This window comes from Magallana gigas, chromosome 5 (genome assembly GCF_963853765.1).
Source record: "Magallana gigas chromosome 5, xbMagGiga1.1, whole genome shotgun sequence".
Lineage (NCBI taxonomy): Eukaryota > Metazoa > Mollusca > Bivalvia > Ostreida > Ostreidae > Magallana > Magallana gigas.
In genome coordinates, this window is record NC_088857.1 from 40,985,259 (window position 1) to 41,056,581 (window position 71,323).

At 32.9% G+C, this 71,323-nt stretch overlaps 7 protein-coding genes across 15 annotated transcripts; 4 read left to right on the forward strand and 3 right to left on the reverse strand.

The window, feature by feature from the left end:
- The first annotated feature begins 434 nt into the window (after positions 1–434).
- LOC105323294 (toll-like receptor 4) lies at positions 435–3,320 on the forward strand. The gene has a single exon (XM_066085424.1). The coding sequence runs from the start codon at positions 463–465 to the stop codon at positions 2,530–2,532; it is 2,070 nt and encodes a 689-aa protein (XP_065941496.1). The 5' UTR covers positions 435–462; the 3' UTR covers positions 2,533–3,320.
- On the reverse strand, positions 3,300–17,959 carry LOC105323281 (condensin-2 complex subunit H2). Its single transcript, XM_011422359.4, has 21 exons — positions 17,822–17,959; positions 16,646–16,779; positions 16,413–16,514; positions 16,142–16,197; positions 14,673–14,754; positions 14,149–14,217; positions 13,876–13,955; positions 13,564–13,703; positions 13,227–13,343; positions 12,866–12,954; positions 12,491–12,556; positions 12,020–12,089; positions 11,757–11,873; positions 11,021–11,145; positions 10,607–10,655; positions 10,393–10,530; positions 10,145–10,212; positions 8,182–8,283; positions 7,442–7,588; positions 5,291–5,785; positions 3,300–3,560 (listed from the first exon to the last, which is right to left on the reverse strand). Exons 2-20 carry the CDS (start codon positions 16,769–16,771, stop codon positions 5,642–5,644), a joined length of 1,887 nt encoding a protein of 628 aa, XP_011420661.3. The 5' UTR covers positions 16,772–16,779; positions 17,822–17,959; the 3' UTR covers positions 3,300–3,560; positions 5,291–5,641.
- A 170-nt stretch (positions 17,960–18,129) lies between these two features.
- On the forward strand, positions 18,130–43,498 carry LOC105323280 (lipase maturation factor 2). 2 transcript variants are annotated; one of them, XM_011422357.4, is made up of 16 exons: positions 18,130–18,300; positions 21,182–21,235; positions 21,647–21,849; positions 22,147–22,175; positions 22,329–22,522; positions 23,023–23,048; positions 23,364–23,516; positions 34,010–34,121; positions 35,570–35,710; positions 35,921–36,026; positions 36,399–36,495; positions 38,901–39,016; positions 39,604–39,728; positions 40,251–40,470; positions 41,279–41,390; positions 41,691–43,498. In XM_011422357.4, the coding sequence occupies exons 1-16, from the start codon at positions 18,207–18,209 to the stop codon at positions 41,841–41,843; spliced, it is 1,935 nt and encodes a 644-aa protein (XP_011420659.3). In that variant the 5' UTR covers positions 18,130–18,206; the 3' UTR covers positions 41,844–43,498. The 2 variants fall into 2 exon arrangements, with proteins under 2 accessions (XP_011420659.3, XP_011420658.3); XM_011422356.4 differs by lacking the exon at positions 38,901–39,016 and adding an exon at positions 37,319–37,434 and having other exon boundaries at positions 18,132–18,300.
- LOC105323279 (malignant fibrous histiocytoma-amplified sequence 1 homolog) lies at positions 25,025–37,405 on the reverse strand. 5 transcript variants are annotated; one of them, XM_011422354.4, is made up of 3 exons: positions 37,266–37,405; positions 28,643–29,000; positions 25,025–28,371 (listed from the first exon to the last, which is right to left on the reverse strand). In XM_011422354.4, exons 1-3 carry the CDS (start codon positions 37,299–37,301, stop codon positions 25,376–25,378), a joined length of 3,390 nt encoding a protein of 1,129 aa, XP_011420656.3. In that variant the 5' UTR covers positions 37,302–37,405; the 3' UTR covers positions 25,025–25,375. The 5 variants fall into 5 exon arrangements, with proteins under 5 accessions (XP_011420656.3, XP_011420657.3, XP_034335774.2 ...); XM_011422355.4 differs by lacking the exon at positions 37,266–37,405 and adding an exon at positions 32,363–32,521; XM_034479883.2 differs by lacking the exon at positions 37,266–37,405 and adding an exon at positions 31,504–31,818.
- A 2,650-nt stretch (positions 43,499–46,148) lies between the features above and the next one.
- LOC105323277 (Methylcytosine dioxygenase TET1) lies at positions 46,149–58,148 on the reverse strand. Of its 3 annotated transcripts, none has more exons than XM_011422350.4 (3): positions 58,013–58,148; positions 52,531–52,664; positions 46,149–49,197 (listed from the first exon to the last, which is right to left on the reverse strand). In XM_011422350.4, exons 2-3 carry the CDS (start codon positions 52,646–52,648, stop codon positions 47,351–47,353), a joined length of 1,965 nt encoding a protein of 654 aa, XP_011420652.3. In that variant the 5' UTR covers positions 52,649–52,664; positions 58,013–58,148; the 3' UTR covers positions 46,149–47,350. The 3 variants fall into 3 exon arrangements, with proteins under 3 accessions (XP_011420652.3, XP_019920806.3, XP_019920805.3); XM_020065247.3 differs by lacking the exon at positions 58,013–58,148 and adding an exon at positions 53,373–53,526; XM_020065246.3 differs by lacking the exon at positions 58,013–58,148 and adding an exon at positions 52,870–53,342.
- On the forward strand, positions 53,773–58,294 carry LOC105323278 (uncharacterized). 2 transcript variants are annotated; one of them, XM_066085425.1, is made up of 6 exons: positions 53,773–54,320; positions 55,421–55,584; positions 55,721–55,899; positions 56,283–56,418; positions 57,032–57,161; positions 58,021–58,294. In XM_066085425.1, the coding sequence occupies exons 1-6, from the start codon at positions 53,945–53,947 to the stop codon at positions 58,182–58,184; spliced, it is 1,149 nt and encodes a 382-aa protein (XP_065941497.1). In that variant the 5' UTR covers positions 53,773–53,944; the 3' UTR covers positions 58,185–58,294. The 2 variants fall into 2 exon arrangements, with proteins under 2 accessions (XP_065941497.1, XP_019920807.3); XM_020065248.3 differs by lacking the exon at positions 53,773–54,320 and adding an exon at positions 55,158–55,203.
- A 3,656-nt stretch (positions 58,295–61,950) lies between these two features.
- Positions 61,951–64,991, forward strand: LOC105323276 (hypothetical protein). Its single transcript, XM_011422348.4, has 6 exons — positions 61,951–62,361; positions 63,028–63,191; positions 63,527–63,705; positions 63,815–63,950; positions 64,184–64,313; positions 64,689–64,991. Exons 1-6 carry the CDS (start codon positions 61,986–61,988, stop codon positions 64,850–64,852), a joined length of 1,149 nt encoding a protein of 382 aa, XP_011420650.3. The 5' UTR covers positions 61,951–61,985; the 3' UTR covers positions 64,853–64,991.
- Positions 64,992–71,323: the final 6,332 nt, after the last annotated feature.

Below are 71,323 nucleotides of genomic sequence, written 5' to 3' on the forward strand. Positions count from 1 at the left end.
TAGACAGCCAGTAAACTAAATTGAAATTTCTTTTCTTATCAATTCACATTTAATGCTTGAAGAAAAGATAACATCTCTTTTCCAATCCTACTAAAATTATTCAATAAAATGTTAAAATTAAATTAAATAGAAAACATCTTTAGGATAATAACAATACGTTTAAACTGAGAACCATAGCACGTTGATGAGTTCAGAAATGGAATCTGCCCAATCGATTAATATGCATGTATTTCTAATCAAAGCATTGGTATTATTTTATTGAAAAAAAGGAAGATATGTAAATTATATACCTAATTAATAGTGGATTCGGGTGTTCCTTGATGTATAAATTATATTTTACCAATTCCAAAAATAATGCACTTATAAGGAAACGTGTCAATTCGTTAAAAGAAACACGCTCTTAGCAAACCAAGGAAATCGTTTACCATAATCAACTGAAAACATCAAATTGGTTGTTTAAAAATGTTTAGATTACCGTTGGTTGTTTTCATATTCACCAAAGTTGCTTCGGTGGCCTGTTTTTGCAACATCACATACAATTCATCCGATGTAATTGTGACTTGTAATACATTTTTTGATGCTTCTGTTATACCTAAGAATGTTACAGTGCTCAATTGCCACGTCAACAGGGTCTTCTGCAACCCAAGTGTGTTTTGTAACCGGAATTTCGAAAAAATGCGCGCCATCAACATATCATTCAACAATTTGAGAAGTATACCAAAGGGTTGCTTTTCTTCGTTTTCAGATTTGGAATGGTTAACAATATCAAACAATGCAAATCTGGGTTTACATAACTTGTTTAATGCAACCTACGGACTCGACAAGACCAAAATTAAACATATCTTTGCAAGCAATATCAACCGCGTCAAGGTTACTTTTCCATTTCCGAGGAATATTTCAGCATTGCTTACAAATACTTCACTCCAAACTTTACATTTTGCATACAACGATATTAAAGCTATAGAAAATGGTGCCATTTACTATTTGCCAAGGACATTGCTAGAACTATCTGTTCGCGGAAACCGATTTGATTTGGATTTAAATATGTTCGAAATTGCCAACCTCAACAGGCTACGGAAATTTGACTTTAGTGAGCAATGTTCAACGCGTAGATATTTTTATGGAATACGACGACACACTTATTTGGAGATAGATGTGAACAACAAAACCGACCATCACTGCAAAGATATAACTGTAGGATACTTTGTTCATGTGGTTTCATTAAGTCTTAAAACCTTAATCGCAACAGGCATGGTATGGGGGACTCCTTGCATTCCGCGTTTGAACATTGCAAATCACAGTCAACTAGAACACATAGACTTTTCCAGGGGTGAATATTATGAGTGGATAGGTCCCATTGATGTTAATCCTCAATTCAACAACATAAAAACATTGGACTTATCACACAGCCAATGCCGTTTTATCAAGAATGGTTTTTTCAAGAACTTAACACAGCTTACAACACTAAACATCAGCTACAATTTACTTGGTCCTTTCATGGCCACAAATGAGGCAAAAAAAGTTTTCCAAGGGCTCAAATCTTTAAAATATTTGAAGATGACAAACAACTTTATAAATCATCTCCACAAAAACCTGCTGAAGGATAGCATGTTTTTAGAGGAGCTTTACATTGGCAGTAACGGGATAGAGTCATGGACTTTAGATATAAGTCATCTAAAGTTTTTGACTTTAATTGATTGTTCCGGCAATAAACTCGCAACTCTTCCGAAATCAGTCAGAGATAGGCTGGACACAACAAGTCAAAACAAAACGGTTAAAGTGAATCTTCTTCATAATAAGATTTTATGTTCTTGCGAAAACTTGGATTTTCTAGACTGGTTGTTTACATCGAAGGTGAATATTTTAAAAACTGAAGAATGTACTGGTATTAAAGGCAACATAACATATGGGTATCAGTATCTGAAGGAAGAATGTGGTAAGGACCAACGAGAATGGCTGTATCCTGTTCAGACTATTTGTCTTCTCTTCATTCTGTCTGTCATCGCTCTTGTTGTATACAAGAAACGTTGGGCACTCATCTATCGCTGGTACTTGTTTCGTCTCAGACGGAAACGATACATTCCAATTGGGGGATGCGATGATGGCTATCAGTTTGACGCGTTTCTGTCTTTTGCTGACGAAGACAGACCATTCGTTGACAGAGTGTTAGAGGAGTTAGAGGGAAATCCGGAGCTTAGACTTAACGTTTGCGTTCATTTCAGAGACTTTATTCCTGGAAAATCCATTTCAAGGAACATTGTCTCGGCGATTCATTCCAGTAAGAAGACAATTGTGTTCATGTCACGCGCCTATCTTAAAAGTGATTGGTGCAAATACGAATTGCGAATGGCTATCACAGAAGAGAGCCACATGAATCGTGAAGTTGTCATAATGACAGTGCTTGAAGATATTCCCCAAAAAGAACTTTCTCTGGAGGTCCTGCAGTATTACAAGAAGAACAGTTACATTAACAAACCTAACACGGAGGAAGAACTAAAACTGTACTGGAAAATATTAGAAAAATTGTTGTAAATTCCTGACATTTTTATATTAAGTAAGATACTTTAAAACATGTAAGCCTTACATGTGTAATGCCTGTATAAAGTATGTGCAATTTGAGTTATGATGACAGAAAAATAGAAAACCTTGGAGAGTTAAAAGCGTTGTATGATCTTTAAATCCTACTACGCATATCTGCTTGTGTGAAAGAAGTACGATTTACAAGAGCATACCACATAAATTAATAAAATACCAATAAATTGAATTTTTTTTAAAAAAGGAAAAAAAGTTCAAGTAGGAAATTTTAAACAAGAAAATAATTTACGAAGGGAGAATAAATTTCCTTACACTACAAACTTCCGTCATATTTTACAAAAGCTGTTAGAACAGGAAATAAGATAACCATTAATTAGTTGTAGTTTAATTATGAAATTAAAAACCAAGTTCAAAAGTTAACTGCGATATGAACTTGGTGGGTCACACGATCAAATCATATGTGAAGCCCGACCAGCTTCTCATACATTAAGTTCATATCCCAATGAACTTAATAACATAGCTGTTTATTTCTTATATTTAAATTTGAGAAAGGCAAATAGTTAAGATAACGATCATGTTTTTATGTTTACAATGATCCAACAGTCAAACGAATAGCGTGTGCGGTAATCATTGTGGCGTTGTTAAAAGGTTCACACAGAATTGAACTTTTTTGCTATTCTATAGGTTCATATAAGGAATTTGCAAATGTAAAAATAAATTGAACCTTTTTGCTTTTTATAAGGAAACATAAAAACAAAAGAAAATAAATGACTAAGTATGACTTTATATTTCTTTCAATCATATACAAACACATTTAGTGATCTTTTCTCAGACAATAACCCAAAAATAACATGCACATTTGAAATCATAGTAAAAGAAAAAATTACAATCTTTCATTGACTATTCACTATGCTGTAAACTCCAAATTACCGGTAAACATGATGAATCAATATCAGCGTAAAATCGCGAGAGGAACATCTCTTTGATTATAAAATCTCACTTTTATTTTTCTGACAGACGTAAAACTAACAAGAGGCCAATTGGCCTTAACGGTCACCTGAGTAGCATATATCCCATACACAAACTTGTCATGGAGTCTCATATATGCATCTAATTAATTAGGTTTCATACTTGAGTAGAAAAATTATAAATTTGTAATGACGACCACGTTTCAAAAAGAACTGTGAAACCTATTATTTTGGTGAAAAACTAAAAGATCTGGTCTACAAAATCATGAATTCAGTTTTCCTTTCAGGTGTGTGGGAGTAAAGAAAATAATTTTTTAACGTTATACTGTGGTTTCATCAATATTCGTTGAATACCAATTTTCGTGGATTTCGTTGTTTAGTTGATCCACGAAATTAAATGTTCATTGAAGTGCAATTTTTATTAACATTTTGTATTGATAGGGTCATTGGCCACGAATTTACGTATCCTTGAAACTGTGATATTCACTTTATCCACGAAATTTGATGCCCTTGAAAATTAATGAAACCACAGTATGCATTAACATCTATACATCCATTTTGGCCCTGCCCTAGAGTCAAAACCCATCCTTGAGGGGACATGAAAATTAAAATTTCAGTAGAGGACTTCCTGGGAAACATAATTATTAGTCAGTTTTTTTATACAGATGTGTGAGAATAGAGAAGAAAATGTTTAAACATTATATGCATTAACACTATATTGCCATATTGCGCCCCCACCTCCCCTTCATGTTTTGAACCCCTGACTCAGGGGCCATGAATTTCACAATTTAGGTCAAGGAGATTGTGGATATCATAACCATGTATTCATTTTTTTTGCCCACATGTGTGGGAGTAGAGAAGATTTTTTAAGATTTAAAACATTTTTACTATATGGCCATATTGGCCCAACCCTAGAGCCTGAACACCTAACAAAGGGGTCATGAATTTCACAATTTTAGTAGAGGCCCTCATGGGCATCATAACCATGTATTCAGTTTTTTGCTCACATGTGTGGGAGTAGAGAAGAAGATTTTTTAAGATTTAAATTTTTTTTACTATATGGCCATATTGGCCCAACCCTAGAGCCTGAACCCCTGACCCAGTGGTCATGAATTTCACAATTTTGGTAGAGGGCCTCATGGACATCATAACAATGCATTTAATTTTTAACAAATATATATGGGAGTAGAGAAGAAGATTTTCTAAGATTTAATACATTTTTACTATTTGGCCATATTGGCCTCACCCTAGAGCCTGGACCCCTGACCCAGGGGTCATGAATTTCACAATTTTGGTAGAGGGCTTCATGGACATCATAATCATGCATTTAGTTTTTAACAAATATATGTGGGGGTAGAGAAGAAGATTTTCTAAGATTAAATACATTTTTACTATATGGCCACATTGGCCCCACCCTAGAGCCAGAACCCCTGACCCAGGGGCCATAAATTTCTCAATTTTGGTAGAGGGCTTCATGGACAACATAACCATGCATTTAGTTTTTTCCTCACATGCGTGGGAGTAGAGAAGAAGATTTTTGAAAATTTGGCTTTTTTTGCATATTTGGCCCCCCATGTGGCACCTCAGGGGTGGTAGAGCCATGAATTTCACAATTTAGATTCTTCTTACCATAGAGATGCTTTACACCAAAAATGGTAACGATTGGCCTGGTAGTTTTCAAGAAGAAGTTAAAAATGTAAAATTGTTAACGCACGACGCACAGACGCACGACGCACGACGACGGACGAAGACCAATAGCAATAGGTCACCTGAGTGACTCAGGTGACCTAATAAAACTATGAAACAAATCTGGTGTTTGCGATTTCATATGCTCTTGATTTGATGCAATACAGTCGAATAATACAGTACTCGAAAAAAATAAGAAATCTACAGTAGCATATATTCATCTTTGTCAATGTGTAGTAAGAAAAGCAGTAAATTTACAATAAAAAGATTGTATTAAGTGAATTATCAATCAATTTTATCAATCGTCAAAGAAAGTTTTTTGATTATTTTTTTCAAACAGGTAAAAATGGGTATAAAGATGATCACAGAAATTGCTGAAAGTTTCCTTTTAAAATTCTGTCAGGCAGAAAACACAGTATTTTTCCTGACTAAAACACAACTCCTTGATCCCATTATCCTTTGTCAGCTATGGATGGGGCTTGATATTCCTCCAAATGTTCAAAGTGTCTTTTTGTGGACAGCAAGTGTAATTCAAACCTGTCCATACCGACCTCTAAATCACCTTTGCTAACAATTTCCACATTTCCTGTGTTGGCCTGTCAAAACATAAACAACTTTATTGTTATTCTCATTTAAGGTGATTCATTAACCATACATATTTATAAAAGTAAAAGAAAAAAAAGCCATATCCCACATAGACTTTTGCATGTCTGATTTCCTTACCTTTTGCCATCAGTTGCACCGAATTGAAAACCTGTTACTCTGGACATGCAGTAATACATTGACAAAATCAATAAATTCTAAACCCTTTTTCATGTTTTCTTTTAGTTGCAATGTATCATATTATGTTTCACATCGCATTCTTGATAAGTAACGAATCAGCGAAGTATGTATCGTCCCAGCCCTATTATATCAGGAATCTGTACAGCAAAATACTTTAAATCATAAATAAGTCAGAGGCAAACATAGAATTGGTGCTGAAGAATACATGTTAGATGTAAACGATAAAAAATATGGTGAACAAGGATAATCCTCTCCTTTTCTGAGTCATATTCAGTTTTATCATCACTGACTACAATTCAAAAATTCTTAGGAATTATTTTCTTCATGGACTGCCTTCATCAGTACTTTTTCAAAGACTGGACAATACTTTTGTTGTGTTGACTTCCCCAAAAAGAGGAATTGTGATATCCAATTGCAAGACAAAGTCCAGAAAAACAAGAATAGAATTCCAGGGTCCCCCGCCGGTCAAGCAGTATACTAGTATCGAGTCTATCGACCAAGGCTGATTTAGGAACTTGACCAAGGTATTAGTGGTATAAACATTTGGTATAAATTGAATGAAAATCCTTCAAAATTTGTAGGCATGAGAGCGCTTACAAGGTCAATTTTTGGATAAAACGGAGTCATGATTGTGGTCAAAGTCCAATAACGCCAACAAAAAGTAACGACTAACGTTGATTTTCGAACTTGACCAAGGTAATAGTGGTATAAACATTTGGTATAAATTTAATGAAAATCCGTCAAAATTTGTAGGCATGAGAGCGCTTACAAGGTCAATTTTTGGATAAAACGGAGTCATGATTGTGGTCAAAGTCCCATAACGCCAACAAAAAGTATCGACTAAAGCTGATTTTCGAACTTGACCAAGGTAATAGTGGTATAAACATTTGGTATAAATTTAATGAAAATCTGTCAAAATTTGTAGGCATGAGAGCGCTTACAAGGTCAATTTTTGGATAAAACGGAGTCATTATTGCAGTCAAAGTCCCATAACTCCAACAAAAAGTATCGACCAAAGCTGATTTTTGAACTTGACCAAGGTAATAGTGGTATAAACATTTGGTATAAATTTAATGAAAATCCGTCAAAATTTGTAGGCATGAGAGCGCTTACAAAAAAGTGTGACGGATGGACGCACGGACCCACGGACGCACAGACACACGGACCCATGGACGGATGGACGCCCGGCATTTCTATGTCCCCGCTCCGCGTTGCGGCGGGGGACAAAAAATGATACTATAATGCTTAATGAATATAAATGTACTATAATGCTTAATGAATATAAATGTACTATAACGTTTAATGAATATAAATGTACTATAATGCTTAATGAATATAAATGTACATGTAGTGGTTACATCCCGATGTCATCTTCAATGTCAATGGCTCCTGATCTCGGGAAAAAGAAGTTATTGTGGTAATTTCATCTACACCAACACAGTTTGGCAATCAAGAGAAGCCATACTTACCAGCATGAGGGAAGCTAGAAATATCCTGGAGATTTCGTAGGTCTTCTTGGCTTTGACCACCTCCTTGAATGCAGTGTTGGACTCCTTCTTTAAGGATCCAATCAGCAGACTTCCATATTTGTTTATATCAAACGGATCATGGGTGTCCTGATGGAATAAAAGATAAACTTTTATGACAGAAATACATGTGTCACAATGTACAGAAAAACACGCTTATAATGAAGTGCCAGTTACAGACGTTTTCGCTTCGCTATAAATGTAATTTGTTATATCTGTCAAGTTTACAACATGTAATAAAGTCATGGCGAATGAAAGTTACTTCATTTTAAGTACAAATACGTAGACAAAAGACAACTATACTTTAAATCAGTCAGTACATGATCATGTACGATAAGTCAACACAGGCCCTTATTTTTATTATAATTGGGACATACCTTCCCACCTATAAGAGTAAATAAAAAATTTGGGTACTCCTCTTATTCTTCAAAATACCAACCAGGTCAGGATGAAATTGAAACAAAATTTAGAGGGGAAATACCCATGGTATTCTGAGTACCAACTGATGTAACATCAAAGCAAATTAAAAACTGTTGTCATGATAATCTTAACAAATATTGGTTTTCCTTTAGTTAATAGTACTTTAGTCTTGTGATTAAAAAATTCGGTCTTTTATAAATAATGAATCAGAATTAGTAGAGTGAGTGTATTTTTATGTAATATATATTGACTGGATTGCTGACCTCCTCCTCTAGTTTGGGGAGGACCCTCTCCTCCCACTCAGACACCCTCCGAGACAACTCTGTCATCTTGACATACTCCTGGGCACTGGCCATGTACTGCTCCTGTTCACAAAAGAAATTCTTTTCTCATTTCCAATCATCACTGATCATTGACTCAAGTCATTATTTAAATACATTAATATCTCATTAAAATTAGGTCACCTATGAATAATTTAATTCTGGTTTTAACACAATTTCTGATTGGCTAAAAAATTGTTTAATATTGTATGAAGAATGTTGCCTTTCACAGTTAAAGGGGAAGGAAAGTCAAAAACATAATTTATTTATTTTAATAAATTGGTGTAAATTATCACGTGGTCATGCTGTTTTGAAAATAAAATACGTAATTAAGCCTTAACTAACGTTTGAAGTTGGAGAAATCGTATTTACTGGAGGCTGACATGATGTAGAACTCTTTTGTATTAAAAACCAAAAAAATTAATTATTTTGACGTCACACCATCTATTCCGGTTTGGTTTACATATACAAATGAATGTACACAGTGCTCTGAATATAATTAACGCTGGTTTATGCCTTTCTGTTACTCAAGTAATCGACTAAACAAAATTGATAATGTTTGAGTTCACACGTCAATCTAAGAACGTCAATCTAAAGAATAAATACATGTATCATTGTATACATAAATATATGCATTTTAATAAGTAAATGCATGGCAGCTGTTAATCTGCTATCATTCAAAGTTGAAAACGACCTCGATTAAATTTTCTGAATTCAAGTCAAATTCTTTGCTTACTGAATAAATGTTATAATTGTAATCGGAATGTTTAAAATTCATTCTTTAAAGTCGGAATTACCATGTCGAAATAACGACGGCAGACATGGCATCTGTTGACAATTTCCACATTTACGCGGATATTTCTCCGACACTAACCTCCGCTTTTAGATTTCAACGAACATGCTCCATTTGACGTTAGTTTGTAGTTTGCTTAGGTAAAAGAACGGTCTCAAATCAATATTGTTTCAAATTTACCAGAACTTGTCATTTAGAGCGAATATACTGATGTTATGTTGATAAGACAAACCGGAATAGATGGTGTGACGTCATAGATTAAAGTTCAAAGGCAGCACCCATGGTGGCGGGAAATTTAAATTAAGCGATCGATTTTCTTGATTTATTCATTGTTCCGGGGTTTTTAATGAAAATAAATACGATTTACAATTATAGTAGATGATAATTAGTTGATTTATTGTACAACATATTTTTAGTTTCCTTCCCCTTTAAACTAACGTCAAAACATATTAATCCACCTGTGTTATGTTTGAATTTTGTACAATTTGATGTCATTTTAAATGTCAAATGACTGTTTCTCTACAACTACATCTACAACTAATTACAAACAATTAAATTATATGCAATGAATTCAATATTTATTAGTTTTATACGATATAAAATGGTTTGGGACAGTAATTAAGTACGCTTTTTTATAAACTGCTTTGTGGTTTAAAGGATAAACTGCCCCAAAACATTTTATATTGTATAAAACAAATAAATATTGAATTCATTCCTTAAATTAAATGTTTGCCCTCTGCTGAAAACAGTGTTAAATCTATTGACTTTTAAAAAAATGCTGAGAATGTAAATACTAATATTTACGTTGGTAATCTTTGGATGAATTGGTTGGACGAAAGCAATTAATTGACATATAAAGGTTAAATAAGATCCAATATTCTCTTACATATTTGTTATTCTGTAGGACAAATGGACTTAACATCTGACTTACTGTAAAATTCATTGCAAATCCATAAATAAATGTTGGGGTTTTTTCAACTTGAGTAAGTATATTGTTATTTTGAACTCTGACATAATTTCAGTGAGTGCTGAGCATTGTTGTTATAGAGAATAAAGCATTGGATTCTTAAATATTTTAAACTTATCTAATTCAGCAGATTAAAGAGGACTCACCACATGTTGTTTGACAAGGTCTTCATAGTCATTAATTATAATACCCTTATTAAACGAGGCACTGAAACCTGAAAAAACAGTATGTTCTGCAAACTTTAAAAAAAAAGCATCATAAAGTTTTTAAAAAAAAATATGCTCATTCTCCTTCAAAAATATAAAAATTATTCAGTAGTTTATCAGTTCTTTTTAAATTACATTATAAATTGCATTTGTTGATTGTCTGCCACATGTATAAATCCCTTCCTAACCATTATGTTCCGAGGACCCTGTCATTGCAGAGAATGGGGCATCATCCACTGCAGAATTAATGGCGTCAAACAGCCGATCCTCATTCATCTGGGGCAACAAGATATCGGCCGCATCATTGCCACTATCTTCATGGAAATCTGTGTTAAAATAAATAGTCAATGTATTGAAATTCTGGACACATGTAATTCTTTTCTCATTCTTTAAAATTCTCACCTTCTTGCTCCTCTTGTTCCTCTGTGAATTCCTCCTCCACATAAGCCATCTGAAAATACAGTGAAAATATAAATTCAAATGAAAATATAAATCCCTCTATGAGAAATGAACATTTGATATCATGATTGAAAAAAGTAACTTTTAAAGGTGAATGCTGCTACCAAAATACTAAGATTTCAGAGTTAAGAATAGTACAGTCAAGCAAAGAATCCATTAACAACAGGAAAGTTTTCCTCATGTGTTTGCAATCTGGGACATCATGATTTCTTTTTTTTTTTTGGGGGGGGGGGGGGGGGGGGGGGGTTCCAGTTGTTATGGAAGTGTGTTTAATACAATATTTCCTGAATTATAACTACATGTATAATATTAAGCAGTGTCTATCATATATATCTAACATCAATTGCATAGATCTACCTTCACTTTGCTCTCTTTCCTTGATAGGGCCTGTCTTCTTTTGTATTCGGTCCAAAATGGTTTGTCCAGCTCTGGAAATGAAACCACTTTCAGAGGATTCTTTGGGTATTTCTCCACATTTGTGACTACAATACAAAAGTTAAGTTTAATGGTTTACTTCTGTACATACATTCAGAAATGGTTTTGTGTGTAAAAGATTTCCCAATGCATATTTCACACCACTTTGATATACTTTTGACAGAATTCAAAGCTATATGTTAAGGTTTTTTGTGATTGAAATATCTGGTACAGTGGGTTTTATTTTAATAGTAGAAGCTTTTTATATTCCCATACTTATTTTAAAAACTATCTTCTTTTTTTTATAAAGGATTTGGTTCTTTGTGTGTGCTTAAGGTGGAATGGGACATTTGTCGATACTATTAATGCTGATTAAAGTACATTAAAACTGAAATACTTTCACTGATTTAGAATTTTACTCTTTAAACCCTAAAAATAGCTTTTAAAATTATTTGGAGAGGTAAAAATTGTAAAACCCTCAGCGGGATTCGAACTAATGACTTACAGATTTGTAGTAAACCCTCCAACCCACTGTGCTAGGCTGTTAGGTGACAATATTGGGAAAGAAACTACTTATGTAATTACATTTTGTTTTATTGTTTATTTTGATAAACAATACGTCACAACATGGAAGTGTCCCATACCACCTTAAAAGTGAAATGTGGTAAAGCCTACATACATGTTTGACAAACAAACTGGGTCAGGGGACATAATTTCTTGATCTCTGGCTGCCTTTTCCTTTTTCTCTTGTTTGAAAGTCTATCATCAACATTTTCTGGGATCTTGAATGTCTTCCCTGTAGAAAAAGATATGTGATTTAACTTAGATTTACAATAAATTCAGATACAATCACTTTTTTTACTTTAAACCTCCATTCATCTACAGCTTATCTTTATCCCATCATATATATTTTGTTTCTGACTTGAATGCATTGATATTCACCTCTTTTGACATTCCTCTCAGCAGTATGACCTGGTTCATGAGGGTCAAGCATTTTCCAGTGATCAATGATCTGTCAAGAATTTAAATGCAAGTGTACATAATACAGGTTCACCACTCTATTGCGTTAAAAGAATTCCTTGCTGATTTTTTTATATTTACAAATCTAAATGCAATCAGAAAAAACTAAGCATCACAAATTTTTATTTGTTTCAATAAATTAACTTCACATCATAAATTTGCATCCCTTATTGCCAACCCCTTATCCCCCCCCCCCCCCCATATGATTTGGAAAAGTTGTGATACTATACGAAGAAATAAACTTTAAAAAAAAAATGTTCATTAATCAACTCATTAATTTACCGGTAAGAAAACTTTGGTGTATATTTTACTTTACTCTTATGTTGTGTTTGTAAAATTTTGTTAAACATATCACATAAATTGAATCATAAAAGAATCCAGATGAACACTTACAGGTTTAGGAGGTACAATTTGTACTTTTTTTCTCTCAGATCTTCGCAGAATTTGAGTATCTAAACTCTGAAAAACATATTCAAAAATAGGAAGGTAACATTCACATGATTATCTACCAAATAGTGCTCACAAAATACTGATACATTAAAATTTGAATGTTGTACTAATAATATATTTGTAAGCCTAAGAACTGATGCCTGGAATTAAGTAAAATTTCACAAAATTGTGCTTTAAGTTTTTTACAATAAGAGTCATGCATGGATTACAGGGTAAGTAATGTAACCCAATGACTGACACTTAAAGCATAAAGGAGCATAAAGAGTGAAATAAATTTAAAATCAAAATTCATATCCGAATAAAACCCACTACACTTACTTCTCTGTTGTTGGGAGGGAAGTTTCCATCCACCTCATCCTCCATGGGGACAGGGTCCAGGGGTTCTACATCATCAGCATGCTCTCCCACTTAGGATGAAATATATGATGAGAACATGTTGATACAAAAGTATTTACTTTTTATTTTATTTATAAAATTAATACAACCAGAACCCATAGTACTGCATTCTTTTAAAACCCTCTCCATAAGTATATGTGTAAAATGAAATGGAAGAAGGACATGCATTTCATAGACAAAGAAGAAAGTAAATGGAGAGAGAGAGAGAGAGAGAGAGAGAGAGAGAGAGAGAGAGAGAGAGAGAGAGAGAGAGAGAGAGAGAGAGAGAGAGAGAGGTGCCTACTTGAGACATCTGGTGGTTGGCAGGTCTCGGCTTCCACATCCTCTACATTGTCTCTTCCCATCATTCCCTGTGTACACTGGTCAGCACTCTCTTCCTGTATGGTGTCCAAGGATGCACCTATTACACAAAGGATTTTTTTTTTATTAATCTTTCATATATTTTATTAGGTATTTTGATTTTGACTTCTTGATTTCTTTTATGACACTTGGTGTTTGTGGTTAAATATTTGTGTACTTGAGAACTCTACTATATTTTTGATATTGGTACATGTATTCTTAAGAACTTTTGTGAAATTAAATCTTGAGTTGTGGGGTATATGGGTATAAAATGATCTTACCTTGTATAGATACACAGTCTGCCAGAGCCTTTTGCAGAAGTGCCATGAAAGACATGTCCAGTAGAAGCGTGCCAGTCTCATGGACAGAACAGGTGTTCATATTAAAGTCATTCCTGCTGGCCAAAACCTCTCCCTTCTTACTGAAATAGAAAATTCAATCTTGAAAACATTTAATCTACTGATGGCATATAAGGTAGTTTAAAAAATTTACTTAAAAGGGACTTTACATAAAACATATCTTAAACTAATTGTTGTTCAAAATGTAAAATATGTGCTTGACATGGATGGAAAGACAGAAAAGTTAAAATTTACCTTAACAAAGGGTCATCTCCCTTTTCTCCTTCCTCTAAAGGAGTCAGGGAGAGAGGCATCAAAGGAACAGGCATCACATTCTACAGACAAAAACAAAATACTGGAAATCAAAGTCTGATGACAAACATAAGTCACCCCTCAAAAATAAACTTCTCTTATGTTAGTTTAATTGTGAGCTAAGATTTTGTAAAATTAAAGCCACAAAATATTATAATAAAACATCAAGCTTTATAAATTGACTAGTGACAGGATTTCAGCCATGAATAAACAAACCTTGTTTCCATATTCATCTTCCTTCAGGACAATTTTCTTGTGCTGTTGGATATCATCTAGGCTCAGGAACTATAGGTGCAGAGAAAGACGGTTAGTCTATAGAAACATGCATATACATATACATTTAGTACAAAACTTATAGGAAAAAAAACCTTTTGTAATAAGTGTTTATCTATCGATACATTTAAGGAATAAAAAAAATATCAAAAAACGACCCTTTTTGTAATCCTATTGTTCTTACTGCAGGTTTTTTGTTGTTAAAATTCATAATAGTTCAAAATATAATGATAAGAGGGTTTGCATATTTACATGTATTTTAGAAGAAATGTTATTTTTGGATGAAATAATTAATTTCTGTGATGCATGTTCTAAAATGAGTTCTTAGGATTTCATTTCATTTTTCTAACACTAACAACACTTACAATGCTAAATAGATATCTAACATATCCAATGAAATAAATAAAAAAATTCCAAATAGATATTTCTGCTTTCACGGTATCTATATGTATTTCAAGTAAAATAACCTCTTCATCTTCATTTCTGTCAAAATCAGCTGCATCCTCATCATCTCCATTGTTATCAACTGAGGACTGTTTGTTCTGTTTTCTACAAATGTATTGTTAAGGATGACGTTTACTCAGAATGAAAAAAAATTCCACTGATGATAATGAAAAACCAACTATTGTGTGTTATAGATCTTACATGGTAGTGTTATTCTTCACTTTCAAAAAAGTAGGTCAATGACCTACTTTTTGAGTTAATGGCCATTGAATATTTTTTGAAAATTTAAGAAAAATCCATAAAAAAATTACACTATGATTGAGATTTTCTTAACTGTGAAAATAATACAAATTGCTGAACTTTTTAACAAATGAAAAACAGTTCATGAATGGCAGTGACATTAAATGGATACAAAGCATTAAGTTTTCATTCACAATTTTTATAGATATTTTAGTCCGAATTTCCTCTATCAGTTTTCAAATTACTACCCATTTTTGATTCAATATAACAAAAAACTGAATGATGATAACGCTAAAACATATATAGTATTAAACTAAGTATATTGACCTTTCTCTGCTGGCATGAAATTTATATGAGGTCAATGATCAAAATTTTGACATATGGTGTCTTTTATCATTTTTAAGCATTTTTCAATATTTTTGTAGTTTGTGCCATACGATTATCTAAAGGAAAAAGCAAGATGAAACCAACAGAAAATATGCAAAATTATGTTGACTACCAAATAAAATCTTAACTTTAAAAATTATAGTACTACCAAAAATATTTCAGTGGAAAACAAAATCTGAAAAATTTAATCCGAATTTCCTCTGTTTTGCTAAAAGTCAAACTTTGTCAGAGCCTAGTTCCATAATTTAGTAAACATATCGATTGTTATGTCAATAATAATTCATTTCATAAATACTTTTTGTATTTAAAACAAATTTTACTCATGAAATTGGACTTTTTAACAATCCGGATTGGAGAACTCAAACCCTGAGTAAACAACGTCCTTAAGTTTATTTTAATAGTTACTTTTATTTATTGTTTGTCTTGACTCTTAAAATAATGCCATAGTATGAACATACATGATAAACTGGTTTCTTTACTATACAACAGACCACAAGCACATACACAACAGACTTGCTTTAGAATTTGACATGAATTATTGTAAAGTCTTGTGTATACATGTAATTCCAACTTATTTAAGCCAAACGCTGCTGGGAAGTGAGGGGTATGTTTCAAATATGGAGATAGGAACAAATATATACTTCTTTCTTTTTTTCACTATGCTTCTTAATATCTGAAGAATAAGTAGACTCAGGTTTCATGCGCCATATTGGTGAGTGTGCTTTCTGGGTAATTCACCAGTATTAGTGTGTGCTATTCACATGACTTTAAAGTGAGTACATAATGTACCTCTACTTGATTAATTCTTTTTTTTTCAAGCAACAAAATAAAGGATTAAAATAAATCAATATATAAAGAGATTTACTTTTTACTTGCCAGCAAGTCCAAAACTTGATAAACCAAGGAATATAGATATTCCACCTGCAACAAAAATTATGTAATTCAACCATTCAATTTGGATTAAAGAAAACAATATTATTTTATGCAAAATCTTGGTAAACTTTATGCTTTTAAGTTCATTAACATATTCCTTTTCAAATCATTAGGTGTCATTATTTCTTTTACTTTTGATCATGTTTACTGTACATCAAAGAAAAAACCTGATATTCTGTACAAGCAAACAGTCTTATCCAAACCTTTTTGCCAAAAACACAAACAGAGCCTTGAATTAGCATGGCAGCTTCAGCAAAATTCATGGTGGTTATCCCGCCATCGAATGTTACCACTATCTTGTCAAGCTAAGGAATAAATTGAAAACAAAGCATATTGTATCAAAAACTATTTTCCAACCTGTAAAACTAAATCATCACATTTATCATGTTTATAAAAGATATTTGAGTAAAACCAAATTGACAATGTAATTTTCTACTTCTTCTAGATAGTCCTCTAGAGATGATGCTATGTCTACATCCCAGTTCTTAGTCAGGTCTCGGATAGGCTGCAGTAAATTAGCAAACCTGGATTCCAAATCGTCTTGCATATTTGATAACCCCATATTTTAATCTAAAAATGAAAAATATACCGGTATTTAACACCATATCAAGAATTTAAAGTTGTGTCGATGCACATAATCTTATGACTTAAGGATTACGTTTATTCGGGTTTGAGATTTCAAAAAATATTATATACTAAGTTCAATACCTGAGGTCAAAAGTTGTTTAAAAAACACAAAATAACAATGTTATTAACAAATATTGATATCCATGTTTTATTTATTTGAGGAAGATATGCTACAACAAATTAAGGTAAATTAAAACTGAAACAAACTGGAAATTCGGACTAATTTTTTCATTTCATTTTCTCTTAAAAACTTTTTGTAGCAATGTACAATAAGTAGTTTTTTGTTCCTATTTGTAGATTTTTTTTGCTCTCAGGTTAATGTAATTATCCTTATTAAGATGTATAATCTTATGCATAAGATTTAATATTTACATTTGCAAATATGCTTCCTATATATGAACCTATATATATAATACAAAAACCTTCAATTCTGGGTGAACATTTCCGTGAATTAAGTCACAATGATAACCACACGGAAATATTGTAAACGTAAAAACACAGTTATATTAACGATTCTGAATGATTTGCCATTTTTCAAATGTAAATATAAGAAATAAATAGCATGACGTTAAAAAGGGATATGAACTTGGTTGGTACCTGATCATACCTTCTCTTCTGAGAAGCCCATCAGGCTTCACAGGATTTAATCACATGACCAACCAAGTTCATATCTCAGTGAACTTTATAAATTGCTGCTTATTTCTTAAATAAATATAGCTTTTTCTTATTTATTTATGAAGTAATATACTGTTTATCGTCAACACACGTCACATAGCCTAAAAATGGAAAAGTTAGGAACCCAACAGTTTTTCCATAACAGTTGTCTCCTAAAAAACACAACAACTACTGAACAGCTGAACTAGTGGTTACAAATGCCGTATACTTTTATACCACCATGGCCTTGAGAGAAACAACCGATTGAATCTTGCTGTTTATCTCTAATGAGAGCAGTTTATCAATCGCAAGACACTGTAGAACAAATTACCGTAAATAATGCCACTTCAATTTAATTCAATACAGGTGACTTTCCATTTCGTAATGTTGACATTTCTCCATGTTTGTATTCCCGCTTTTGAGCTTCGCCATGGACTTTTAATCAAACTATTTTTCATTGGATACTCCTGAAACCTTTTGAACCAATCAAAATGATCGAAAAAAAAATCTCTCCGCTTTAGTTGTATTTTTCATCAGAATATGATTAGTTTTAAAGTTTTACTTCCTAGATATTTTTTTTATTGAAAATATAGGATTATCTATTAATTTTTCTTGAATGATCCAAAGAGTTGATTCTAATTGAACATATAACTATTTTTACTCGGAGTCACATCCGGTGATGTGTTCCAGGGCACCTGCTTCCTCACCCAAAGAAAATGACAAGCATTAAAGAAACACGAGATTTTTTCCTGTGGTGCATATCGGTTATTTATTTGGTTGCATTTTCATCCCTTTATGTGCAACTACCAGGTAAAGGTTATTCTACCGGTTGTTGCCATCATTTGTTGTAAAAAAAAGAATAGAAATGTCATTCATTTTTTATGATCAATATAACCCCCCCCCCTTTTTTAGTATACTTTATACATATTTAGTTTAAGTTCAAATGCATTAAGAGTCAAGTTAAATAAGACAAACTAATCAACTTGTTATAGACTGTAACTGTTTTGTTTATTATGTAGTGAGTTATGATGAAAGATCTTGTACATAAAAATGACTTGCAAAAATTAAATGCATAGCTAAAATAAACTAGCAAGTCTGTATAATTAACATAACATTTTCCTTGGATATGTGTAGAATTTGCCAAATTATTGACACATTAGGCCACATCAATTTGATTTCTTGGTCTTCGAATTCTAGGCAAAAATATATTGAGGCGAGCTGTCGATTTATTTATCTTAAAATAAAAAAACTGAAATTTGAAAATTTTGGTGCAATATCAAAAATATAGATTTATACATTTTATTGTTTACATTTACATCTTTCTTTTAATTAATGAATTGGTTCTAAAAAGTATGTTGAATTAACTAAATTACTTTTACTGTTAATGTAAATGAGTACGTTAGCGAAAAAAAAATGATAGCCAAATCGTCTCCTATGGGAATTTGAGTCTAAATTCATCATGTAATTCGCGCAGTCCGTGATTTTTCTCAAGTCACTGTCTCAAGTTCTACCGGTTGTTGCCATCATTTGTTGTAAAAAAAGAATAGAAATGTCATTCATTTTTTATGATCAAAACCCCCCCCCCCTTTTTTAGTATACTTTATACATGTTTAGTTTAAGTTCAAATGCATTAAGAGTCAAGTTAAATAAGACAAACTAATCAACTTGTTATAGACTGTAACTGTTTTGTTTATTATGTAGTGAGTTATGATGAAAGATCTTGTACATAAAAATGACTTGCAAAAATTAAATGCATAGCTAAAATAAACTAGCAAGTCTGTAATTAACATAACATTTTCCTTGGATATGTGTAGAATTTGCCAAATTATTGACACATTAGGCCACATCAATTTGATTTCTTGGTCTTCGAATTCTAGGCAAAAATATATTGGGGCGAGCTGTCGATTTATTTATCTTAAAATAAAAAAACTGAAATTTGAAAATTTTGGTGCAATATCAAAAATATAGAGGCGAACGATTATATTTCATTTCAAAATGTTGTTTTTTTCCTTTGAAATACATGTAAAAAGCAGTAAAAAGTGTTGGTGACTGTATATTCACGGTGACTGGTGTCCCATCCAGGGGGAGTCAAAGACTCTCATCCGCTTAGTGCCAAGGAAACCAGGGATATGCACCGGGCTTATGCGCCTTCATGGCATGGAGAAGGATTTAACTTGACTTTAAAGTTTTTGGAGTAGGTGCCCTATGATGATTATATCTTGGTTATTACTGGTTCTAACTTCACCAAACTTACATGGATGTTGAGTCTTATGATCCTGATGATCCTGACAGCTTGTTTGCTGAATCTGAGCCAAAGGTTTTGGATGTTGGACGAGATTTAGTTTTTTGGAACAGGTCACATGTTTTATAGATAAAAGTACTACATGTATTTCAAACTTGCAAAATCGATTTAACTATAATACTAATGAATCGCAGAGGTATCTTCATATGCAGAGCCTGATCTCCTTTATCAAAGATTTAAAAAAACTACCGGTACCTCACTCAGACTTGCTTGATAAATGTGTTTGTTGTTAATGATTTAATATGATTCCTATTAATATATAGTATTGTATGATACATACACTATTGTTTTATATGATGCTATGCCATATCATACATATTATTCTAAAAAATTATATTATACAATATTATATTGTATAATTTTTTTGTATATAATGATATGATATTGTATCATGATATTGTTTTGTACAGTATTGTATATTATGATACAATATTGTATAATATAATGTATCATTTGAATTGTATCTCATGATATTGTTACATTTGATATGGTAATATATGATATTGAATCATATGATATGTTATTGTATTATATATAATATTGTGTCATATATGATACAATATTCCATAATTATGTAAATGATATTGAAAATATTGTATTGTATAATATGATACAAGTAATGTTATGTATCAATTATGATACAATACAATGTTCTACTATATTGTACGATATAGTATATGTTACAATATAATTGTGATGTATTATGTGAGATGATATTGTATTATATAATGCTATTTAGAATCATATATTTTATATTATGATAATGAATTGTGTGTAAAAAACAATTATTTATAATGTATAATATGATTCAATACCATATCATATTATATGATACAATATCATATCTTGATACAATGTCATATCATGTGTTAAAATATCATATGATATATATTGTATAGTATAATAGAATGCATTATCAAATTTTATATTATTGTACTGATAAACATTGTATCTTACAATCCCATATGAAATGAACAAATGATTATCAAACTATTTTTTAACATATGATATATGATATTGTGTTAAAACCGTATCCATGAATATCCATTGGCAAGATCATTAACTATGATTTCCGTATAGTAAGATAAAGGTCGTCACATAAAGGTGATGCCTCATTAAGGGATGCCTTGTCTCGGTGAGCTTTGTAATCTGTGATTACCTATGTTTAAACTTTATCCAAGATGTTTCATCTTCACTAGCTAAGAGTGATATCCCCGGTGTTTCTCCATAATCTATTCACCCTTGGCAGATTTAGTAGCGTTCAAAATAGCACAAAATGAGATTCTAGAGAAACACCATGGATCACGACACATCAATAGACATAAGGGCACTAGCCAAAGAATTATGTTGAATCAAAATTTCATCTGTTTTCATTATTATATCTTATAGGTTTGTTTGGAGACAATGGCATTTTACCAGCAAATCTGGCAATTGGATCAAAAGGTAAATTCTGTTCAATTAAGTGATAAATAATTTTCCAATAGCCAAACATGATCTTGTTTTCTTTTTAAACTGTTTACTTTTAAATTCATTACGAAAGATGCTAATTTAATATTTTTCACCTTTACTGACTCAATACTTATTCACCATATCTATAATTTATTATTAATTATCCAAACTTGTTATAACCATACTTTCCTGGGTACCTTTTAAGATTTCAACACCCATGATTTTGCTTTATCAATATTTGTACCAAACAAGTTTTGCTCAATTATCTCTGTTCATAAATTTTTCAAATGAGTACTGAATATTCTTTTGTTTTATTCATCAAGAATTACCGGTATAGTATAAATGTATGTTTTTAGGGGGAAAAAATTAATGGAGTCATAATTAATAGTAATGTTAATGCTCCAGAAATCACATCATGGGAGGAGTTACTTGAAGGCCAACCCACTTTACTGAGATTGATGCCAAAACTGGGCCTGAGTACAGAGACAGGGATGGATCTGCTGTGCATTCTGGGAATTTTGATCTCGTTCTGTTGTGTGGTGTTCTACAGTGCTAGGGACATGGTCTCCTTCACACTGCTGTGGATGATGTACCTGTCACTCTACCAAGTACATACAATGCTACCATACCATGATAACCATAAAAAAATTGTAGAGGGTTGCACATTGTTTTAGAAATTACTTTTTAATTTCCATTCATAGTGTAAAGTAAGCATAGAAAAATAATTAATCTAGAAATATTTTTGAAAAATATAAATGCTGTTATGGGGGGTGTCATGTTGTTAGATATATGTTGATTTGAAGACCAAAAAAACTTGTAAATATATTATTAAAGAATCATAGCATTCATTCTAAAGAATTAAAGGATCACATACATCTTCTTAAATCTCTGTAATTATTTTCCAGGTTGGTCAAACTTTCTTGTGGTTTCAATGGTAAGTTAACAGTTAACAGTCATTTTAATTTGATATCTTTCAAGCAAAATTTCCTCTTATGCCTTCCAGAGTTTATTCAAAATATATTTATTAAAAATTCAATAAAATGTTTTTCTATCAATGATAGGCTAAACCTTGACATTGCATTTTCAGGGACATCCTTCTATTGGAAACTGGCTTTCTCACAATTCTGGTGGCTCCATTAAACCTGCAGTTTTTCTCATCAAGACACCACCACCATGACAGGATATCCCTTTGGCTTGTTAGGTGGCTCCTATTTAGGCTCATGTTTGCCTCTGGAGTTGTGAAATTGACCAGTGGTTGTCCAACTTGGTGGGGACTTACTGGTACCGTATATTTTCAACAGATTTTTTCTTTGATTTAGTACTACTTGTATTTTGTTGTGATATGTTCCTAAATTAATTAATACATATAAATGGTAGAGTATCACTGATATCTGATTCAAATACATATTTACTAATTGATTGAACTGTTGTCAATAATATTTTGTAAGTGAGTTATTATTTCTTGTGATGAAGTTAGACAAACAACCTCTGCTCCTGAACATTTAACATGTACATGTAAATGGTACCGGTAATTGTGTACTTATTTGTAGAAATTACTTTTGGCTGATCCATTTAACCATTTAACATGTACATGTAAATGGTGTACCTATTTGTGGAAATTACTTTTGGCTGATCAGTTTTCAATTTGCTATATGCATTTTTTTAAAAAAAATGATGCATATACATGTACTAGGTTACAGTGTTGGTTTCAAAGTCATTGTTTTGGGGTTTTTTTTGTATTTGAATGAAATTTTTTATTTGAGATTTTTTGTCTTTTTTAGCACTCACAGTCCATTTCGAATCTCAGGTACGAAGAGCTAAATCAAGAATCACTTGTATATATAAATCTAAATATTGTTTGAGTCAATGTTAATGTAGAGGTTTTATCTTTTCTTACTTGTATATTCATGGTTTATCTTCTTTAAAACAATAGCAATGTTACGAAAATTTCAAATTGTATGATAAACCCACTGTCTATCATTAATTTTTGTATAAAAGTTTTTTGTATTCACATGTTTTTTTATAGCACTCAAAAATTGCATATAAAGTGATTATTTTAGATGCTTTTCATGATGCTATTATTACATAATGTACACTCCACACATTTGTTCCTGTATTTCAGTGTATACCAACAGCCCTGGCGTGGTTCTTTCACCACCTTCCTCTGTGGTTCCTAAAACTCAGCTGTGTAGCAACCTACTTGATTGAGATCCCCATACCCCTTTTGTTCTTTTCCCCTGTCAAATCCATGAGGATGTTTGCATTTTACTCACAAGTAAGTATTATAATCAAGATACCAAACAAAAACTCTTACAGTGAAACATGTTTATTGAAAATTTTAGGCAATAATACATGTATTAGTGAGACCATTTGTTTGACATACCGGTATTTTTTTATCTGTTATGTATAACCAGTAAACTGAATGATTCGGGGTGAATCTAGTGTTAATACATGTAGTACTCTTTGATGTATTGTAATAGAATAAGATTGATGATCCATATTGACTCAGTATTTGTGGCAAAACAGTTTACTTAAACATATAACTGGGTGTGAATCAAAAATTGTTTTGTAAAGCATGAAAATGCATTTAAGGAAATTGAAATTGTGAAAATTATTGACCATTTAATAGTATTTAAGCAAGTAAAAACCATAACCCATTCCAAAAAATGTGAGTTTTTTATATCACAAGACGAAGTTTTAACCCTTGTGTTCATCTAACTGTAGTGCCTTGATATCATTAAAAGGAGCACATTTACTAAGCATATTGCTGGATTCTGACAGCTTTTGATGGTCATTTGTAGCCTGTAGACCTTTATCTAGGCCAAAAAATGTTTTTCTTTAGATATAAACACATAAAATTCCTTGAAATATATTTGAAATGTTGTGTGTTAGTATTTTTTATGTTTTTACTTTTATGGGGAAAGGTTATTTTTACCACTATAAAAATAACCTTGATAAATCCCTGAGAGTAACAAATAAAATCCATCACAGTGTCATACGCAGCACTGTTAAGGTCTACTTTGTGGTTGCACCGACCAGAAAGTATGGGAAATGTTAGCTATGACATCACACAAAACAACAAGTCATCAAATATGCTCGGAAATAAAGTAAACCACGATTGTTATCTGTGTAAACATATTAAACTACATTAAAAATTACTCTGCATGCAATTTGGTAGTCAGATAAGTCCAACATCATTAAGTATAGAGGTAAACAACGACTGATCAGGATGCACGTGAAATTTGTTTTAAGATCTCCATTCGGGAGAACTATCAGCACATATCATGTGACAGTTAATACAGGGGACTAGAGTAAGTGACATACAAAGTGGCATTTACTCTGCTGCTTCATTTAATATTAAACTTCCATTATAATAAAATCTTCTAATGCATAAATATTTTATAATAATAGATGCATCGTTTATGAATGTTTTCATCTGTTGATATCTCCATAGTAAGTTTTAACGGTACTGCGTATCTTCAAATTATTTCCGCAGTGTAAGATATTTACCACATATCGACTGTTCCATTACTTTTATTGAGATTTGATGTTAGAAAATCAGAAATACATTAAAATGCTCTTAAATCAATTTGCATTGACTCCTTAATCAAAGTCTACTGTGGTTTCACCAATATTCGTTAAATACCAATTTTCGTGGATTTCGCTGTTAAGTTAATCCACGAAATTAAATGTTCATTGAAGATGCATGTATATTTATTTATGTAAACTGTACGGTAACTTCCAAAAGAAGCTTTTTATTAGTAATAGAAGTGAAGAAATTAATATGATTTACTTTAATTTTATTGAAAATTATAATTACAATAACAGACCTATTCTCTTAAAAAAACAATGTACTACATAGCACAATCACTGAACAACTATCACAGCTGAACATCAATGTTTTGTAAATAAGAGAAATTTCATTTAATTATAGTCTGTGTAAGACACATTGGCCCATTAAGGTCCATGAGCTACTGGGTACATGAAAGAACAATCATGAGCATAAGATTTAAAAATTCTCTCTCTCTCTCTCTCTCTCTCTCTCTCTCTCTCTCTCTCTCTGAAATCTTCTCAACACTTTATCATGCAAAGTTCTTCAAAAATAAATAAATAAGTTATAATGAAAGACTTCTTTTATTCTTCTGTTGGGATGTTTCTTCTTTGAAATTGAATTGCATGATTTGACCATGCATCTTGGGGTGCTTTGATTTTCCACACTAGTCCTTCAACTTTGTGGAGCGTATTGGCAATGACCTGCGAGACGATTTTTATACTTGACGTTGGAAGGTCATTGGACTGGCCTTTAAACATAAGTTTTATACAGTCAAAGGAGTTGCCCTGTTCACTTGTAGAGGAAAGAAGCAGAAAGCTGGCTTCGTCCAAAGTAGCATATACTGCATTTTTCCAATCAATTCTTGTAAGAACATGATCTTGCAGACAAGCGGAAATCCTCTCAAACACACCTTTTGGTAAACAGAGGGGAAAAAAGTACTCTATAGTGACTGGATTCATGGTTTCTGGTGGACTTTTTTCAAAGTCTTCTACCACATCATTTTCTGCTGTTTCTTTGTTGTACCAAGGAAGCACCATCAGAGGGAGAGTGATGTTGTTTCCAATGGGAACCTCAGGCTGGGGGATGGTGTAACAAATATCTAGATAAGGCATGAGTTCCAAGAGCTCTGTGAACTTCATATCTGTCAGACGATGAGTAAACCACAAGCAGCTCAAGAGTGGCCGAGAAATTTGTCCATATTTAACAAAGATTTCCACAGCCTCATTGAAAGTGTCTTTGTTGAATTTACCCAAGCTCATGAATACTTTGTTTTCATCATAATTGAAGAATTCATTGAAGTTGTGGTGATACAGGGAGGTGATTAAGTCCACCAATAAGCGAGGTTTGTGGAACAGAATTTTTGAAAGTCCAGGATTGTTTTTGAACCACATCACTTCTCCAATGTCATGAAGATACTGCAAAGCATTTTCAATAGCATCCTCTTTGACATGACAATTACTGGCAACTTTTTCCACCACTTCCCAGCTGAGATAATATCCACTTCTTCTCTTCAGTCTGGCACGAAGTTTGTTCCACAACTCTGGAATACATCTTTGGCCATGTGGGAATAGCTCTGTGTCAATTGCTAGAAGTTCAATACTGTTCACAAGACTACTGACTCCAGGTAAACCTTCTTGAGAGGACACAGTGGCAACTTCTGGTATGATTTTTACTGGTTTAGAAATGAGATATTCTAGTTTCTTTTTTTGACCCTCCAGATGTGAAATGTAGTCCTGATTGGGATCTACTTTTGCTTCTTTCAAGTCCTTTTCAACTTGCCCTAGTTGCATTTGTAATTTACCAAGGTGATTTTCTAGGTGGTCTTTGACTAGTTCTTGAACAAGGTCTGCAGTTTCTTCCACTTCAAAGAAGTCTTCAGACAAGTCTTTTTTGGTGCCCACCAGTTTAATGGCAACACCAGGTGTATACCGACTAAGGAGGTCCAGCCATTGGCCTATGGAGGTTTGATGGGTTTCCTTTGAATACTGACTATGATCGTACACTAGAAGAACTAGAGCATTGGCATCCAGAAAAAGGGGATAACTTATTCTGTATGCATCATCTCCACCAAAGTCATTTATCACAAACTCTACCATATTTTCTGTCTTCCATATTGTTTGTTCAATGAATTCTGTTTTGCTTGTTAGAGGCATGATTTCTGAATGTTTTTCTTCAATTTCAGGAAGATTGTTCTCTGAGTTGCTGTCTAGATTTTTCTTTTTGTTATCATCTGCTTCTTCCTGCTTGGATCTTCTGCCTTTGTCCTCTTCTTCTGCTGCAGATAGAGATATGCCATGAACTAATCCCATTATCAATGTAGATTTTCCACACTGAGATTCTCCCATAACTAGCATCTTTTGTCTTTGAAGGTTTTCAGTTTTAATGATTGCCAGCTTTTTGAGGAAGTCAAAAATCTTTTCTGTTTTGTCAGTCCTCCAGATTTCCATGGGTGGAGTTGTGAGAGGATTTTTATACAGCCACAATCCATGTTTGTTGTATCTGTCATAGACATGGGCATCTTTTAGCTTTGTCAAACGATGAAGCCTCATCGGTAATGTGTGGATGTTATTTTCAGTCAAATTAAGAGTTTCTAGTTCCACCAGTTCACATATTTCATCAGGCACTGCAGTAAGATCATTCTTTTCAGCATGAAGACATTTCAGATTCCTTAGACCTTTGATATTGATAGGAAGCCTTTTCAATTTGTTAAAAGACACATCCAATTCTTTGAGATTTTTCAGGTTTCCAATGGTCAGGGGTAGAAAATGGATTTGGTTGTTTGCAAGACGAAGCTTGGTCAAGCTTCTCAAATTCCCCAGTTCGTCTGGTAGAGTGCTGAACTGGTTGTCAGATAAATTCAACAAAGTCAGATGGTTCAGATTGTACACACTTCTAGGAAGAGCACTGAGAAAATTTCTGCTAAGATTGAGTTCTCTTAAGCCATGGTTTGTTGTTTCAGGCATGTTGTTAATCTTTGTGCCTTCCAAATCCAGTGATTCTAATGCAGGGAGGTCAAACACAATTTGGGGAATGTAGTCAGATTTCACTTGACCAGTGTTCAGAAATTTTTCTCTCATGGCATCCATTTGACCACAGAAATCACGGTAGTTTAAACCCAATGTTTTTAGTTTCAATAATTCAGGCAGAGTTTCAGGTAGAGTGGTAATCTTGTTTCCCCACAGTAGAATTTCCTCCAAGTCCTGACAATACACAATTTCTGGTGGTAGGGATGTGATGTTCGTGTGCTTTAAATTGATTTTCTTCAGATTACTCAAGTTGCCCACCTCTGGCACAAGTATGTTGATCTTGTTGCGACTAACATCCAAAACCTGGAGATTTGTCATCTGCCAAATGATTGGTGGAAGCCGCTGTAAGTTGCACTCAGATATGATGAGTTCTCGAAGGTTGACGAGAGTCAGAATTTCCTGAGGCAGGCTTGTATTGTCATTAGCTTTGGTTCTGCGTAGTCCATAATTCTTGCTGAGGTCAAGCTTCTCAAGCTTGTCCCATCTCGTAATCTCGGGGGGTAGGTTTTTCAGATTGTTACCAGAGAGATTCACTATTCCAAGGTCCTTTTCTGAAATTGATAACAGCATAATGTAAAATATGTTATAATGTGTATGATAAATTGGAAATGGTTTCTCATACGAAAGCTTGTTCTTTGGATCCACAAAAATACCATGATCTGTTTTGACCAGAACAGCTAATAAAGCAATCTCTGAGGTAATTAGTGCTGTTGATAATGAATTTTTTCAGGTATTTTTTTTTTGGTACTATTCAAAGTATTCTAAATGAAAATACATGTATGTTAATAAGACAACTTTGAACTATAGCACATGTGATCTTACCAGCTACGAGATTTGGTGGGACAGCAGTAAGGCCCTGATCAGAGAGGTCCCTGATTTTGAGTCCAGACTGGGTCCTTGAAGGGGACTTGACTCTCACTTTCTTCTTCCCCGCTGAGCGGCCCCTGGAAGATGCTGAGGTGGTTCCTTTGCGGCTGGGGGAGGGGCTCTTGCTTTTCTTTCTTTCATGGCTGCTTGATCCTCTCTTTCCAGAGCTTGATCTAGATTTTGCAGAGCTTTTTCTGGATGGGGAGGGTGACTTGGATTTTGCAGACTGTGGGCGAGAGTCTGACATTTTCCCAGAGCCTGCCCGCTTCGGGCTTTTGCTTGAAGCTCGAGTAGGGCTAGGGCTTTTGGATCCCTGGAGAAAAGAAAGATTTTAATGTGTTTATAACTTTTGAAATAGGAAGTAGATAGAAATAGAAACAAAAAAGTACTGAAATGGCTAAAATGCTTGTAGTTCTGAACACTTTATTTGCTTTGTTTTTCATTACTGAATTTTTTTTTACTTGAATGAATGTGATAGTAGCGTTCTAAGCAATGTTGGCATAAATGGCAAACCACAAAACAAAAATTCACACTACCAGTACATGTACATGTATTTAGATGATCAAAACAGAATTTTGTTGGAATGAATGTGAATAATTCTGCAATTAGACATTAAACCTCTTGTTAGATTGATAAATATTATCAGATTTTGCAATCTTAAATCTGATATATGTCTGTTGGAATGCAATTCTATTATACAAATATCAATTACAAATCATGGATAGGTATCAAATATGTGACAAGATTAAAGTGTCCAGTGCCCACTTTATTTGTGTGTGCTGTAAGTTTTCATGGGGACACAAGCAAATTCAGCATGGTTCTTAAATTCTGATCCAATAATCCTGTATTCCTAATTGGATAAAGGATCTCCCCCTCAGGTTTCAAAGACATTATTGATTAATAATCTAGATAATCCTGTCATACTTGCAGACATTTTTACCTATGTAGATTTGAAAGATAAGAAGATTATAACGCAGTTTTTCTGTAGCATGTGGAGTAAAGTGGAATAAATTCAATAGAAATTATACAACAGTTTTTAATATCTACTTAACACTATATTGATTCACTTTAATAATTTTTGCAGTTGGCAGGCAATGAAGCAGAAATGTTTTTAAACAGGTGGATACTTTGTTTTGTTTTGTTGTTGTTTTTAAAAACTAGCTAAGGGTAATATATCAATAAACACTGTCATATGATAATGCTGCACAATTACTTTAAAGTGTAACATTGAAATACATGACTCACAATTTTACATAACAAGTTTCAACATGGTGGAAAGCACAAGTGCACACAAACTGTGGGATTCATGATTTTCAGATTATCCCCTGAAATACTGATAACTTTGGCCATTTACATTAGTGCCTATAAAACTTTCCAAATCTCTATTGGAATATATTTCAGCCTTAGCTCAAGTACATAAATGCATTTGTCAATTTAAAAAAGGATCTAGCGAATTCTAGGTGTCAGGAACTCCAAACAAATTCCTTGGTTTCCAATGGACAACATTGTTAACATTTTGAAGTGAATGCCTAAGCCTGGTATTGAGTGAATAGGTAACACAGGTTTATATGGCTCTCGATCAATAGATCCATCTCAAAAAATCCCATAACTAGCAGCTAAAGCCTAAACACATGTCACACAAATACCAAGAAGAAAAGGTCCATTTAGCTGCAGTTTTGGAAGGGCTAAAATAATGATAAATCTATAATCTATTGTTAAACTAAGTTATAATTCAGAGAGAGAGAGAGAGAAGAATGCTGTCAAGTCAACGAACTGATAATTCATCAACAGACAAAAGCATCAAACAACCAACATAAAAACATTTAATTCAAGAGAATAAAAAGGCTATTAAAAATATTTTTGATATCAAAAAGATAAAATTTCTCAGTCACTCATTACCTTGTGCTCAGGGTTCCTTTCAAATCTAGCCTTTTTAAGCATGCCTGCTCCTTTTTCTTTATCCTTCATTTTTTTAAACTTAGTATCAATATTTATTTTACTTTGAACAGGTCATGTCTTTGAAAATTTTCAATCTGATATTTCAATGAACATAAGAATCCATGAAAGAGCTATTCCTTTTAGTAATGACAAGTTCGAAGAGGAATATAGGACTGCTTCAGGCAGTCTGTCACAAACTCCAGAAGTAAAAAACTAATCAGTCGTTAAATCTTGCATTAATCCTCTGTTAATTAAAGATTTAAAAGTCCCACTCAAGCCAAAAGAATTAAACATGCCACTGCTAAATAATGTCCATCTTTCCTTTGAACTTTCTCTCCATTCATTATCAATTTGATAATGCATTAAAATTCACTCATTAAAATTTCTCTAAGTAAAATCTATTCATTTTTTTTCGAGCAGTCGTTGCTTGTAAGATCGTAACCTTGGAGCTCTACTATGTAAACTAAAAGATTATAACTGAGGGGCTCAGCAAGGGGTGATTTAAAACCTTTTGTGAATAAATTGCTAATTTAAATTTTTCAGTGTTGAAATAGTTTCATTTAAAGATTAAGCAGCATAGAATAATTGACATCTACAGCAGAATTATAAAATTTTGATTAATATTAAGAAGGAAAAATTACCGGTAAATTGAATCCTAATGTTTTAAAAGTGATTTATTTTTATTATTTTATTTCACAGAGTATTTTAGATAAAGCAACATCTACAGTACATCATTACCAATTTAAATATATGTTTCAGAATTATCTATAGAGACTGGTTTGTATTTAGACTTCCAGATGAATTTTTTATACTAACAATGTAGGTGCAGCATTCGATTATAAAGTACATTGATGGCACTAAACCTAGTCCATACCTACCCTTCGAGTACTACCGGTAGTCATTAGCTGACAAGTCACAATAGATCCGTTTTTAGTTGTCTGAATACTCTCTCTGCTTTCACGTCGCATATTGAAGCAGAGACAATAGTCCCAATAATCTTTTGTCCTTTAGAGAGATATGAGCTACATAACGTAGAGTCAATACTTGTTACTAAGTATTGCAGCAGAATTCCGTCAATTATAACATGTTTTATGCACTTAATTATCCCTCGTGGTCAAACTGAATTTTACATGGGTGTTTTAAATTGTGTATTAAAATTGAAAAGCCTGATTTGGCCAGAAACACTTTTTGAAGTCTGGGGGCAACTGTATATCTTAATATTTTGTTTCAAATCAAAAGTAATTGCACTTGTTAGCAGCTTTAATTCAATAATGACCACCCCTTCTTTACTATGAAAAGTCTGAGCCAAGTTTAATCCTTTCACAATGAATTTAATGTGGTTAGTGATACACAATAAATTGCTTATGACCTGTGAACAGCTATGGATTAAGAAAAGGACATTTTCTTTTTATGAGTACACATGCACACCTTTACTTAATCAGACTTATCTTAGGTTTAATTAATTAATCAGAAGGATTTGATTTCATTTTTGTTTTTCCAAAGTTTTTCAACCTCTCCTTAAAATACTTTGATTTATCATTCTTAAAACCTACCAGTAACTGATTCTTAGGCAGTTTGAAATGTGATAATTTAAACTTTTAATTGACCTGAAGCATTTTATGCCCATAAATGGATAGAAGAGTATGACTCCATAAATTTTCATATGCAAAATAAATTACTGGGTATGCATGTAAAAGTTTTGGGCAAAACAAGACAGAAAGTTAAAATAAAACTCACCTTAAAATGATGAAAATTTAGTCAACATAGAATTCTGGCATCTTATATGTATGTTAAAAAGGCACTCGTCTGCTAACATGTTTTAGCAGATGAGAATCGAAGCTTAAAATCCTTGACTATTTCACCCTCTATCACTTGACACTCACTAAGTCAACATTATTTGTTATTCAGCCATGGTAATCGTAAAATTTATCACCAGTCATTAAAAAAATTGCTGTTGAAAATATATATATATATCAAATGTTTAAGATACATGGCTTCACTTTTATTCAAGGGACATTTAAATGCATTGTTAAGTCAGTAAAATGTGTATTTAAGGAAGAGAAATCAGAAATGCAGAACAAATTACCAGAACTGACTATAGGTGAATTGAAAATAATGAATTGAAAATAATGATAAATGAAATGTTTTGAAAGATTAAATTTTTAAAGCTTTCATTGTTATTCTTAAATCTATTTAAAAGTTAAATCATTGTGAATTTATGATTAAGGAATTTACTTAGGAATATCATTAAAATTTGCGGGGGCCAATTTTTTAGGATTGCTGAAATTTTATGGGGACGTAATTTTGTGTATTTTCTTATACCTACTAACTTTAAAACCCTAATTTATTAATTGTGAATGATGTAATTAATTCATGGTTGAGAGGTACCCACGAAATTCTACAATTGAGCCACCACAAAATCTAATGTTTCCATGGTAAACATGTTTTACATGCATTACAGTAAATATCTTTATATTACTCCATTTTTCAAAGTATTAGAATTTTAAAATGTTCAACATGTATATTAAAGTACATTTAATTTCAATTACATTAATTATTTGATTGGTATTTTAAACTACAGTAGTGACGTCCTAAATGAATATTTACCGTACATTAATATTAAGTTAAGATTCTCTAAATTTAAACATATTAGTGTAATTAAAACCAATAAATATACATTTAAGTTTTACAATATCTACTCTCCTTCTAAATCTCATTTATATAGAATAAATCTAGACTCTTAATTTTCCTGTGGGGAGCCTCTTTAAAGTTCCAAACTCCCAATGTCCTATCAGTCCATTGATCTATTTAAATATGTCTGAGAACTGGGTGTCAATATTAAGTTATTCCAGTCTGCTGGTCTGACCAATAAATACCTCAGTCATCTCCCTTTGCTAACACCCTAGTACCGCCCTTGGCTTACCAGTCCGCCTCAGTTTAACTTTTATTTGCAACAGATTTCAATTACAGTATATGATATAATACACATAGAAGTTTTGAATGATAGAATTTAAAGCCATTGGATCAATTGTTTATAAATAGATGTGGTTTTCAGTATAAAATCAGTTTATTCTAAATACCAATCTAATTAAAATTAGAACTTCCATCCGCTCCCAAGTTTTTGACATGTTGTATGGAAGCGACATATTGAAAACGGGGAGGGGATGGAAGTTTTAATTTTAATTAGATTGTTTTCAATACAAAAAAGAAGTGGCTAAAAATAATTTGTAAATTGACTTTCTTATGATAAAATTCAATTTTGAATTTGCTGTAAGCACTCATTCTCATTTAGATGGGGAATCTTTGTATTATTCCCAGATACATGTAAGTGTAATATATCTATTACTATATAGTTTACAATGATGAATAAATATTCTTTTCCAGATCCTTTTACAGATGTTAATCATCATCACAGGGAATTATAATTTCTTTAACCTCCTGACCATAGCACTCTGCATTTCATTAGTCGAGGATGATTTTTTCAAAAGACACAAAGGTATATCTTTTTGGAAATCTGCTTTCCTAACCTCTCCAGTATTCCATAAACAGGAATGACGTATTAAATTTTTTTTATTATGCCCCCTTCGAAGAAGGGAGGGCGTACTGCTTTGCTGCTGTCTGTTGGTTGGTCGGTCAGTCCACCAACAGTTTCCGTTCATTTTCTTCGCAGAGGATGAACACATTGAAATGAAATTTGGTATACAGGTTTATCATAATATCTAGGTCAAGTTCGATATTGGGTACGATCAAGCAATTTTCGACAGAGTTATGGCCCTTGGACATAGAAAAATTCCAGTTATCTGCAGTTTCCGCTCATTTTCTTTGCAGAAGATGGACATATTGAGATGATATTTGGTATACAGGTTTATCATGATAATATCTAGGTCAAGTTGGATATTAGGTACGATCAAGCAATTTTCGACAGAGTTATGGCCCTTGGACATAGAAAAATTCCAGTTATTTGCAGTTTCTGCTCATTTTCTTTGCAGCGGATAAACACATTCAAATGAAATTTGGTATACAGGTTTAATAATCATGATAATATCTAGGTCAAGTTCGATATTGGGTACAATCGAGCAATTATCGACAGAGTTATGGCCCTTGGACGTAGAAAATTTCCAGTTATCTGCAGTTTCCGCTCATTTTCTTTGCAGAGGATGAACATATTGAAATGAAATTTGGTATACAGGTTTATCATGATAATATCTAGGTCAAGTTTGATATTGGGTACGATCGAGCAATTATCGACAGAGTTATGGCCCTTGGACGTAGAACAATTCCAGTTATTTGCAGTTTCCGCTCATTTTCTTCGCAGAGGGTGCACATATTGATATGAAATTTAGTATACAGGTTTATCTAAATAATGTCTAGGTCAAGTTTGATTTTGGATTTGATAGAGCAATTTTCGACAGAGTTATGGCCCTTGGACATAGAAAAATTCCAGTTATTTGCAGTTTCTGCTCATTTTCTTCGCAGCGGATAAACACATTCAAATGAAATTTGGTATACAGGTTTAATTATCATGATAATATCTAGGTCAAGTTCGATATTGGGTACAATCGAGCAATTATCGACAGAGTTATGGCCCTTGGACATAGAACAATTCCAGTTATTTGCAGTTTCCGCTCATTTTCTTCGCAGAGGGTGCACATAATGATATGAAATTTCGAATACAGGTTTATCTAAATAATGTCTAGGTCAAGTTTGATTTTGGATTTGATAGAGCAATTTTCGGCAGAGTTATACCCCTTGGACATAGAAAAATTCCAGTTATTTGCAGTTTATGTTCATTTTCTTTGTGGATGTTTCCAAGGGAGGGGGCATAAGTGTTTCACAAACATCTCTTGTTATGATATGCAGATGATCTGTTGATTTTGCTCTTCTTTTTTTCCCTTTCCTCCCTTCCCTCCATGATTTTGAATAACATAAAATATTTTTTTTTAGTGGAGAAACCGTCAACAATACAGAATTTGTTCAACAAGTTATTTTCGTTGGTGGTGTACGGGTACCTCATGTATCAGACAGTGATGCAGTTTTCTTTACAAGTTTCCTATAGCCCTTACTTTGAAATCAAGTCCAAAATAGGTAAGATAAAAAAACATTCAGCATTAGATGCCATTGCTCGTTTGTTAAAAGAAATAATAATCTTAAAGAAATTGAGAGAGGGTAATCCTGCTCTTTGGATTATGGATAATAGAATGATTTTTATTTGTATATATGTTTTCAAAGATTTTAGTTTGTTCTGGAATATTTTTTTTGTAAAAATGAGAATACATCAAAAAATATTTTTTACAGCTTTCTCTAAAGAAGAGTTTTCCTCGTGGTTAGAAAAAGTCGTCCCAGCAACTATTATTTTGGGAGCTGTTTCTTTGGGATATGTCATACTAAGCTCACTTTTCAGGTTGTATGAAATTATGCAATCGATTTCTTGCTGTTCAAATAAGATAATTTTAAAAATCTCCACTCCTGGTGAATATTTTTTAAAAAGCTTACATTTATTGTGCAGAACATGAAAATCAGAATTCCTACCAAATCGATAGTTTGAATATTGGATATGAATCAATATATAAAATAAAAATGTAGTTTATTAACTGCTAAAGCTGGTATACCAGTAATTGTCCGATTGCTTTCATGTTCACTGTTTCACAATTTTGTTAAAAGTAAGATAATTTAAAAAGTTTGAAAATTTGAATTTGTCCACTTACAAAGGGGACAAAAATAGATAAGGATGGGATTTTTTCTGAGTACATATTGTTATTTATTGATATTGTAGGTGCCTTGCGGAAGAGAAAGGAATATGGAAACTTTGGAGTCTTATGCAATGTGCAGTGATGGGGGTGTTGGCTGTAGCCATGTTTTCAATCAGTTTGGTAAAAAAAAACCCCACAAATTATCACATTTCATTATACAAATAAAACAAAAAAAGTCAAGAAATATTTCAGGATCCATAAAAAAAGTTTTGATTATAAAACTACATGTATTCAGTGTTTGATGATTTGAACATATTTTATTGTTTGCTGGTGTGAACAAATGGATTGGGCACAAGTTCTTAAAACTTCAATTGCTCTTTTCCTGTGTTTGATTTACTGGTCCTTTTCCTACTGTTATTACAAAAGTACGTGTAGTTCAATACTATGTTTAAATTACATGAAGTCTAGGGAACACCCTTACAAGATGTGGAATTATGCATGTGTTGATATTTCAATGCTCTTTTCTTTATTTTTAAAAAAAATTGTTAAATTTTCAGTTATTTTGCTAGAAACAACTATACACTTGTCTTTTTACTTAATCAATTTAAGGATATTTCAAAATGAAAATAGGATGGAAAGCATGAAATCATTTACTGTGGTATACATGTAGACATACTAGGAGTAATGTACTGTATATTCGTTTTTTTTTAGCCTGTCAAAAAATTTGCAAAAATGGGGAAAATAAGTTGCATTTTTAATTTGCATCAGTCATTTAATGCGATTTTAAGTTTCCTATAGAAAATAATACAGGATGTAATTTCTGTGTATTCAATATTTTTGCGATTTGAAAGAGATCACGAAAAAAGCAAAAGTTAGATCATTGCGAAAATTACCGGATATACAGTATATGTATGTCATATATGCATAAATTAACGGATAAGAAAATGTACCTGACTGTCCCAGGAACTGATGTCAGTCTGATCCATGACTGGTTGAATTTTAGGTACCACTCTCTGTTATAGAGAAAAACACCCAGCAATATGTCTCCCCCGATTTACATAGATATAGGAGTTACCTTAAAGACTACCATTTGACAAATTCATATGGCTTGTTTAGAAGGTAACTATAACACATGTGTGTTTTCCTAAGCAGTTCTCTGAAGAAATGTAAATCCCACACTGGTTGAGAACAACTGTCTCTCTACCTTGGTTCTTTATAAATATTCCTACAGAAAGGATGCTTTGTGTAAAAGTCTTTTAAATCAGCAGTTTATCTAGAATAGAAAATCTATAATCTTTTCAAATAAACTTTTTTTTCTGCAATTTCCTGCATGAAAAAACTAAGATAATTGAGGGAGATGAATTGATTTTGAGATCAATAGTTTGAACTCAAAAGGTAACAAAATCTGGTATTGAAATATTGACATGCTGAGCTTTATATCGTGTAATCTGCAGGGGATTTCACATATCAGAACATTTCAGTAATCAGCAGATAACTATTTGCTTAGGAATAAAGAACTCATGAAAAATGTATTTTCCCTATCTATAGCGTTCCTGCCCCTGAAAGATAACTCCCTCATTACCATTTTCAATCAATTACCCAAAAAACAAAAGGATTTCCCTTTCATTATTTTATTTCAAAGAATGTGTCAGAATAAATTTATGAATGTCTGGTCATCATGAATAACTGAATCTATGATAAAAATACATATAAAGATTATTTAAGCTCACTTGAGCTGAAGGCTTAAATGAGCTTATCTGATCAAAAGTAGGTTGGTATAATCATCAATGTTGTTTAACGCCATAACTTTTTACATTGCATTATCTTTACATTGACCAATCAGCCAATTTCAGTCAAATTTTGCTTTTATGTTGGGCTTTTAGGTTTGTTTAAATGAAGTCCAATAATTTGACAAAACACTTCTGAAGTAAATTGGAGCAAATATTTTGAACTTGATAAACTATCTGGCACAGATTAGTATGAACCCAAGACTTTTCAAGCATAGGCATGCTTCGGACAAAGACTATAGAGAAGCTTACAATTGGGTTGAAGCCAGCTGCTTATGTCAGTTGGACATATTATTGCTCAGGTGAGCTATATAACCTATGGGCCTCTTGCTCAAAATTTATTTAACAAAAATGAATTTTAAACTTTTGTAGCACTTATGAAACTCAATAGAATATTCAGTATGCAATACAGTAATGTGGTTATCAGCCAGAGAGAAACATCGTCAAAAAAGTTTGATATAAACATAACAGTGCAGTGTCTGAATTGTGATATCAATTTTAGAATGGTTTGACTTTTTAGAATCTCAGGTACAGAACCTTTGAACAGGAGATGTGGTACTTCGGAAACACCATTATACTATTTAATTAAAAATCAAACATGTAATACAGCAGATAATCTGTCTTGTAAAAGACAAATTTGTACAGCTTATAAACTGATAGAAAACAAATAACTTTAATGATTTCATGGGAATAGAGACAATCAGTGTGGGATGCATTCTTCAGTGAATTGCTTTGCAGAAAACACTATGCTAATCTGCATGTAACCTTTGAACTTTGACCTTTGCCATGTCATTTCAGATTCCCTATACTGTGATTGATCAAGATTCTGCCAAATTAATTCCTAAACCATTATTCAGAATGAATGAGAAATTAGATTCATTCCAACTCACCAGTTCTTACGGACTGTTTAGAGTGTAAGACTTCAGTATTGTCATTTCCCTGCATGTGTTTCTTGCTAAATTTTGCACACATGCCACTTTTGATATTCTTGTGAAAATCTTTCTTCAATGTAAACAAGGAAAAATATGGTTTTTTTTGCATTCATGATTATGTTTTTTGGGTTTCTTTTTTAAGATTAAAAACCAGAAACAAATTGTGAACAATTTTGTGAAGGCATGCTGTGTTGTGTCTTTCATAAACAAAATAAAGATAACTTTTGCTTAGATCAGATATATATACAACATTCCAGGGTATATAAATGCTTATATTAAAGTTAATGTTTTAGTAAATACTCCATATACATTTGCTAGTATTTTAAGGTAATAAGAATATTGAATTTGAATATAATGGACTCGCATAAATATTCAAGAGATTTATTTATGTATTTTCAAGTACGGTATATGTAAAGTAAACTTAATTTATCTTCTTTACTCCTGTATAACTGATATATCATTATACCATTAACTAACCAGTTTTATTTCAAACCAGAGATTGGCTGTGTAGACTTGCTTTACAAATCAGTGTGTGTTTTTATGCTTTATAAATTGTTTAACCTTTGAAGAATGACTGGGGTCGGAGGTCGTCCAGAGGTCATCATAGAAGGCAGCAACAGCCCAGACTCGGGATGGAAGGAGTATGAGTTCTACTATAAACCTGGAAATATCTCTAGAGTTCCACCAATTGTGGGTAAGAAAGAGTTTTCTCATTAATCTACTGCAATAGATTTAGCAGTGGTAAATTCAATCATCTGACATTGTATACATTGATATTTCCATCTATTGTTATATACCAGTACATGATTCCAATACTTGAACCTGTATTCTCAAATTATATGTTTTTCTAAGAAATGATATGTAAATAATAGAAGGTTTAAGAGAATACTTTCTAATTGGTAAATCACCAACATGCAGAAATTTCCTCATTTACAGTCATTCAATGTGAAGAAAATGTATTGTACATTTTGTTTCTATGGCACTGCGACATCAGATCAAATCCTGCTGCATTGATAAATTTCATTGTCATATTGAAAAGAACAATAGCTCAATTTTTCAATTTGAAAATAGAGTTATTCCCCTTCCCAAATTTTGTGATAAAAGTAAAATACATGCATGCCACATTATACATCAAGTTCTTTATAACTTTTAGCCTGAGGAGCTAAAGATTAAATTTTTTTACTAAATATTTTTGAAGAACTATTTATGATTTCAGCCCCTCATCAGCCTCGCCTGGACTGGCAGATGTGGTTTGCGGCTTTGGGCAGCTACCAGCACAACACCTGGTTTGTTCACCTGATCTACCGACTGATGACTGGACAGCGAGAGGTCCTGGAGCTGATCCAGTACAATCCATTCCCCAACAAACCGCCAAAGTTCATCAGGGCCAAGCTCTACCACTACCACTTTACAGGACAAACCAAGAAAGATAAATGGTACATGTAGTCCTTTAAATCCTTTGAAGTACCGTACAGTAAATTCCTTATTAAACATGAGGAATTTATATCGGTGTAAAATTGCAAGAAGCTCTCTTCGCGGATTTTAAAACCTCGCCATTATTTTCTGAGAGTTTGGAACAATAAGAAATATGGGATAAATGTTCCACGTTCAAGATTTTATATTCTCGCAATTTGATACAAAACGGGGGGATCGTTGAGTTAAGTACTTACGTAAGATAGGGAATTTACAGTAGTCAATGATAATCATGCATGTACTTTCATGTTTGTATTAACCAAATTGAATTTCTCGTTCATTGGAATGCATTGCTCATTCAAGTTATCTTTTTGGCAAACTACACATGTACTGGTATTTTATACATATGAAAGGAGTACACTTTTGATCTTCCTTATTCAGAATTTTTGCTTGTTAGAAATTCAACAACTGGTCCTCAAATTACTACATGTATATACAGTCAAACTTCGTTATCTTGAACTAGATAGGACTGTTTAAAAACTTCAAGATATCTGAGTATTTGAGATATCAAGAGTAAAATATTTAAAAAAAATAAGTGGTGAGGACTTACAAATCACTTTAACATATCCACTGTATTCGAGATATCAGTGTTCGCATTCACTTCCTGTTGCACAGTTCAAATGGGATAAATTCACAGCAAGACATGCTTTCTCTCACACCTTTTAAAGATGATACAGCCATGGAAATGGTCATAAGTTGTGAACAATTTTTGATGTTCAAATACATGTATATTTTTTATGATTAAAGCAAACTGTTGCTCTCTTTTAAAAGGTACTCAAAGAAAAACTGGTGGGTACGAGAAGAAAAGAGTGAATATTTCCCAGCCTTAGAAAAGGATAACTCATCTCTGTTAGATTACCTGAAAAGAACTGGACTGGTTAAGGTTAGTGCAAATGATTGGAAGAACTTTATAAAACACAAATATATTATTTTCTGACAGTGTAAGAATTTACTTCTGAAGACAGAGAGAAAATGAATAAACAGATTTTAATCTTTTATGTCTTGCAAAAATTTTGTAAAATTGATACTCTGCCTGCAGGTTATGTGTGTCCTGTTGATTCTTAAGGACATAAAACTTGTTTTAACCTCACAAGCATTATAATTTGTACTCAAAGTTGTAAACAATATTCTTTACTTCAATAAAACATGTGAATATAAAATTAAGCCTAAAATATTTTTTCAGAATGAAAAGAAAGAGAAGAGAACACTGACCTGGCTTGGGTTTTGTGTTGATTACATCCGGCAGCTGATTGGACAACCCGAGGGATTCTCTTTTGTAATGACCATCACAGGAACGGCTGTGATGGCTAATGTCTTTGGTCTTATCCTAAAGTGAGGATAAAACATATCTTAAATCTCATCCTAGATCTCTCCTCACACTTTTTATTTTATAAATGATACTGGATTTCATGCAGTGAATGTGTATTAGCAGAGTATTTGTTAAGGATGCATTATTCTATAAGGAAATAATCTGTAAGAGAACTGACCTTACATTCTGTGTATGTTTAATAAATAGATCTAAGCAATGTACATGAGGAATACCAAATCTTGCCTCAATATGTTTTACTCTGAGCAGGTAAAAATTAGAAATCCATTTTATATCTTCTGAAGTGCTTGTACCTTATTATTAGATATCTAGATTGCTTATATATACCTGCTACTCTTGATGGGTTTTTTAATTTAATTTTTTTCTTTTTGTCTGGATATGTAATGTAGATGTGTGGGGATAAGTCTAATTTATATTAATAGATGTATATGTATGATAGAGCTGGGTATATTATGTTTTTTCATGGTGCTTGGTATGATATTATTATCATTATAAACATGATCTGTTAATTTGTTATAGGAGATTTTTGTTACATGTTGCAAAATTTATAATGGTGTATCCACTCAGTTGCATCATTAAAGAAATTCAAACATTAGAAAAAATGTTCAAAAATGCTTGCAAATATGAAATAAAAAGATAAAGATTCTTCACAGGTAATACAATGTACATTTAGCAGTGTTAAATGAGAGACTATTGGTATTGTGGCTTCCCTTTCTACAATATGGTAGTTACTTTAATGAATATATAGGCTTACTTTATATAGTCCCTGGTGCAACTTTTCCAGTGTATGCTTGATTTTGAATTGTCTTGTTTGATTAGTTTAATTAACTTTATTCTATTATCAAACTCATTGTTGTATGTAAATGTACCTTCTCTGTTTTGTGCCATATTATATTTAATACTTGCTTCTTTTTTTCTGTCGTGTTCTATTCATTCAATTGTTTGCACCCCTCGTTAAGTCTAATGTAGATTCCTTGTTTTATACATGTACTTCATGTTGCATTTAAGCCATTTTTTTTGTAATAGAATGGTAAAGAATGTAAAATTTCAAACACTGAATTTTATTGTTATTTTTTACTTCACATATGTCAGAAATTTAAATTCTGCAAGAGGTGCTCCTTGCTATATTGAATTCTTGTGTTTAATTAGAAATCTACAGAACTACTTGTGTTGTCTTGTGTTATGAACAAAAGGAAAAAGCTAGCAGTACTATGTCCTCCCATTGAGGTCTTATCTCAATGTCATAGAAACTTGAAAACCCCAAACTTTGTAAGGCTGGAAATATTTTAGAAATAAACTCTTACTGGGTTTTGGAATATACCGTACTTTGAATGGTAGCTATGGATGAAGAGTTGTCACACACAAGTACTTGTATAAATACTGATGTTGTCCTATGCATAGTGAACTTTAGATATTAAGATTTAATATCATGAGTGCGGTATTCATTGAATGTGTAACAGGAATGATTTAATGCATGTCTGTGTTTTATTGTTCAACAGAAATTGTGACAATATATATGAACTGTTATCATGTGACATCTTTTGTTTTATTTACTGCAAAGTTAACATAATCATTGGTAAATATTATATAAAATAACTTCTATTTAATGCAAATTGCATTTATAATTCATTCAGTAATTAAAAATTGCTTTCCTTTTAATGTCATTTCAACTTTAATTTTAATTCTCTAGTTAGAACCAATTACCAATAATAACTTCACATTTGGAAATTGCTCCAAAAAATTTAAACCAGATGCTGAGGATGTAGCATTATTTCCCAGTGACTATGCATCATTGAATTAAAATTTATCCACATGCACAATTGCGAAATTTTGTCCTGGAAAAAATTCAGGTTTGCAATTAAGGTGGCTCTATACACCCACAGTTTATTCCAATTTTCAATAGAAGACCACAAAATATATACTTATCAAATATTAAAATGATGATAGGGGTACTATAGGTATTTTTAAAGAATTTTGAAATGTTTTTCGTGTTTTTGTAAAATAATTTTTAAAAAGTTAACTATTATCAAATTGAGAGAATTTTTTTCTTCATATGATGGATATTTTCTCCGGACACCTAAAAATAAATATAATACTTCTTAACACTCAAAAATTTTATTATTGCAATTTTTTTTAGTATTTCCCCAAAACATAATTTTTCATATTTTCTTACTCTGTTGACAAATCATTTGAAAAAGCTGCTTGATGTTATAAAAAAAATGTATTTTATTAACTGTGACATAAAAAATTTGAATAAAAATCATTGCAAATAAACACAAAAAATATTTTTAATTTTATTTGGTATGAAAGTTCCTCAGGTAAGAGTTATCGTTCCTAAGTCCCAAGGCCCAAAAATCTTGGGGACCTTTTTTTTCTGAGTTAAAGATAATTTCCTAAATATCACGATGGAATGATACATACATACATATTTCATTATAGGCCTATATAAGTGAATTTATTCGCTTTAATGCAAAAGTAAGTAAAATAAATAAAGGGGAAAATTAACTATTAGGATTTATGTATCCCAACCTGAGAGAAATTCAAAGCCACCCTCCCATCCCCTTATGATGGTTAGGAACATCTGTCAATATTAGTGTGGATTAAAGTATATTATAATTAAAATACTTTCACCGGTTTAGAATTTTCTTTCAATTATTCAACCAAAAAATACGTTTTAGAAAATTTTGGAAAGTTAAAAATTTTATAGTCCTCAATGGGATTTGAACTCATGACCTACAGGATTGTAGTGAACCCACTAACCCACTGAGCTACGCTGTAAGATGTCAATCGATCGGAAAGAAACTATTTAAAAAATTCAACTTGATTTTATTAGGGGTTTTTTTTTCGATAAAAATAATAGGACAAAACGTGAAGGTGTCATATTACTTGTAAGTAATGATTTTTCAATAAACAAATTAAATCGAAGACTATTCATTTAACAAATTTGTTAAAAGAGCGGTCCCCATACAATTCGCCTCACTTTAAATCAGCCAGTACCGGAATTGCATGCTTCCAGATTTACTTTTTTGCGTACTGCGTCATCAAAAAGTGGTGTATAGAGCCACCTTAATTGATAACAAAATAAAAACATCAAGATAATTGAGATGACTTTTTTATTTACATTTTGTATAAATTACAACACCCTAAAAATTTGGGTTTGAGTATATGCATTGCACAGAAGATGAACAAGTCGAAACATGATATCACTGACAGATAAATTACAGGGTTGACAAACCAAAACAAGAAGACTATGCCTTAAGCCATAAAAGATATTCTTAAAATAAGCCCTTTTGTTATAATTGCAGCAAACACTACACACAAAAGCATACAATTATGAACATTTTATTTATTTGTAAAAAATGAACAAAATAATGTTTTGTTTTACAGCAGGTAATAAACTAATACTTATTTGCTGCAAGTAACAATTCAACTAATAAAAATATTCACAACCTTATTAATGGACTAGATAAAAAATTAAGATAAAAATGTGTTATTGACAAACAGAGACATGAAATTCAATTCAAGTTTTATTTCTGGTGTTAAGTACCATTTATTAATATGCCTATGTACTTGTGTTTATCTCAACTTTACAGTGATTCAGGATTGTGACATAGGAATAATTTAATACCACATTAATTATTCAGTTTGAGCAAACAATTAACTGTGATTGAATAGATTAAATCTTATATATAATAAAGTACATTGAAAATATCTTTTTATATAACATGATTATATAACTAGTACCTAAACACCTGTCAATGCAATTTTGTAGATCTATAATAGTTTGTTCACGACACAACATTGAACTACATTTAACTGGTCAAACAAAAAATCATAACAATACAATTCCCTACTACACAGTAGCAAGGTATTAACACAATGAATCCATTTCATTAAGAATTAGGACAAGCTACATGTACCTCTACTTGTACTCATGAACAAAACACATGGTCCACAACATGCAACACATATCTAAAAATCTTTCATTTGAGGTAGAGTTTTGGTAGCTGTCCCCACTAAAACCATCTTTTTATTAAACAGGCTCTGGCCCCAGGGCCATTAAAGTTGGATGAGCTCACTTTTGCTCTCTGTCTCACTTTTCCCTTACCTAGTATATGGTAAAATTGTGACCAAGATCAAAAGTGAGATTGTCTAACTTTTATGGCCCGGGGGCCGGATGTCACCAACTTTTCTACCTGAATTTTCAGCCTCAAATCTGAGTTTACACTACAAAATTTATGCACTCATCTTTAAAAGATTTGAGTTGGGAAACAAATTATTTCAAAAATGTTGGCAAAATTAAATTCATTTAAATTTAATTCATTCATTATAGACAAGCACAAAAATTACAATTAAAATATTGGGGAATACATTAATACACCAACTTTTTGTGTGCTTGAAAGACTTTCTTCATTAGGTGTCAGCACATTTCATTTTTTGTCAAAAGTACATACCTGATCAAAGTGACAACAATTTTCAAAAATTGAAAAAAAACTCTACAACAGAGAAAATGTCTGTTTTCACAAAAGATGTTCAGTTATTTAGAATTATGATCAATATACTAGTATAGCCTTTAAAATACATGTAGAGCCAAGTGTACTGTAAACCAAGTTTTATGTGTGAAAACTTTATTTTGTAATTTACTGGGGATAATCAGATTGGCAGCAAATTGTTTTCATGACCAAGATGTAGATTAACTGGAAAATGAAATTTCAGAGTATTTGAGGTCTGGTTTACAACGAGAAAAGTTTGTGATGATGAGGCTCTTACAAACATCACAAAATTTGTCGCGCTTAAATAAAAGTTGGTTTACAGGAACTATTTTCAATTTACATGCATTTGCTTTCCTTCTGAGGGGTTTTCACCCACACAATAATAAAAAATCAAGACTACAGTGCTTAAACAAAGAGAAAGAAAAATCATATTTCAATGGAAGTTATTGTCTCTAAAGCCCTCGAACATACAATTACCTGTACAAGTAATATTATATAAACAACTACCGGTATTTGCTACACAGTTTAACAAAAGAACACCTGCATTGTTCATACTAAGAATCTGGAATTCTTTTCAAAAAGCATGCAATGAAACCTTGGATCTCACTGATAAGTCTAAAGATTTTTTGTAATCAAGCTAATGGAAATTTTTTAAAAATCATTAAACCATAAATACGATAAATATTTGTTTTCATCTATTTCATTAAAAGTATGAAAATAAATAATTCAAAAAACAAAAAATCTCATAAAAACTATTTTTCTCTAGCAGTAAAACAGTAAACATGGAATTTTCATGTGTAATCTACCTTTAGAACTTCACCCATGCAATGTTTTTTTTCCTTAACTTAAATGATACTTTGTATACAGTCATATTTTTATACCCAAAAGTCATATCCATGTAAATTTTTACAGCATAAATTTGCATAATCAACACTACAGGAAAATACCCATGTTTACAGTATGTTTTGATACTCTTGCCATTTCAGCAGTTTACAAATTTTGACTACAACAGATTTGCACAGATTAATCGAAACATATCAGTTCTGGTTCTTTCCTGATGAAATTTAGTAATTCATCGACGTCACAGGAATAAGAAGCCAGCTCGCTGTCCAGGTAAGCCTCCTCTAACGTCACTTTGTTCCCAGGAAGTTCCAGCTGAATGATTCCTTCTTCACCCAAGTCCTGCTTCAGGTGAACTGACCCCTGAATGTACACCTTTTTCACAAGTGTCGAGCACTCATTCTCACTGTTCTGACTAGATCCTGTGTTGCCTGATTTTGTGCTCATTCCAGAAGTTTCTGATGCACGGTCATCAAACTCTATTGCAATACTGTTACAACCATCAGATCTGATCATGGCATTGATTTGTAAATCGTCAATGCCAATGATGTCACATTCAAAATCTGAGGATGTCACACTGGCATGACTCGTATCATCACTCAGAACAGATGCTGGTCGTCTGCTCCAGTTGTACACATTAAACATGTCCCATGGCATATTTGCACAGAAAAGTGGAGCCGCAGGGATAGGTGGAAGTTTATATCTGTCTTTGCGAGATGAATAATCAAAACAGTCTGAGGAAGATGAGCTTCGTCTCCTTCTCTCTGCCAGATTAAAGACATTTCTAGCTTGTTCCGCCAATTCCACTTCATCAGTAGTGGAATCATTTTTGGATTCTTTGGCCTTATCCTTAGAACTGACATTGTCCTTGGAATTGGGGGTAGACCCATACCTCTCCTGCATCAGTTGGGTATCCAAAGTCTGGGATGCAGGAGGGCACTGCCCGTTTTTTGGACACCCGATAGATTGGTTGGAGGTAAAGGAAGGTGTCTGAAATGCTCCATAATGCGGACCACTGCTGGGCATCGCAGAGGGATGCAGAGACGGATGCATTCCAAGTCCTGAGTAGCCTGGTAATGACGGGGCAGAAGGATACACTGCCGCATTGTGAGAAAACCTTGACTGTGTAGAATATGGATATCCTGGTGAAGCTGATGGTATTGAGGTGAATGGTCTGTACAAGTCTGGACTATTTGGAAGATAAGTCGGTCCATTGGGGGGTCTGTCTAAATACCCTCCCACTGGATTACGATCAAATGGTGACATATTCATCGGTGAAACAGAACTAGGAAGAGGTGGACGAAGGGAAGGAGGTGAATACATGCAGGGTGACTGTATGTCTGGCCGGGCTTCGTTCACCATGGCCCTGCCATACCCTGGATAATGCATTAGCGGAGATTCTCGAATGGAGTGGGGAAGAGGAACATGGATAGATGGTCGAGGAAATGTACTGCTGAAATCAGATATTGGTGATGTTAATGAATTATTGGTGAGACTTGGTATCAATGGTGACTGATGGTTGTTCATTGGCCCTGATAAAGACAAAGTCGGATTCGAACCCTTGTGTTCACACATGCTGCCAAAAAGATCTGGTGCCACACTAGTTGGTGGCTTGAATTTCGATTCAGTCTGTGTTGTTGGTCCTGATGGTAATCCAAATGGAAAAGGCAAGGGGGGAGAAGACACAGTGTTATTTGGCATCAGTGTTTTTGCAAGTCCATTGTTATCTGGAAACAAGGAGGTCACCTGCTGCGAAGTGGGTCTGGGAACATCAGTGGGTGGGGAATTGACCAGAGGCCGCTGACTGAGTGGAATGACCTCCTTGGGCTGCCTTGAGTAAGGCTTGGGCTTGGATCTCAGGTATACACATTTTCGGTACACACAGGTTTGTTTAAGCACATCTTTGCGGACACAGTAGTGACACTTGTTGCAATTCTCTTTCACTTGGCATGGCCCACATTGTCCACACCTCCGGCGTCTTTTGAGACGCACTCCTCCAATCTGATCCTCGTTGGATAAAAATCCTTGGTCTGTAATGAGATACAATATACATATATTAACATAATTTGTTTTTTTTTATATAAGGAGTAATATTTATCCATTTATCAGTACATGTGTATTGTACATTTTACATATATATTCACAGGTCAATATGCAATAGTTTACATGAATGAATCTTGACTCTTATTTACTCAATATGAAAAAAGTATTGTACATGCACAAGGCTACCTCTAAATTACTGTAAACCAACTTTTGTTCACGAAAACTTTGTTTTGCGATTTACTGAAGATAAACTGGTAAGCAATGACTAATTTTTGCAATCAAGATGTACATATTTTGTGGAAATTAAAATACCACAGGCATTTGAGGACTGGGTTGCAGTGAGAAATATTAGACAAGGTTCTTGCCAACCTCTAGAAAATTTTTCCCAAACAAATAAAAGTTGGAGTACAGCATTTTATCCCGATTCAAGTATAAATGAAAAATGTTCAAAGGTTTAGATTTGAATTTGTTTATCATTTAAGGGTAAGAATAATCCTGTTTATAGTGTAACAGGTGCATTCTAAAGATATTACAGTCTTCAGTGTTTGAAGAAAAAAGTGTTTACATAGACTTACAGTGGTGCATGTTGCAACAAATAGAGCAACTCTGCCTACTCCTGATAAGTAACCCAATGCTGATTTGAATATTTTGATATTGAAGATTTAACAATGCCACTGTAAGTCATGAAGTGTTCAATACAAACATTCCATTTACTGATATGAACAATTAAAATCCAAGATTTCAATAGATATCTCTTCACCTTAAAGGAAATCTATAAAGAGTAATAAGTAATCTTGTATGAAAATAAATGGAGACTGGTGCTTGAGATCTTAATAATTGGACATGAAGCCAACTGAAGGTCAAATATAAGTCTGTGGTCAATAGATAATTAATGGCTAGAAGATTTGAGGGGTGCATTGCATGATAGGTATGAAGAAATTGCCCTTAAAAAAGGAGAAGGGGGGTCAACAAACTACCCAAGAGATCCTTCCTAAAAATTGTAAACATGATATTCTAGTCAAAAACTGTCATTTCGCAATATATAGATAAAACCTTTAAGTTTAAGATCTAAAATTTGATTTAATTAAATATTTTTCTATTTATACACCTTTATTCAGAACTGTTCTATTCCAAAACACCATGATAATCCAGCCCCTTTATTGACAGTTTAACCATTTTATCATATGGTGGGAAAATATTTCTTAATCTGAAGAATGAAGAGACGAAACATAAAAAACATTTATTACAACTTTCCAAAACTGAGGCAATGATTTGAGGAAAACTTTAATAATATTTTTTTTTTTAGCTATTTTCTTCTCAATGTATGGATATTGACAAACAGAAATGTGATTTTTATCTCAAGAAGGAAAAATGCATGACCAACCAAAGCTTGTAGGGTATGGAAATCAACTAGCCTGGAATTGTTTATTACTAGCTTGTATGAAAATAGAACATTTCCATCACAAAAAGTTTTTATTCACACTCTTGTGCATTCAGGTACAAGAAATTCCATTAAAATTTATAGGGGCTCGTCAAAATCTATTTGCAATCTGAGATATATGCTATCAATAACCTGTGTTTTTTATCCAATCAGCATTGGGTTACTTATCAAATTAAAACAAGATGCATAATAACAAAATCGAAAGTGGAAAATATTTTGAATTTGTTTTTTCTCTTTGTGTAAGTTCAGTGTAATAGAGGAGTCAAAAATAAAAAGTTCATGTAAATGATTGCCATTCTATGTCAACAGGAAACAAATTATGCAATGTAAATAAAAAACCAAATGTGTCATTTAGGTTAGAACTGTAATCTGAGGCACATGTACTGATATTTAATAAATATCTTTATGATGGTACAACAGGTATGAACTATGATTTTTTTAAACAATATTTTTTAAGATGAATAAAAATTGTTATATATATATATATATATATATATATATATATATATATATATATATATATATATATATATATATATATATATATATATATATATATATATATATATATATAAAGATCTCTTTGTCAATAAAAACTATGATTTGCATAAATTATTAACAGTATAATTACAGACTGGTCACCAACTAGTCTTTTTAAGTAGACTTTTAGGTAAGGCTGAATGTAAATTTTATTCCTTTGCATTCCTAAAGTTTATATTAGATTAATAACCTGAAGGTGGACAAGTCAACAAAATAAAAAAGACTGTTTAAGTATTTCGGTAAAATCATTCCTTTTTCTTTATGTAAAAAAACCCCACTAATAATGCTTTTTCAATAACTTGAGACAAATGATATTCCTTCTTTAAAGATCAATGACACTTGTTATTTCAACACCAAACATAGAGTGTTAATTCCTGATTACACGAATTGCCGTATATCTGGTGATCATGCTTAAATTTGAATACGTTAATTTACACAAAAAATACAGTATAAATGCAAAAGAGATCTGCGCTTATAACAGTCAAAGCTCACTCTAGTCTACTGAAAAAAGCCTTTTTGCAGTAGACTAGAGTGAGCTTTGACTGTTATTCAATACCATTTAGAGGTACTAACTGATGGATATGCATCTCAAGAAATCTGCAGAGCTGCTCAATAGCTAATAGCAATGCATATTCAAAATAGTATTTGAGTCTGACCAAACACTTAATACATGGAGTCAAAATGATAATTGTGCATCTCTATAAAACAATTTGTTGGATAAGTATAATTAATTATTTTGTCCTATTACACATAGAAAACATAGAGTAGGTACATAAATAAGATTGTCATGTCAACCTGGCCAAGACAGACTGACACAAAGGCTTCTGTTTTGTACTTGTAAGTGGAAATTGTTGATTTATTTAGTGTAAATACAAACATCATCTGTCTGTCAACCTCTGGCCTGCAGCATTTGAAAACAAGAATGTATAGAAAAAATGGCCTTGGGAAGAAACATTACACATCCGATAAGATCTATTGTAGACATTGAATGTTATAATAATTTTCTTGCTTATATTTCACCATCAATGATTTTTATGAAAAATTAGAATAAGATTTGGAGAAAAAAATGTAAAAATGAGAATGTAATCTACGTTTTTAAAAAGTTTTATTTTTCTTATCCATTGAGTCTTGGATGCAATTTTAAGTTGCAGATAAAACATCTACCCTTGTTTTGGGGCATAAATTAATCAAATTTTGTTTCCACCTTATTCTCATTCGATTTTAGAACAACTGGAATGTACTAGGGCTGAATCACTATAGTAACACTCAGTTTTACAGTTAAACGAGGAGGCTTTTAAACAGCGCAAGATTATTCTTAATATATAACAAATATATGTACCATCAAACTGTGGACCATGAGGACTAGTGACATCATCACTGTCTTTCTCGATCACAAACTCCTCATCCTCTGTGCTGACATGCAGAGGAAACTGGAGTGACGCATCCTCAGCACTCATTTTTAAATGCGGTTTCCTACATTAAATAAAATTTGTTATTAAATTCTTATTATATGTTCAAATAACAGATAAACATATAGAAATGTGATCCGTTGTTTATTGACAATCAATACGCATTGAGCTTCCAATACATCAATACATATGTAATAACAAATTATAACAGATTCATATAATTTTAGCTACAAAAACTGCAATTTAGTAAATGAAATTTTAATACTTACATAATTCATGACATATTACATAGACTACTGTGCAAATATCATGGTGTTTACATTTCAAATTAAATCCCAACACAAAAAGAAACAACTCTGAGCAAGACCGGAATGCTAACAAAGCAACCCATATTTTACGGTGTCTGTCATATCGAGTTTCAGGGCGATAATCTATTTATAGCAACAGATCGCGGCCGTTAAACCGCGCTAACCTGTAATTAACATGTCCACAATATACACCGTTTTCACGGTCATGTTTTGGTAGAAATAAAATACAAATGTTATCAAAACTGAATGCAATTGTATTTACAATAAATCTGACATAATGATGCGGAATAATAACCGACAATAACACAGTTATCGATTTTAAACAAATTATGAACGGATATATCAGGATGCATATCAGCAAGAACTATCATCGACATATTATTCAATAAACCAACAGTTCCAGACGATTACATTAGTCACTTTAAAATGTCATAGTATAGAAAGAATTGCAAAATATATCTTACCTCCAACTTTAAAAAGATAACATACACAAAACCATGTTTATTTTTCAATCGCTTCCTGTCTCACAACACCCGCCATGCTTGTTTACACAAAAGGGTAATATAGCCGATAAACTTGTTGTGATAATTAACTTGACATTTCTTAATCAAGACGACTCAAAAATTAAATTTGTCATTTTTGAACCTCTATTCTTTTTATATTTTATATATTCGACTCAAAAATTAAAAATAATTCTTAGAGAATCGTTTAAAAGACAAATTTTATGCTTTACAATATTAAAGTTATCGACTATTTTTACTTTCGGGATTCCTCGGAAAAATTCGATTTGCCAATTTTGAGACGAAAACTCTAGGAAATCTCGAACATATGGATCGGCTAATAGCAGCAAAAATAATCATTCTAATCTCCCTCCCCAAACCAAAAAAAGTATTTCACATTTAGAAAAATTTATTTCTTATTTTTAATTTTATAATAATGTTTTTGATCTTAGTGAAGTTAGTCTGGTATTCGGCATGTGCTATATTGCCCGAACCCATTTTGGTCTTACTTATAACCGGTCGTCAACATCAACAACATGGATTCCTGTGTTCTGGAATACGTACAAGTCCTTCAACAAAATGTTGCCGAATTACACCAAATGGGTAAAGAATGGGGTATGACAGAGGAAGAGATGTCAGCCTGTATCGAAAGAGTATTGAAGGAAGATGAGAATGTCGTTGTAGCTCCCCCACCTACCTTTACATTGAGGCGTATCTTACGATGTGTTCCCGTTGCAATTTTCTTTCTGTTTGTGACCATTCTGGTCATTGCGTGTGGTGCGATGGTTCTATTTTACGTGTACCCACCTGCATGGAATTATGTATCAGGAGCACTTAAACTATATGACTACAAATTGTTGAGAGCGGTGCGTCTTGCAGCACTTCCTCTGCACCGTTATTTCAATATCACAAGTAAGTTCTATAGTACATTGGGCATCAATTTTTTTCCAAAGAAAATGGGCATATATTATCATGCGCACATGACATTTGATATGTTGTGAGCACGAGAATGATATGTTTTGCGCATGAGATAATATGTTTGGTGTTCCGATGGGGCCACTTACCGGTAATTCTTCCTTCACACTTTAGCCTTTTAGGGCCAAGATGCAAGAGTACGAAGACAAGGGAGCAAAATTGCAAAGATGCAATGTTAAAGATGCAAAAGGCGAAAGTGCTAAGTTCCGAAGGCAAAGGAGCAATACTTCACAACTTTGAACTCTTGCCATTGCAACTTAATTTGCACTTTCGCCTTTTATTTCCTCTCGAATAATTTGATGCAGGTATCATACTTGCCCATGGTTTGCTTCATGCTCTCAAATGTTGTTGTTATGTATGCATTCTCATTAAAAGGCGAAGGCAAAAGTGCAAAGGCAAGAATGCGAAGTTGTGAAGGTGGAGGAGAGATAGTACTTAGCCTTTTCCATGTCACACTTTCGTCTTAACGACTTCACACTGTTGCCTCTTCGCTCTAAAGGTGAAAGTGCGAGGGTCAAAATGGCCCAACGGAACACCATGAACATATCTAATGTGTACACAACATGTGTAGACATATCTTGCCTGTCATGCACTCAAGATATTTTGTATAACATAAAATATGTGGGAAAAATTTGTTCTAAAGAAAATAGAGGCAATTATCTGTAAAATTTAAGTTAATGCGCAATATAATAGGGTTTCAAGAATTTTCAATTTACTGCTGTATACCTCTGGGTCAGAAAAAGGCCACTATTTGTGTGAGGGGTGTTTGGAGGACAACTGTTCCAAGTTATGTTATACTCATATAACAGTAACATACTAGGTAGAAATTGACTTAATTCTTTATGATTTAATTTTCTACAAAATTAAATTTAAAAAACATTCAATCTGCCATGATTAAAATCATTATATTGTGATGTAGGCAAGTTATGTTATATGATGTAGATGAAATTGTTAAGCCAACCAAATAAGGTGTTACAAGTATTTGGACACAATATTACTCATGTGTGTAGTGTAATGAATGGGCCTCTTGTTTGCAGGTTTGTATGATGCCGAATGCATTGTTGGCAACCCCTGGTTTGAGGGACCTTCTAAAGAATGTATCTGGTGTAGAGATGTGCACAAATTTGAAATTTTAAATGACACTACAGACCAAGATTTAATAACAAATTATCTCAGAGAAGCGAGACCTATGGTTTTTCAGGTAGGTATATGTCCCTCTCTCGACATGAATTATTGTACATTGTAAGAATGTTTAATTTTAATTCTTTAAACATGGTTGATTTATAGTTGTGGCATATTAAAGCTAAGTGCATTCGTAATCTGCAAAATAATTACAGGGGTTGGCTAAGAAAGTAACATTTGATGACTTAAGACAATTGTACAGAAATAATAAGGATGTCCTTGACACAGCTGCTGTCTTCCAATCCAATGTGCCAGGAATGAAGAACATTGAGGACCTGTTTATTGATGAAATAGATGAGGACTTTTTGTACAAGGACAAAACAACCATCCACTGGTAAGAAATTTGTTGAAAATCCAGGATAAATTTTATATTACCGGTAATGATCATATCTTTGTGGTTTTGTATCATATTACGAGAATATGAAATAGCGAGCACCAATTATTTTTTCATAATTTCATATTGTTCAAAACTGTCTTAAAATTAAAATCTGCAAGGGTTGCTTCTCAAGATTTTTTGCAAATATTTATTACTTGAATTAATTTAGGAAATTACAGTATATAAGCTGCAATAATGTAGCCCTCTCCAATTTTTTTATATCTGATATCTACCGGTACTCCCTCCCCCCCCCCCCCCCCTAAAAAAAATCGAGAGAGGGCTACATTATTGCAGCTAACAGTATATGAAATATAAAATTATGAATTTCATTATTTCTTCAGGACGACCAAAAACATCCCTAGCAGTCAGGTGATGAGGAAGTTGTTTCCTCGTCCATCTTTTATTCCTTCTGAGAGTGAGGTGGCTTTGGATAAAGTGGTTTTCGTGGATGGTCATAAATCAGGCCACTATGAAGTAGTGAGTGGTTTAGTCTGTTTGACAATATAAGGAAAGTTAGAGTTCTAAACAAAGCTTGCTGAAATACTGTATACAGAGTTATTTTCGCCCCGTGTAATTTTCGGCCTTCTACACTTGCAATCAGTTTCGCCACGTCTAGAATTCGCCCAGACACAGTTCTGATTAAAGAAAATTAATTGAAAACATCGGAATTCGTCCAGTCTAAAATTCGCCCTTAACAACGAGGGCGAAAATAAAACGGAGGCAAATATTTCCCTGTATACAGTATATTTGATTGAGATTTAAAATTTGAAGCAATGTATTTGGATTAGAATGAGTGGATTGTAAATGAATTAGAAATTGTACGGATTAGGACATATGTGTGTAGTGTACAAGTCATCTTTACTTGTCAGACTACAGTACTGCTAAACCATCACCATAACTATTAATGCACAGTGGATTTGATAGACATATCTTCATTGGCACAAATTGATTTTTTATAAATCTCCTTTGTAACCGTGAAAATTGCCACAACATTAAAACTTACTTAAAATTAATTTTAAATGTTTTAATTAGTAAGTAAGGTGTATCTAATAATTTTGTCTTTAATGCAATTAATTGATTTGTTTTCTAGACAACTGTAAGGTTTGAAATGGGCTATTACATGCAGCTGTCAAGCAGTCGCAAGGTGATAGTCACGCCCTCCAGACATCGTAGAGAGGTGTGCAGCCCCATGCATACCTTGATGAATGAAGGAGACATTAGTATGTATATATAAACATGTCATTTATACCTTAGTCCCATTTCATTAATTAATTAGTTCCTGTTTTAGCTCACTGAGACTAAGTTGGGGAGCTTATGCTATAACCCCGTTGTCGGTGTTCGAACCTGGCTTAAGTTTTTGTTGCAGGTCCTGTATCTTAGTTATTACATGTCCTATCTTCACCAAACTTTCATTGATTGTGCATTTGGACCTAAGACTTAAAAGACTTGAATGCTGAATCTGGGTCATAATTTTCAGATGCTGAAGAAGGTTTTTGGAGCTGGTTTAAGTTTTTGGAGCAGGTGCCCTTTGATGACCGTATCTTAATTAATAATGGTCCTATCTTCCCTAAACATGCATTTATTGTGTGTCTTATGATACTCGAGCACTTGACAGGCTGGAGTGCTGAATCTGAGCTATAGGTTTTGGATGGTGAATGAGGTTCAGGTTTTATGATCTGGTTAAAGTTTTTTGAACAGGTGCCCTTTGATCACTATATCTTTCTTACTAGTATCACTGGTCCTAACTTCACCAAATTTGCATGGATGGTGGCACTTCTTATAATATTAATGCACTTGACTGGCTTGAGTGCAAAAGTTTCGGATGCTGAAGATGAGGTTAAGGTATATGGAGCTGGTCAAAGTTTTTGGAGCAGGTGCCCTTTGATAAACAGCCTTATGCAACTAATGGCACAGAGAAGGATTTAACTATCTTTAACTTTATTAATTAAGTCAGATCATGATTTGGTTTTGTCAGTAGGAGTGGTCTGGTGTCTGTATATATGTCTTGAGAAGTAGAGAAGAAAATCACTCAGTAGATGTTTATTTATACATGTATATGATTTCAAATTACCTTTTCAGTGACCTATAACCCCTTGGTCTGGAGAGCAGTGATGATGCCAAATGTAGACAATATGCTCAGCATTGGATATTTGGGGTCCTACTCTTTTGCTGGATTGAAACAGGATGAGATTAATCCAGAAGATCAGCCCCCTTCATCACATGATTGGGAGAAAAAGGAATGATCAATAAAACTGGTTTTTTTATTCATTGAATAATTCTAAAGCAGAACCAGGAATGAGAACAATGAAAGTTTTCTTCAATTTTTGATTTTAATAAATGAAATGTTACATTTTGTCTTTATGTTTTTTTTGTATCTTTTACTTTCTATGCTTACTCAATGATGTGATGGATGTCAGAACATAAGATCAAATACCAAAATTCAGGCCAACAACTGAAAGAAAAAATATTTCAAATTCAATTCCAATGAAAATTTCCCGACACAGACTTGTACTAAGTAGAAAAGAATATTTTTAAAATTCATGCATGTGTTCATACATTCTGGTCCACACACTCAATTTGCCTGCTAGATTACCAAGGGCAAAAAAGAACTATAACTGAAAGTTGTACATGTACTACCTAACACCATTACGATTTTAGAGCCATGAATTATGAAATTTTGATAGATGCGTCCAAGCTTTAGATATATTAGTCATAAATTGCGTAACAAAGCGAGAGGCATTTGAGCTCATTTCCATAGCTAAAAAAAATTGTATGGAATTTCATATACGATTATTTCATAATACAATAGTTACGGTCAATTGACCAATAACGGCTGTTTATTTAAACTATATCTACAGGAATTCAAACCTATTAAATTCATTTAGTAAAAATTACAGATGATAAGCTCGCCCCTTCCCGCCCCTCCCACTTAAAAAAAAGCAAATAAATAAAATGCTGGATCCGAAGCGGAGAAAGTCGACTCCCCATACGTTGAAATCACCCCCCCCCCCCCCTCTGACTGTTTGGCGACTCCCCCGCGTTAGGGACTGTACATGGTGTTCAACTACCACTCTGCTCTCACTGCTAGTACTAGTAATGTATTGCTTCAATAAAATACGTAAGGTTGTGTCAGTGTTTCTTTGGAAACATAGACTTTATCATTTGCCATATAGGGCATGAATGTGTATATTTTCTGTGCGTGTATGCGGTTGGGTGGAAGGGTTAGTTATATAATGCTTGCTATGAAATTAACAGTGATCTTCTACGCGGTAATTCACTTTTCTTGAAATGCGTGTATTTTCATATCTTTCTTGATCATCTTTGCACTCTTACAGAAACCATCATACAAATTAATGATAAAACATGTTTGTCGTTGTTATAAAGCACTTTTAGAAAATATCCTCTTAAATTTTTTTTGTCGAAGTACGGTAATTTGGGACCAGGACATGCATGTATCAACAAAATTTACAAGCCAGTAAACTGAATATATAGAAAACACTAAAAATTGTGTCTTTGGTAATCTTACATTGTACAATAAGGCACATGCTATAATCGTAATCGATTGTAATGATTGCTCTTTTTCAAGTGCAAGTAAATTAATTTAGTAATTTAATCGACAGTAATCTGTAATCGAAGAAATTTTCGCATATTGTATGAGAAAATAATCTACAAGTATTGTTTAAAACATAATAAATAGATAAAAAGTGTTTTTGCTTTATTACCGAAGTATTTTGATTTTCCACTTCACTCAAAATATAACTAAGAAAGGGTTTTCGGTCCACTCCGCTCCCATGGCCATTTCAAATTGCCTTGCAGATTGTTTGATTAATCAACCTAATGTGTCTGAGAAAAATCACATAAGCTACCTTATGATTAATTATTACAGAGAGAGAGAGAGAGAGAGAGAGAGAGAGAGAGAGAGAGAGAGAGAGAGAGAGAGAGAGAGAGAGAGAGAGAGAGAGAGAGATTTTCTTTCTATTTTGTCAGAAGAAGAGACAAAATTATATGCGCGTAAGTGGATGTCACTTAGTGTGTTTGTCTGGTCAGTTAAGAAATTCACAAAGCAGGTAATGAGCGACCACCCGAATTTTTAGATAACAAAATTTTTAGATATCAAACTAGCCCCAGTAAGGATATACATATATTAAATTCGAACAATTACAATTACCGGTAAGTTCTACAAACAATTCGTTCAAATCATGATGCAAAGGTTCCCTACGAAAGACGAATAGGGCCACTTAAAAAAATATTTTATCTCGTAATTACGAGAAAAGATCTCGTTATTACGAGTTAATTATCTCGTTATTACGAGAAAAGATCTCGTAATTACGAGAAAAGATCTCGTTATTACGAGTTAATTATCTCGTTATTACGAGTAAATACGAGTTAATTATCTCGTAATTACGAGAAAAGATCTCGTAATTACGAGAAAAGATCTCATAAATACGAGAAAAGATCTCGTTATTATGAGTTAATTTTCTCGTAATTACGAGAAAAGATCTCGTTATTACAAGTTAATTATCTCGTAATTACGAGAAAAGATCTATTTTTGAAATGGCGCGTTTCATTATTCTATTCTTTTTATATAAAGTGTATGAACTACTGCAATGTCTATTAATATACACTTACTTAGCATGATCATCGTTTAAAACGCATAATTTGATATAAAATCAGACCAAGCAGTTTTAAAGAAATTTCAGAAGAATTAGCAAAGCAAATTGATTAAAAAATTCATTGAACTATATGTCAATAATTAAGAAGGATACGTGTTATTTTTTTCAGACTCCAAAATGTTTATATAAAATCAATTATTTTCAATATACATGTAGGTTGTGTATGAACATGTAAAACACAAATTCGGGAAAATCCTGTGTATCCATGTCCATGACTGAAACTATATAGTCATTAAAGTTATCTGTAACTAATAAAACTGTGTTTTTACGACTATAGGACTACCTGGTATTTACTTCGGAGTGGGATTATAATATATATAAGTTGAATAGAAAAATTACATGAAGTTCTTTCCTTTTATTAATATCAGATAAAATGTCAAATCCAATCATTTTGATATGTAGAAATTAATGAATAATGATCGTTGTTATTTTTAAATATTGATCAAAATTGAATCAACGTTTCTGGAATGAAAAAGATAGACTTAAAGTGTGATCCAGTCGAATTCTTTTTCAGAAACGCACCATTTTATATAGATCTTTTCTCGTAATAACGAGATCTTTTCTCGTAATAACGAGAAAATTAACTCGTAATAACGAGAAAATTATCTCGTAATAACGAGATCTTTTCTCGTAATAACGAGAAAATTATCTCGTAATAACGTGATCTTTTGTCGTAATTACGAGATCTTTTCTCGTAATAACGAGATAACTAACTCGTAATAACGAGATCTTTTCTCGTAATAACGAGATCTTTTCTCGTAATTACGAAATAAAAATATTTTTTTATGTGGCCCTATTCGGCTTTCGTAGTTCCCTGATAGTTCTATGCATATTGCAAATAATATTCAATTATCAAATTTTAATCAAATTCTAATTTTCAAGAAATCAGTAACAACAGAATTAATTTATGGCTAATGGTGCAAGGTCAAGATTTCACCCAAACTCGTAAACTTCCAAAAATTAAAGAACTGCACCTAATGTAAAAGACTGATTTCTCAGTATTGCTTATAATTTGAAATTTTAATTTGATTAATCAGTAGAAATTATATAATGTTATCTCATAGGATTGAAATATGAAATCTCAAATTAATGAAATTTATCTCTATAAACAAGTCCCTTGTATATAGATCTGTGCACCGTGTGTTATTTCGCGAAAATTACGACTAATTCGCGAATGTAACGCATTTATTTGCAATAGTTCCGCGTTTATTCGCGAATGTTACGTGTGTGTTCTATCGCAATATCTATCGCAAAGGTTACTAGTATACGTGATATTTTTATAGTACTGAATTCGAGACGGAAGTCCTCTTTAGTTCTGTTTTCGTGTATTAGTGAAACCCGCTTTTCACTTTCATTACGTCAACAATCAACATGGATCCATCTGTTATGGAATACGTGCAAGTCCTTCAACAAAATGTTGCTGAATTACACCAAATGGGGAAAGAATGGGGCATGACAGAGGAAGAGATGTCAGCTTGTATCGAAAGAGTATTGAAGGAAGATGAGAATGTCGTTGTAACTCCCCCACCTACCTTTACATTGAGGCGCATCTTACGACGTGTCCCCATGGCAATTTTCTTCCTGTTTGTGACCATTCTGGCCATCGCGTGTGGAACTTTGGTTCTATTTTACGTGTATCCGCCTGCAGAGAACTATGTATCAGGAGCTCTTCAGCCGTATGGTTACACAATCTTCAGAGCGGTGCGTCTTGCAACACTTCCTCTTCACCGTTACTTCAATATCACGAGTAAGTTGGCAGAATTCAGAAAAGAGTTTCGCTTAGAACAGTAAACACTGGCTTATTTTCTGTCTGATTTGGAGACAGTCATAACTATTGTCCCGAGGTATAGGAGAAGTTTTAAGGAAATGTCTGAGGCCATAGGCCGAGGACAAAAGTTTTTCAGGGCCTGTTCACAAGCGAGGGACAATCCCTTGTAGGCCTCGGACATTTTACAATATTTAACAAAAAACGTGTTTCAAAAATTTGTGGAAAATAAAAATTCTAAAATCCCCAGCAGGATTCAAAACTCTTTACTAACAAATTCATAGTAATTTCTGTAACCCACTGCACCATGCTGCAAGGTAGCAAATTTGTGCGAGAAACTATTTGCATAATTACACTTGATTTTATTGTTTTAATATTTCAATAAATAATCTGTCACAACATAGAGGTGTCCTATACCACCTTTATCTATACTACCACACTCTAATCAGCTAAATTTGTCAAGTTACTGAGAAATATTTCATCACTTGACTGATTAACAGTTTGTTGATAATTAATCAATATTATTTTAGCTTATAGTTGCAATAACCAAATGTCATATAAAACTATAACCCTAATGAGAGGCAAAATGGTATTTCTAAGGCAGCAGTAATCTATTACAGGTAATATTTTTCTCTCTATTTTTCGCAGGTTTGTATGATGCTGAGTGTATTGTTGGAAACCCTTGGTTTGAGGAACCCTCCATGGACTGCATCTTTTGTGAGGGTGTGAAAAATATCGAAATTTTATATGACACCAATGACCAAGAGTTGATAATGAAATATCTTGCAGATGCCAGACCTATGGTTTTTCAGGTATGACCTCCTCTCTACATGAATTCATGTTGTTTGTATGTGTATGTGATTTTCCAAGAATAAAACTAAGCTGATTTTTTTTTTATAATTATATGTAATTTTAATTTTAAATCTGATTTCATTATGTCCATTGTTGCTTAGGTGAGCAATGTGGCCCATAGGCATCTCGCTGATGTTATTGAATGAACATTGTTTGATAGTTGAGTTTTATAAAACTAATGAATAATCAAGCAAAATGTGATGCAAGAATATCTTTGGACAACGTATAGTACATTTTCAGTTGGCGTATTTACCTTAATTCTAAACATATAGTGTATTCCGCAATTTCATTGCAGGGGTTGGCTGAGACGGTATCATTCGAAGATTTAAGACACCTCTACAGAAATAATAAGGATGTCATTGATACTGCTGCTTTCTTCCAATCCAATGTGCCAGGAATGAAGAACATTCAGGACCTGTTCAAAGATGAAATAGATGAAAATGTTTTGTACAAGGACAAAACGACCATTCACTGGTAAGAAATTGTTAAGGAATGCACCAATTGATTTCAATTGACAGTAACTATTGACTCATTTGAATGAATATATGTCGCCATGCTGGTAGGAAATGCATTTGTTTTACAGGTTGACAAAAAACATCGCCGGCAGTCAGGTGATGAGGAAGCTGTTTCCTCGGCCATCTTTTATTCCTCCTGATAGTGAGGTGGCCCTGGAGAAGGTGGTGTTTGTGGATGGACATAAATCTGAGCACTATGAGCTGGTGAGAATTGTAGTCTGTTTGGATACAAGGATGAAATAAATAAGGAAATAGAAAATGAGATAAATTAGAAAGAAAGATATGTACCATAAGCACTTTATCAAATTCATCTATAAAAGTTTTGTCTTTATGTTGTAAATATTTTTTTAATTCAATTTTAACATTTTCATGAATGCTGTAAGGTTTAATGGCATAATTTTGTTTTTAATGCAGTGACTTGCTTTGTTATCTTATAGGTGGCAGTGATTTTACAGCAGGGCTATTACATGCAGCTGTCAGGCAGTCGTAAGGTGATAGTCACACCCACCAAATCTTGTAGAGAGGTGTGCAGCCCCATGCATATCCTGATGAATGAAGGAGATGTCTGTATGTATACGAGAATTTCTTTTTCTTTTTCAGTGTCAGTAATCTGCCATTTTCTTCCTCTTTATAATGTAGCACATATTATTTTTTTATGAATATTTTTTAGTTTGTGAGGAAATAATTTCTAGATGTAAATACTTGTATTCTCAGGAAATTCTGATGCTATTTTTTCCCCTGAACTTATGCCCTATTGATTTCATTAATGCAATCATTGTCATTTTTCATGTGTAGAATTGTGCAGTGAAGACTACATGTGTATTACCTAGATTGTACAATCCATCCATAGTTTTTAAAGTTCTCTTAAGCCAATTCTTGCCGATAAGTCTATTAATTAACTATGCTCTTGCGCTAATCTTGTGATTTGCATGTCATTTTCAGTGACCTATAACCCTGGAATCTGGAGGGTAGTAATGATGCCAAACTTACAGAATAAGCTCAGCATTGGTTTTCTGGGGTCCTACTCTTTCAATGGATTAAATCATGGTGAAATTAAAATAGACGAGGAACCCACAACAGCAAATGGTGGAGAGAAAAGAGAATAATTATAAATACCATAGAAATTTTTTTTCACAGATAAAATTGAATCCTTAATTAAGGAGAACAACATTACAAAGGACAGGAAACAATTCTATTTCACATGAAATTGGCCATCAAATTTGATTAAATGAAATTTTAACTGAATTTTTGTCTTTGTGCTTAATACTTATATTCATGTCTCCATTTCCACTTTTACCCCAAGAAATCTATTACATATACACTGTAGTTAATATTGTGATGCCCCAAATCAGAGATATTTTGTTGAAACAATGCTCTGTGTATGGATATGAATACTGCTTTTTAAAGCACTATGAGCTGTATTTTTTAAAATTTCATTTTGCTGTAAAAACCTGCTAGTATGCTAAGTCTGCATGTAACTTAATAAACTTTTGTGATAAATAAGGTTGGAAAAAATCATTAATTTTTGTCAGAGGAAAGATATCTTTTCTAAGGAACATATAGCAAATCAATTTTTGTACAGGATGACAATAATTCAATTTTGCTCCAATTAAGGCTTCTTAACGGCCCTTTTCACAAAAATTTGGCGAAAAGAAATTTAAAAACCATGATATTTTTGTCATTTTAGTAGAAAATAACATTTTCGTTAAAAAAAATTCATCATGAAAATTGCACCTCATGATTTTAAATGCATATGTAGGGATAAAGGAAAACAATTATATTATTAAATAATTTTTGCTGTTTTACCTACTTACTCAAAATACCCGGAATTGATGACGCGTAACATATTAAGGTTACCCATATTAAGGAGACCGACTTTAGTTTCATTGCACATATTTTTGCGCTTTCTAGTAATATACAGTGTATTTATCGTATACATTTTGTGAAATCATTGCTGTTCCATTTATTAAATAGAATGCAAAAAAAAACCATATATAAATATTTAAATTGTTATGGAAAATTTTATGTTTTACACGATATCAGTTCTATGACATGATGATAAAATGAAACTTTGTAGGAGTACGTTTGAAGAAATAGCCTAAAAGAAAAGGTAAAATATGTACGCCTTTGAAATTTTACACACAGAATAATGCTATCATCAGGGTTATTTTCTTAATTTTTGAATGAATCCATTTTACCAAACTACATTTGTAATGCTCCCAATATATAGCAAAATTTGGTAAATTTTGAGGTGACATCCACTGAATACCTGACCGTAGAATTTAGTGTTTTTAAAAATATTAGGTAAAAAATGATATTCCTTACCACATGGTACAATTACAGGACAATGTACTCGAATGATTATAATTATTTCAAATAGGATAATGAAAAATGATTTCCATCTACTACAATGTATTTATGCTACACTGGATACAGAAGGAGCAATGCACTATATAGCTGTCCTTTTCACGGTAAAGCATACCACGTTATCGAATGGGAGTTTCTTCTATATATAAATTTTGCGTCTGGTGGAAAAGTAGAACTGCCATACATCAATCATAACATAACAATGATAAACTTACGTGCATGAATCTGAAAACACTTCATTTGTTATATTAATAAAGAGACACAACATTTGGTTTATGTCCGTTAAAAATAGAGACCTCCTGACAAGTCACTCTAAGGGTTATGGTACTCAGGTGACCGTTAAGGCATGTACATAGGCCTCTTATTAAATGTTTATGTATTTCTTATATTAATTTCGTATTTCTTCAAAGAATTACACTCTATTCACACCCCCCCCCCCCCCCGACCATCAAAACATGTTTACATCTTTTAGATCATACGATAAAAACCTATTGCATTTTGTGGTTGTGAAATTTGGAGAACCCTTACGTCATTCATACAGGAAAAAGACATTTATATGATATCTTTAAAACATGGGAAATAAAATGTTTGGACTACATGTATGCCCCCTTGGAATTTTCACAAAATTTAAAGGATCTATTGCGAATAACAATTGAATTGACCTATGGGGAGATAGATTTCCCGAAAAAAAAAATCACTTTTGAAATTCAAAGGTTTTTTTTGGTAATTTTCCATCGTACATATTTCTAAATTTTTCGAGTTTGCACTCTAAACCTATCATATTGCTCTTACTATTTTATAATTAATCTTCATAGTTAGCTGAAACTGCATTTTCTCAGTAAAATGGTATATTTCTGCATAGTTTTTTTTTTTGGTCTAGATATCCTTCAGGACCGGCCTGTCCCTAAAAATATCTCAAGTATTTCGATAGGTTTTGTTCAAAGGAATAAATTAAGAAAAGCGTAAACTGCCCCAAGTTATGTCATATCGTATACTAGTAACATAAGTCAAAATTAAATTCATTCGTTATAATTAAAACATAAAACAAAACTAACTCGCCGTACAATTTTCATGCTTTTGTTTTATGGTAGAACTTTTTTGGGGCATGTGCCCCGGTCCTGGGGTCAAATTTTGCAGAAAAAAAATTCGGAAACTGATTTCTATTATACTGGTCTATTTTTACATGAGAAAGAGTAAGTCCCGGATAGCTCAGTAGGTTAACCGCTGACTATGTCACACATGATGTTTTTGTGCCCTGGTTGGATTCCATCTGTGGGCTTAATTTTTCTTTTTTAAATTATAAACGGCATTTATTAACACAGATTTATTTTGTTTATGCAGAATTGTGCATTTTATATATTTTTAATCGTCTTCCTTAAATCCACATTTGCTCTTTGAATTAAAGATATCGATGGAAAAAGTTAAGTACTTTAGTACTTTACTACATGCAAAAGCAGTCAACCGGAACTATACCCTAGTAGGTGCGTTCAGAGTACTGCCGTTGGCAGACAAAAGTTACCACTGGTAATTTTTTTAACCATTGGTATGCCAAAGGTACCAATGTTTGCCGATAAAATTTACCATAGGTAGACATTTCTGCAGACGATCTAGAACTCTGTTAGCGATGGTAACTTTTTTATGACGTCACAAAAAATGGCGGATATTGTGTATGCATTGAGGGCAACATATTAATTTCACAGCTTTTTCCACCTTAAACCTTGTTGTAGCTGGACAATTCCTTATGAGCATTGTAATATACCAAAAATACAACTGAATAAAATTTCTTTCCACATATACACCTGTATGTAGGCATGTTGCAGGTGTTTGGGGGACATTGGTTGGAATATAACTGCCATCTAAAGCACCAAAACAATTTTGAAATTGAAAGTTTTCTCCAATTATGTGCTTAATTGTGATGTAGGCTATCTATTCGGCCTTAATATTTTTTAAGGAGGAGAATATACTCTATTAAAAACCTCCTGATGTTCTAAAACCAATCAGCCATACACCGAAAGCTCAAACGTAGTTTTCACAATACACCAATAGTTCCTTTTCAACATTAGGGGTGGGACCATTTAGATTGTTGCTGGAATTAACCAAAGCATTGACTTTCAAATGTGTCCATTGACAAACGGTATTAAAATCATATTGGGTGTCTATATTATGGTATTATTGTAATCGCATAGCAATGACTCAATCTAGCCATGTCTATCCAAAGATCTACACACGGAGAAAAAAAATGTAGGAATAAAAATACTTATTGTACACAAATTATATTTCTGAATGTATCCTTTCGGTGCAAAATGATCAACGAGGCAAAAGTATCGCATCTTGGTTTCACATTTTCCGCTAAATAATCAGCCAGTGTTAACAATACACCAAAAGTACCATTGTTAACATTGGTAAATTTTCCACTATTCATACCCCAAAACTCGTTCAGAGTATATATGGGTCCAATGGCACCCATGGCACAAATTGTTACCATTGGCAAACAGGTATTGGTATAACTGGAAATACTCTGAACGCACCCAGTGTAAGCACGCTTTGTTTGAGGACAAGAACCATTCACTCCATGCGCGGATCCAGAAATTTTTTCCAGGGGGGGTCCGAAGGATAATTGTGTTTGCCAGGGGGGGTCCGAGGCATATTTTCGCTAATTTTACTATGTAAATTTAATAAATTTTCATTTTCCAGGGGGGGGGGGGGGTCGGGACCCCCCCCCCCGACCCCCCCCCCCCCCCCCCCTCTAGATCCGCGCATGCACTCTGTTACTCGAGACAGGTGCCACGTAAAAAAAAACATGCTGAGCAAAAACTGTTGCGTTTGCCTGTCCAGAACATCTATAGGAAATGGTTCAATTGTGGGCAAAGTAGATGCAGTTCGTTCTTTGAAAACGTGTGCATTGGTGACATTTTAAGCCAAAAATGCATGAAGAAGGTTAATAGATTATTTTAAAAAATTGGGGGGGGGGGGTCGGTTAGAGTTTCCCGTCTCCTTGCCATTCCGGCATCCGGTTCGTCTCCTTATACAAAGGATGCAGCTGTTAATATGGAAAAGAATTCAGTTGAATGTGAAGTGAATGATGATACTTTTCGAACGCCTCGTAAAAATCCTTCTACATCTAAAAAATGCATCACTTTTCCTATTATTTCCGGTGGAGAAAATAAGGCGACGTGCATTATTTGTGGCAAAGAGTCAAGGGGTTTGTGACTTTTGAAATCGCGTCACGAGAGACGTTCGGTGAACATGTATTATCGAATGTAAACTGAATCAAAATAAAAATAAAAACTGTTCATAACTCATATATATATACTGCTCTGACAACGACAGTGAAACGTTTTTTTTTTCAATCACTATACATTATGAGAACTAAAACTTAAGAGTTTATGGCCTAAAATCAAGAGGTGGAATCGAAATGTTTTTTGTAAAGACAGAAACCAATACCGGTTTTTTAGGTCAATTCAATTGTTAAACGCAATAGATCCTTTACATAGCAGAATTATCATATCTACTAGGCCTAGATTTGATAGATATAACTGTATTAGCTTCAACTGAAAATTTAATGATTTGGCCCTTTTGAAAGCACATTTAATTAACTAATTTTCTTGGTTTAAACAAAACGTAAATTTTCGCGTATGCAAAATTTTCATCGGTCAAATAAATTCGTTGCGGAATTTTGCAATGAAACGCGAGGCAAGCTTTCGGGTTGTAAACGCTAAATTTTACACAAAATGTTTGAGATTAGACGCAAAACCATTGCATAGAGAGCACATATACATTGTATACAGCTCCAAAATCCTACGATTTTTCAGTTGTCTATTTCCTTACTTCATCTCTCGGTGGTTATTCAAGTTTTCCTCAACCCTAGTCAATATTTACATAATATATTTTTATTTTATATTGTTATATTTTATTACATCTATATTAATACATTATATTATTATTCTAGCAGCAGCTAGTCTACCTAACCCTCCTACGGCTACACTCGTAACTTAGTGAGGGGCCCACGTGTTGTTTTATTAGACCGTGCATGGTAAACAACATTTATGTGGCGGTGCATGGTTTTGTTAATACTTTGCTGCTCTGTTACAGATTTTAATTAAAGAAACATATTCAGATTTGTAGATGCGCTACATATGCATGTATTGCTTGAGGAAATAATCGCTATATTCATTCGCAATTAAAACTACGATATAAATTATTATGAATTTCCCCTGTTGTTGTTTTGTTTCTTGTTTTCTGAATTTATTACATAGACTATGATATGTCATTTTATAATCAGTTTAAAGGTTTTGAAGATTTTCAAAGCTGTTCATGCAAGTATATTTCAGGAGAAAAGACGGTGAATAAATCTCTGTTCGAGCACAACACAAGCTAGATTCGTCGGAAGAAGTTTTTTTTCCTTGTTTTATTTCTATTGTTACAGATACAATAGTTCTATATATAAAGACAAACACACCAACAAGACAGAACACAAACTTTCACTCTCTCACTCATTCTAAACGTACATTTATGAATGTCATAATTTCTATGCATCAATATATATGTTGATATAAATATATGTGTAATGTTCATCACATGTATAACAAATAACTATATGGGGATGATTAAAAAGAATTAAACATTAAAAGTGATACTATTTGAAAGATTCTTTGGATAATCAGATCCTTGCAAAAGCTTTATTTACTTAAATGCGTTGTAATTGATATTTAAAATTCTTTTTGTAAAATTTTATCGAATTCAATTTATACTATGAGATAAAACACGAAGAAAAAAGTATCATATAGCATTTGATTGAAGTCGCGAATCCAAACATATATTAATCAGCCGATAGTGGAAAATACTTTTACAGGAATAGTATATAATATCGTAAAGAATTAACTTATGGCTCTCAAATGATATCATTAAAATGATTAAAAGTATATTTCTTTGAAGAGAGTTCTTCTCTAAATATTTTTTTCCAAAGAAGAAATAAAAAGAAAGAACCAAAAAACTTAAAAGCCGATTACAGCTATGAGAAACTTACATAATGCCTAAAAATAATCGTTTTCTTGAAAGCGTTGTCAGTTTAATTCATCCAATCTAATTAGAATTAGGCGTTCTGAATCCGCTACCGCTGATGTTGGAAAATTTTAAATTAGATTGTCAGTAATATTCACCATAATATGACGCATTGTACCGCACAAGTTTTGCATTCATTAGCTCAAAGA

Coding starts and splice junctions, on each gene's coding strand:
- LOC105323294 (XM_066085424.1), top strand. CDS start 463: ATGTTTAGATTACCGTTGGTTGTTTTCATATTCACCAAAGTTGCTTCG.
- LOC105323277 (XM_020065246.3), bottom strand. Junction 49,198..52,530: donor TCATGGTCCACAGTTTGATG/GTACATATATTT, acceptor ATCTCATTACAG/ACCAAGGATTTTTATCCAAC.
- LOC105323280 (XM_011422357.4), top strand. CDS start 18,207: ATGACAAGCATTAAAGAAACACGAGATTTTTTCCTGTGGTGCATATCG. Junction 36,027..36,398: donor ATACTAAGCTCACTTTTCAG/GTTGTATGAAAT, acceptor TTGATATTGTAG/GTGCCTTGCGGAAGAGAAAG. Junction 36,496..38,900: donor CCATGTTTTCAATCAGTTTG/GTAAAAAAAAAC, acceptor ATGTCATTTCAG/ATTCCCTATACTGTGATTGA.
- LOC105323279 (XM_034479883.2), bottom strand. CDS start 31,593: ATGCGACGTGAAAGCAGAGAGAGTATTCAGACAACTAAAAACGGATCT. Junction 29,001..31,503: donor CTACCGGTAGTACTCGAAGG/GTAGGTATGGAC, acceptor TCTTTTCTCCAG/GGATCCAAAAGCCCTAGCCC. Junction 28,372..28,642: donor CCCACCAAATCTCGTAGCTG/GTAAGATCACAT, acceptor TATCAATTTCAG/AAAAGGACCTTGGAATAGTG.
- LOC105323276 (XM_011422348.4), top strand. CDS start 61,986: ATGGATCCATCTGTTATGGAATACGTGCAAGTCCTTCAACAAAATGTT. Junction 62,362..63,027: donor CCGTTACTTCAATATCACGA/GTAAGTTGGCAG, acceptor TATTTTTCGCAG/GTTTGTATGATGCTGAGTGT. Junction 64,314..64,688: donor GATGAATGAAGGAGATGTCT/GTATGTATACGA, acceptor TGTCATTTTCAG/TGACCTATAACCCTGGAATC.
- LOC105323281 (XM_011422359.4), bottom strand. CDS start 16,771: ATGGGGTTATCAAATATGCAAGACGATTTGGAATCCAGGTTTGCTAAT. Junction 16,198..16,412: donor TTTGTGTTTTTGGCAAAAAG/GTTTGGATAAGA, acceptor TTTTTGTTGCAG/GTGGAATATCTATATTCCTT. Junction 14,755..16,141: donor GACTTGCTGGCAAGTAAAAA/GTAAATCTCTTT, acceptor ATACATTTGTAG/AAAACAGAACAAACAGTCCT.
- LOC105323278 (XM_066085425.1), top strand. CDS start 53,945: ATGGATTCCTGTGTTCTGGAATACGTACAAGTCCTTCAACAAAATGTT. Junction 55,900..56,282: donor GACAAAACAACCATCCACTG/GTAAGAAATTTG, acceptor TTATTTCTTCAG/GACGACCAAAAACATCCCTA. Junction 57,162..58,020: donor GATGAATGAAGGAGACATTA/GTATGTATATAT, acceptor TTACCTTTTCAG/TGACCTATAACCCCTTGGTC.